We start from the raw sequence: 72089 nt of genomic DNA, 5'->3' as shown, positions 1-72089 counted from the left end.
TGAGGGGCCAAATTATAAGTACCCAAAACTGATTTAATAATCAGCTATTTAAAGAGGTAATGTTACTCAAGAAATAGGGTTATCTCATATATCTTTTTCATCCCTATCAGAAAGTTATACTAAGTGAAAAACTATTTACTTGAAAGATCAAAATCTTCTGGACAATCTCCATCAATGGATTCAGGTCAGCTTCCGCAGATAGTATTGTTCTTGATCTATTCTTGATGTTTTGACATAACAGATCTTGGTTTTAATAAAGTTTTATATTATATATTGTTTTTACAATTTTAACAAGTAGTATCGGAGCCAAGTTATGTTGAGTAATTGAGAATTGATTAAATTCTTTTTTTTTTCTAAAATGATTGATTTATGAAATTTCATGAGTTTAATATTTTGGATATATATATTTATCTTTGAGGTTTATATTAATTTTTTTTCTTAAATATCTTGGATTTATATAAAAAATTTAGGGTTTGGAATATTTGTGTAATATTACTTGATGGAATGACCAAATTCAATTCAAGAATTTAGTTTGAAATTCATACTTCATAGATCAATCCTATGCTTCAAATTTTATTAGCACGATGTACCTGCGTTTCAATCTTTAGCTGCAAATCTTGCGATTCAATTTCTATTTAGTTTAATAATAAATAAATAAATAATACATAAAGGTCAAGTTGGCCATTAATATTGCAGGCGATGATGTTTTCGATTTTTATTTTTATTTTTTAAAATTCTTTATATATTGATTGAATCACTTTTTTTTTTTAATTCAGTCAAATAGGATTGAATTCGATATATATAGTTGAATATATATTGCGACTAAATGTTTCTTATTCATTCACTTACCTTGCAATGGATTCAACAATTTTTTGATGTTTTGGCATATTATTGGATAATTTATTAGATTTAAATTTTAATTGATTTGCATGATTTAGATTTAATAATTTCATGCGAATATTGTTTATTGTTATTTTATGAAATTATTTTTTTTAAAATTGAAAGATAAAATTAAAAGAAATATTTTGAAATAAATAAATTCAGTTTTTGGTTTTGAGTTTTATTTAAGGATGTATAATCTTTTAAATAGATTGGTTGAAATAAAATATCACTAAAGTGGTCTCTTTTGCGTAAATTATTTTATTTAAAATATCAAGATAATTATATGTTTTTATGATTAATGTACTTATTAATTGACCCAAAAGTAAATTAATATTTGGCAGAATTTCAACGACATTTGTGGTGATAAATGTGTGACAATTATATAGTATTTTATGTGAGCAATAAGTAGGGGTGTTCATTCGGTTAACCGACCAGTTAACCGACCCGAAATATTATTAACCGAATTAACCGACCTTTAAAAAATTTTAACCGTTAACCGAACCGAAATTTTTTTAAAAAACATTAACCAAACCAAATTTTTTCGGTTAATTAGGTCGGTTAACCGAATTAACCGAAAATTATATTTTTTTTATTTTTGGTTAAAAATTAACCGAATTACCCGGATTAACCGAATTAACAGAATTAACCGAATTGACCGAATTGACCGAATTGAATCACTACACTACATAATTAAAAATATTACATAAGTCTTTGAATTACTACATAATTAAAAACATTACATAAGTCTTTGAATCACTAAATAATTAAAAACATTACATAAGCCTTGAAATTAACACATAATTAAAATGTAAGTCTTTAATATTGTTGTAAGCCAATTTTAACCTATTTACATCAAAACTCAATTTAACCTTACCTAACCCACCAAAATTAAACCCAAAACCCAAAATCTTAACTACCCAAAGCCCAATTTACATCAAAACCCCAATGGCCCAAACCCTAAGCCCAAATCAAAATAAAAAAACCCTAGCCCACAACCTAAACTTTTCTCAACTAAATCCTAGCCTTTGCCACCACCAACTCCACTAGCCACACTTGCTCCACCACCTACTCCACTAGCCACACTTGCTCCACCACCACTTGTACCTACAAATGAAGACATAAACAATAAAAAATATTTTGTAAATGGCTATATAAGCCTTCTCATATTTTGTATTTAGGGGAGGAAGAAGTTTTGGGGGAGAAAGTTATTGTAAAGGATTTTTGAGAGGTTTTTTTAGAGTAATCAAGGAGAAGAGTTATTGTAAAGGCTAGTTTTTGGAGAGGCTAGTTTTTTTTTTTGGAGATTAATCAAATATCAAAGTAAAAGAGGTTTCTTGGTCTATTCTCGTTTCAAGTTTTTTGTTTGCTTATTGTTTTCCTTTCAGCTTTATTTTGTTTCTTTTATACGAAAGTAAAAATAAAAGGAGGAAGCTTTCCCATTTTTATCGAAAAAGTTTTTTTTGAGGTCCGGCTGCCGTGTACGATGGCACCGACGGTGGCCGGCCTTGTAGCCGAAAATCACCCACTCTCTCCCTCTCTTTTTTTTTGTTATTATTATATTTCTTAATATTATATTATGTATGTATTCTTTTAATATATTAGGTATATTCTAAATTCTATATTACGTATATATACTATACTATTTTATGTATATATCTTTAATACTATATTATTTATATTTTTTTTTCTACATGTTATCTTATGTATATATTTTAATTATATTATGTATGTATTTTTTACACTATATTATGTACATATTTTTTTATATCTATTTTATACATATGTATATATTATATATATCTTAACATTACTAGTTATATTTTCACTATTTTATGTATATACTTCAAACACTATATATAGTATATTTCTAACACTATTACTATTTATAAATATATATATATTTTATGTACATACTCTTAATATCTTTATTATGTATATATTCGTTGTTTTTATTTCACATTGGATACTATTATTACGTTTAATATATCGCATGCATTGTTATTGTTTTAATATTGTTGTCATATTTATTATTTGTTTCAATGTATTTCCAATTCGTTTATTTTTGTCTCCCGCCTATTTTATATCATTCTGTTGTCCATTACTTTAAAAAATTTTATTCATGTTTTTACTAATTTCAATAAATAAGGCAATGTTTCGCATTTTGGAACATCGAAGAATTGTGCCCTAACTTACGAGGTTTCGGTTCTCTTGTTGGTTCTAAATAGCTAAATATCCTTTTGAGTTTTGAAATGCACGGATTTCCAATTTAAATTAAAAGACGACCTTGTGCTCGGGAATTCATGGTATTGTGTCCTAACTTACGGGATGTGATACTCCGATATCTCGAGATAAGAAAATCTTTAAACAAATCGATTTAAGCTAATTCAAAAATTTTAAAATCAATATTAATAGAATCGTATTTCAAGTCCCTTCCCGATTTTTAATTTTCGACATTAAGACACTAACTAATCAATTCGGTACCAATTTTTTGGGCGTGTCGAGGGTGCTAATCCTTCCTCGCACGTAACCGACTCCCGAACTCATTCTCTCAAGTTTCGTAGACCAAAGGCCCTGTTTTAGTAAACTAAAATTGATTTATTAAAACAAAGGTGATCTGATCACACCTGATAAAAGATTGGTGGCGACTCCCGTTTTAATTTTCACTTTCAAACAAAGTCGATCCCCGTTTTCAAAAGAATGGTTTCGACAAATATTTTCCATTTGTATCCATTTCTTCTCTCCAAAAGATCTCCATTTGCATTAAACCTACACACAAAAAAACATGTGCAACAATTTAGCATATAATAAAAATATATGCATTTAAAAAAATCAAATAATATAAACAAACAAATAGATTATAAGTTAACAAGAATAAGATAGTAAGCATACCCTTCAACTCACGAAAGCTCATGAATTTAGCGTAGGCTCTAATGCATTCCAAGAAAAGTCTAAACATTGAATCAAATAAATAAGTAGGAGTGATATGAGTGATATGGTAAAAAAATTGAAACTATTAAAATAAAACAATAAATATACCATTTTCAATCTTGTCAAGCTCTTGGATTTGTTCTTCAATCTCTTTGATGTCTTCTTGTAATGATGATTTTCGAATCCAATCTTGAGTACACACAAGAGCTTGTACAATTTTAGGAGTTAAAGAACTCCTATATTGATCAAGCACACGTCCCCCGGTACTAAATGTAGACTCTGAAGCAACCGTAGAAACCGGTATAGCTAACACATCTCTGGCCATTTTTGAAAGAGTGGGAAATCTAGGGCTATTCACTTTCCACCATAATAAAATATCAAAATCTTCAACAAATTCCTCATTAGCCTCAGCTAGATATTTATCCAACTCAGATGTTTTATCCTCACCACAAATTTCTAACTCACGCTTTTTATACAAACCTTGCATTCGCCTTTTCATTTTTTGTTGTGGTTCGCCGAGAGAAACATGTGTTGGCACACTCGATTGGCTACAAGTACTATGAAGTGAAGGCTTATACTCATCAAACAATTCATACAAAGATTCCTTCAACTTTTGCATCATTTCAGAAGCTTTTTTAGAACTAGACATTTCACTAAGTGCAAATTCAAGATACTTTAGTTTTTGTCTAGGATCTAAAACACAAGCAACAAACATAAGCAAATTTATCTTATCAATATCACCTCAATACTTATCATACTTCTCTTTCATCTTGATGGCCATAACATTGAAATCAACATTACTATTTAACTGAGCATCTCGTAAAAGAATATCAATTTCAGAAAGCTCATCAAAAAAATTATTGGATGTGACATATGAAGTGCCAGATATACGCAAAGTGACTTCATAAAAGTGTTCCAAGAAATCCCTCAAGTCTCTAACATTAGCCCAATCATCCACACTAGGCCAACCCTCTCCTCTTTCAAGTTCAGCCCTAAAGTTTGTATCTTGCTCCTCAAATCTCTCAAAAGCTCTCTCAAAGTTCTGAACAGTGTCTAACATTAAGTAGGTCGAGTTCCACCTAGTACAAACATCAAGACACAACATCTTCTTGCACTCTATCTTTTCCACCACAACACACTCCTTAAACTTTTGTAATCTAGCTGGAGATTGTCTCACATATCTAACAGCCCCCTAACACGTTCAACAGATTTATTCATTTCTTTTAAGCCTTCAACAACAATCAAATTCACAATGTGTGTAATGCATCTCATATGAAGATATTTACCATTTTAAACTAAACCCCCTCGAGGGTTAAATTTCTTTCTCAAATAACCAATAGCAACATCATTTGAACTTGCATTATCAACAGTAATAGTAAACAACTTATCAATCCCCCAATTCAACAAGCATTTCTCAATCACCATCCCAATGGACTCACCCTTATGACTAGAAATTGGACAAAATTTTAGAATCTTTTTATTCAATTTCCAATTATTATCAATAAAGTGAGCAGTGATACACAAATAATTAACTCTTTGCAAAGAAGTCCATGTGTCAGTAGTTAAGCAAACTCTAGAACAAGAACTTTTCAAAAGTTGTTTTATCTTGACCCTTTCATCTAAATACAGTTGATAAACATCCCTAGTCATAGTAGTTTGTGAAGGAATATGAAACCTAAGACATGCCACAAACATAAATTTCTTAAAGCCTTCACTTTCAACAAACTTGAAAGGTAATTCATCAATCACAATCATTTGTGCTAATCCTTTCCTACATGCTTCTTGATCAAATCTCCAAGTTGAAAGATGCCCTTCCCCCCCTTCAACTCCATTTCTAGGTAAAACTAGTTGTCCTTGACTAGTGTCAACAACATTGCTAGGATTTTTCTTACATGCACCAATATGATATTTCAATGACCCTGTACCATTTCTTTTCACATCACAACAAAATTCCTTTTGACAATAATTACATTTAGCCTTACTTGCACCCTCACTATTAATAATCTTAGTGAAGTGAGACCAAACTTCTGACCTTTGAGGAGTGGCTTTTCTTTTCCCAATAGTCACATTTGCTTGGCTTGAAGCTCCAACTCCCGAATTTTCAGAATCTATCGAAGTAGGAGGTGTAACACTACCCTCAATAGATGTTGGTTCAGTGGATATTCTGCAAGAAAAAAAATTATATAATAAATTAAAATATATTAATAACATTAAACATATTTTTATACTGCTTTCTTTTATTATGAAATCAAATCTTTCATTTGACCAAAAGAAAAGTACAAAGATTAACCTAAAGTACTATTACGGTCTTATACTATAAATATTAACTTATTTAATTTTAAGTAAAAAGAACAAAAGTACAAACTCTCTCTTAATTCTTTTACCTTTTATTTTATACATATATATATGTATAACCATTATTTTTTTCTTTTAAATATATAACTTATCAAAAGCTGCTGTTTGTTTTTTATACTAGAAGGTATTTTAATCTTTTTATTTTAATAAAAATCAATAAAAATATGCATATGATGGAACTTGAACTTAAGTAAATTGGATTAATAAACTTTTAAATTTATCATCCAATCAAAACTTAATTTTAATATACTTTATACATTATTATTTTAATATACACAATTCACTATATTCATTAGTTGTATGTCTAATACTATTTATTAAACCCCTAATTGAGTTAGTGTCACCCTTAATCGACTTACAAATTAGTAAGGAAATTATAAAAATATACTTTTGTAATTAAAATAAAAATGTACAAATTAAATATTTTATTTCAGATTTAATAAAAAATAATTTTTAAATATTTAAAAATTTGATTTGATGCAATTATATATGATGCTTACTTTGATTTTTTTAAATTAAAATACTAAATTTGAGAAAATTAAAAACATGAGCCGACTGTGAGTTAATATGTTATGGCCCAACTAGCTTGTTTTTTGTGTAGATATAATTGAGCTATGTCCTTAAAAGTTAAAAGGTGGGGGTTTAATCAAGGAAAATGGGCAAAGCCGCATAGGAGCAAAGGCAGAGGCAAGGCAAGGCATGCTTTTTATGTCTATATCATACTTTTGTTTTCTAGTTACTGTTCCAGTTCTTGTTATGTCTTGCTTTTACATTGTACTTTTATTTTTGTTGGGTGTTTCTTTTACAATTTTAATTGCTCTTTCATGTTTGGTTTCTTCTTTAAAGAAAGGATTTTTGGTGTTCTTTCTCTTGTAGATTTTTTCATGAGAGAAACTTTGAGTTGAAAAATGGGTATTCTGGTTTTGCTTGTATCTGCCTAGTTTTGGGGTTTTCTTTTAATTCACTTCTCTAAGATCTATGACTATAATGGTGGGTATCTCCATTTTTTGTCTTTCACTTTGCCGATTAGCTTTAAATGCAAGTGAAAAATAAAGTTTCTATTTTTATTCTTAATAAAGTTCAAATCTTTTACCAAATGAAGGTTATTTCTAATGTTAAGATCAATTTAATTTGCGGATTGTTGAAGATGATGGCCCTTTTTATTTTTTAGCTCAAATTTATGTTTATGTAACTTGCATTGCATTTTCTTGTAGGACTGTAAATGAATCAATGGGATTATACTGAATAAACTGTATATTGAAACCTGATTTTAAATTTTAAATACATATATGAATTAAATATCATTATAAAAATATCAAATAAGATCATAAAATACCTCAAAAATCAAGAAAACAAAGAGTTTTCTTACCTGCAGGTAACAAAGCTGCTTGCCTGCTTCCGTGCTTCGACGACAACACCAGCGGGGAGCCGTAGCCTCAGCCTCCAACTATGATACTTTTGAAGGTTTTGGGAGATTTTGAAGTTTTGAAGGTTTTGAGAGATTTGAAAATTTCAATTAGGGGTTTGAAACTTGAAAAGTTAGGGTTTTTTTGTTTTTCTGTCGTGTGCGTGTGTGTGTGATTAGTGAGTGAGCAGGGAAGTTTTAGTTTTACCATAGTTTTACTTTTAGATTTTTATTTTTATTTATTAAATTATTTGTATTGGGTTGGATAATTAGGTTGGGTAAATGGGTTTGGTTGGATTGGCCACTTAAGTTTAAATATATTAGATTGGGTTTTATGTTGGATTGGGTTTGGGTTTGGGTTTTATTTATTTTTTTGGTTAAGCGAAAAAATTCGGTTAACCGACATGTTTCGAACCGAATTAACCGTTAACCGAAAATTCAAAAAATTATTAACCGACCCCCGACCGAAAAAATTTGGTTAACCGACCGATTAACCAAATTGGGTCGGTTAACCGAATTTTTTCAGTTTTAACCGAATTGTGCACACCTCTAGCAATAAGTTAGTCCAAAGATTGATTAATTGTTTGACATAATTTATTTTCATTGTTTGATTACTATAACAAAAGTATCGCTTACTATTAATATTATTGTCCAAAGACTTGATATTAATGTTGTGTTTGGTATCTTGAGATGAGATTAGTCATTATTTTGAATGTATTGTTTACTTATGAATATTGATGTGAGCTTGTTTTTACTTATTTTTGTTCTATATTCAGCTAGCTCATCTCCTCCTGCCACAATATCTACTAATATAAATTCTATACCCATACTTAATGGGACTAATTTTAAGGAATGAAAAAGGCACTTATTTATAATGCTTCGTTGTATGGACATAAACCTTACACTAAGGGAAGAACAACCTACGCCTCTCACTGCAAAAAGCACCCTTGATGTTAAGAAGGATTTTGAGAGGTGGGATCGTTCAAATCATATAAGCCCAATAATCATGAAACAAAGTATTCCAGAAGTTTTTAGGGGCACAGAATCTGAAGAGGTTACTTAGGCCAAAAGTTTCCTGGACGAAATTGAGAAACATTTTGCTAAAAATGATAAGGTTGAAACGACAACACTTTTGACTTCTTTTATGTCTATGAAGTATAAAGATCAAGGAACATGAGGGAGTATATTATAGAGATGTTCCATGTTGCTTCAAGACTTAAGGCATTTAAGATCGAACTTTTTGAGGAATTGAGTGTTCTTATGGTTTTGGTATCGCTTCTTGCACAGTTCAATCAATTTAAAATTAGTTATAATTGTCAAAAGGAGAAATTGACTCTAAATAAGCTCATTTCTCATTGTGTACAAGAGGAAGAAATGTTGAAGTGTGATAAGTCTAATAGTGCCTATTTGGTTAATGCCCCTAAAGACAAGGGCAATAAAAGAAAATATCAGAATGAAGCTGCTAAGGGTCCAACTCAAAAGAAACAACAACAAGCTACAAAGAGTTGTTTTTTTTAACAAGTCTGGACATGCGAAGAAAGTATGTGCCAAATATCATGCCCGGCGTGCAAAGAAATGTATAATTCTTAATTTAGTCTATTTTGAGATTAATTTAGCTTCAGCACCTAGAAACACTTGGTGGATAGATTCTGGTGCTACTACTCACATAAGTGTTTTTATATAGGGTTGCCTGAGTTACCAAAAGCCAAGTGATGGTGAATGACACATCTTTGTGGGCGATGGAAAATCGATAGAAGTGGAAGCAATTGGGCATTTTAGATTGTTATTAGGAACTGGTTTTTATTTGGATTTTAAAGATACTTTTATTGTATTGTCGTTTAGATGGAATTTAGTTTTTGTTTCTTCATTCGACAAATTTGGTTATTATAATTCATTCGAAAACAATCAATTTATTTGGTCTTTAAATTCAAATGTTGTTGGAATTGGTTATTTAAATACTTATGACAACCTATATTTGCTAGAAATAGTTGCATCCTATAATGAAACCTCGCATGTAGAATCACATGGTATTAAATGCAAACTAAATAAGGAAGATCCAGTATCATTATGGCATAAGCGCTTAAGTCATATCTCGAAAGGTAGAGTTGAATGCCTTGTGTCTAATGGTATTTTAGAGTCCCTTAACTTCACAGACTTTGATATCTGTGTCGATTGCCTTAAGGGAAAACAAACCAAAACCAAAAGATTGGGTGCCAATAGATTTTCAGACGTCTTAGAATTAATTCATACTGATATTTTTAGGTCATTCCTTATGACATCCTGGAATGGTCGACAATATTTCATAACATTCATAGATGATTACTCACGTTATGGGTACTTGTATCTTATTCATGAGAAATCTCAATCTTTAGATGTGTCCAAAGCTTATAAATTTGAAGTTGAGAATCAATTCAACAAAAGGATTAAGAAAATCAGATCTGATCATAGTGGTGAGTACTACAGTAGATATGATAGCTCAGGTGAACAATGTTTAGGACCATTTGCGAAATTCCTAGAGTAATGCAGTATTGTACCACAATACGTCATGCTAAGATCACCCAGTATTAATAGTGTAGTTTAAATATGAAATAGGAATCTTAAGGATATGGTAAGGAGCATGATTGCTCATTCTACCTCACTTGAGTCCCTCTGGGAAAAGTATTAAAGACAACATCTTACATTCTTTGGACAAGTCAAAAGCCTAGTCTAAAAAACTTTCACATTTGAGGATGTCCAGCTAAAGTAAGACCTTATAGGTCACATGAAAAGAAACTGGACTCTAAAATAGTGAGCAGCTATTTTATTAGTTATTCTAAGGGATCTAGGGGCTTTAAGTTTTATGATCCCACAATTAGGAATATTTTTGAGATGAGAACTGTAACATTTATTGAGGATGTTGAGTTTGGATGGAGAAATAAGGTTAGAGACATCGCTTTTCAAGAGGAATTAGATTTTAACTCGATTCCTACTATCACTTTTGATGATGTTCAGGTTCTTATACCTATCATTGATGAAGAAGTGAATCTAGAACCTCAACAAGACAATGTTGAACAACTCCTTATTCAAGATGAGGTAATTGTTCCAGAAGAACAAACTCAACAACCTTAAAAACAAGTGCCATTAAAGACGTTCACAAGGGAAATAATAAATGGTATTTCAAACGATTATATTGTATTTTTCCAAGAATATAAAGATGATAATGGAATGATGGAAGATGATCCAATTAACTTTCGTTAGGCCATGAAAAGTTTTAATTCTCAAAAATGGATTGATGCCATGAAAGATGAGTATAAGTCTATGCAAGACAATAAAATTTGGGAACTTGTCCCATTACCTGAAGGTGCAAAACCAATTGGTTTTAAATGGATATTTAAAACCAAGAGGGATGCAAATGGTAACGTGGAGAGGTATAAGGCGTGTCTTGTAGCTAAAGGATATACCTAGAAAGAAGGCATTAATTTTATAGAGACTTTCTCTTTAGTTTCATTGAAAGACTCTTTTAGGATAATGATGGCGCTTGTTGCTCATTTTGATCTTGAGTTACATTAGATGGATGTTAAGATTATGTTTCTTAATGACAACATTGAAGAAATAATTCATATGGTGCAACGAGAAAACTTTGAGTCGGAAGACCCAAAGAATATGGTTTGCAAATTGACAAAATCCATCTATGGACTCAAACAATCTTTCTGCCAATGGTACCACAAGTTTCATCAAGTAATTGTTTTATTTGGTGTTGAGATGAATATTGTTGATGTTTGTGTGTATCACAAATTCAGTGGGAGTAAGTACATATTTCTGGTTTTATATGTTGATGACATTTTGCTTGTTGCTAATGATATAAGCTTATTGCACGAAACCAAGAGGTTTTGATATGATCATTTTGAGATGAAAGATCTTAAGGATGCCTATTTTGTTTTAGTAATTCAGATACATCGAGACCGATCTCGAGGTATTCTTGGATTGTTACAAAAGAACTATATCAGTAAAGTACTCAAAAGGTTTAGAGTGCAAAGTTGTAAACCAAGTGACACCCTTGTCGTTAAAGGAGACAAATTTAGTCTTACTCAATTCCCTAAAAATAACCTTGAAATTTAGGAAATGCAAAAGATTCCCTATGCATCAGTTGTTGGGAGTTTAATATATGCTTAAGTATGTACGTGTTCGGATATTGCATACACTGTTGGGATGTTAAGAAGATATTTAAGCAACTTTGGTATGGACCATTGGATATCAGCTAAATGGGTTATAAGTTATCTTCAGATAACAAAAGATTGCATGATCACTTATAAAAGATTAGATCATTTGGAGGTCATAGGGTATTTTGATTATGATTTCACTAGGTGCCAAGATAGTAGAAAATCTACATTAGGCTATATTTATGTAACACCCCTTAACCCCAAGCCGTCACCGGAATAAGGCTACGAGGTATTACCAGACTTATACACTAATATTTAAACAAAACCGAGTCATAAACTTTACATTCCAGATCAATTCTTATCAAATTTCATCTTAAAGTCCTTAATATGGGCCTACGGGGCCCAATATATGTTTTAGAAGGGATTCGGAACTAAACTGGCAACTTTAGAAATTTTTCCTTGAAGATAGGGGCACACGCCCGTGTGACCTGGGACATGCCCGTGTGGCCTGAGACATGGCCGTGGGACTAACCTGTGGCCAATTCTGACTTTTCCACACGGCCTGGGCACACGTCCATGTGACTTGGCCGTGTGAAAACATGATTTTTCACCATTTTTAACCTATTTTCACATACTAAACACACCTAATTCATGCCCAAAACATTTACTTATAAATGTTGATCAAATAACATTCATCAAACCTTTCAAACTTAGAAAATTTTCATTCATTCATTTCATTACCTCTTTAGGATTATGCACCACATTTACATCCAAAATATAAAACATTTACAAGTGACAAACACCAAACCTAGTACATGCCACATTTCTAAAAGATAGATGCATCACCAAAATTGAGCTGAGGTCGGGATTGACTCAGATGCTTGATTGAACTTCAACTTTACCTAACCTGTGCATGGAAAACAACCCTACGCTGAGTATTGGAAATACTCAGTGGTATTATCATAATTCAAATTATAACAGCAATAAAATATCATAACATACATAGATAATTAACAAATCATACATACATAATTAACAAATCATACATACAAATCATACATATAAATTCAAACCAAACTATCATATTTCTATTTTATCATTTTCAATGTTAGATCCAATAAATCATCAATGAGATTTCAATTAACTCGTGAACCTTTGATTCATCTCTCAAGCACATATAATTATTCAATTCACATTTCAAATATGAACACTTCATGAACCTTTGGTTCATGCCCTTTACAAATTTCATCTCATATTCCATCTTACAATATCACTTTCTCATTTTATTCGATAGCTCGATTAATCAAATTCATTTGATTTTATTATTTCACTTATTTTCCCCTATTAACATGACTCAGACTTTGGCGGATACACAGATCCAACCAAATACACCAAAATGGTGACCAACGCCTCATCGGATAGTTCGAAGCAAATAAGTGACGACCAACGTCTCATCGGCTAAGCAGGAACAAAGTGGCGACCAACGCCTCATCGAATCTATCTGAAGCAATAATGACACACCAAGTGTCTCATCGACTCAAAGTCGAAGTATCCCTGAACCTTTTCCAATCCTATGGCATACTAACTATATCCACTAAGCCCGACTAGTTAAAAGGGTATCAGATTACTTCCTCTATTTCAGTCAATTCAAATTCATATGCATACCAACATTACTCAATTCAATCATACAATTCAATTTCACATACATATATTTATTCATCAAATAAATCTAATTCACATTCAACTTAAATATCAATATTTACCTCACATTCAAATTCCATACACATATATTAAAATTAAACATTTAATAAGAAATAACTTGAATTATAATAATACAAACCGATATTTTTCTCGAGCTATTCCTCGATCACTTTTTCTTTTCTCTTCGTATTCGACGTCTCGGTTTCCTTGTTTGCTACAAAAATTAGCATAAGTACAATTAATTAATAACACACATATTTTATATAAAATAATAACTTTTCATGCAACTTTTACCTAAATCCCAAATTTGTCCTAACTATTTTCATCTTCTTCCTTTTTACAATTCATATCATATTCTTATTCAATTTCCATCAAAACTTCAATATAACCATCAAATTTTATCATTTTACCATAATTTCAAACTTCTTTCAATTTAGCCGATAAACTCAAAACTTATAGCCTCGTTTACAATTTATCTTCTAATCAATTCTAATCAACAATTCTATCAATTTGATCCTTAATTTCATCATTTATTCAACATAAACCCTACTCAAAAGTCTATCAACTTTCAATATTTCTACACAAATTCAAGAATACTTTACTCTAGGACTCCAAAAACATCAAAATCACAAAGAAAGGGACTTAATTGACTTACCAAATTAACTTCCAAGCTTTCAAGCCCTAATTTCTCATTTTTCTTTTCTTTTTTCTCTTTCTTTCTTTCTATTTCGTTTGATTCTCTGTAACTATTTCTCTTTTTCTTTTGTTTCTTTATTTTATTTATTCTTTATTTCATTTTATTTACTTAATTAATATTTAATTATAAAATATCTATATAATAACAAATAAAAATAATACATGTGTATTTATACACACATGTACACATGTGTTATTTATCACCATACAATTGTCGCTATCTCAATTAATAGATAATAATAATAATAAAATTATCTTTTACTTAATAAATAAGTAAATATATATATAACATACATTTGTACTAATAATTTAAATACACATGTATTTACTCTCTATCTTACACATGTCACTAATTTAGTTTAATTACTAATTTAGTCCCTTGTCATTTTTTTATTTTAAAATTAATCTTTTACGCTCTATTCTATTTAGTCCTTTTTAATAATTACTTCTAATTAAACTAAATTCACCTAATCAAAATCTAATGAAACCCATAACTAACTTCATAAATATTTTTAATAAATATTTACGGACTCGTTTTCCTAAGACGGATGCCCTAAATTCACTTTTCCGATGCCTGTGAAATATGAGTCGTTACAATTTACCTGTTAACCGGAGGAGCTATATCTTAGAAAAGTGTCAAATAGACACTTGTAGCTTCTTCTACTATGGAAACAGAGTTTGTAGCAAGCTATGAGGCATCAAACCATGGAATATGGTTGCGGGACTTTGCCATTGGGCTGCACATTTTAGAGAATGCAGATTGAGCACTGAAATTATTTTGTGACAATAATTCAATGGTGATATATTCCAACAACAACAGGAATTCATCTAAGCCAAAGCATATTGACATAAAGTTCTAAGTTGTGAAAGAAAGAGTGCAAAATAAACCAATAACTATAGATCATATTGGGACAAACTCCATGATATCATATCTGCTCACAAAAGGTTTATCACCTAAGGTCTTTCATGAGCACACTGCTCATATGTGTGTTGCATTATTTGAGGATTTCATAGTTTAATGGGAGTTTGTATTTTATTTGATTTATGTTTATTTTCAGACATTTATGTATTTGGTTATTTTCTGATTAGAAATGAAGTATTTAGTTTATTCACTTTGTTTTGTTATTTTGATACTGGCCCCACTTAAGTTTAAGGAGGACTAGTTGAAAATAGGCATGTTTTGGTTTACATTGCATGTAATTTCCATGCTACGCATCCATGATTGATTTATGTCATTTGACTATATTTGTATATATGACTATTGATAAGTTTAGTCATGATTGATATGGCAAAAACTGCTTGGATCCTATATGGATATAGTTGATGGACAAGATTGTTATAGAATACCTGTTATATGATAGAAAATTTTGAGCTCATAAGGTTGTACATTTATCAGGAAACATATGTTGCCCAAGTAGGAGATTGTTAGATTAAAATCCTCAATTATGGGTACATATATATAATATATAATGCTATTATAAAGTGTGATACAAAATTAAGTGACCAATTATGTTATAAGTATCATAGGTATTAAAGCATTATGGAAATGATGTATAGATACCATAAGTTGTATTTATAATTTGATGAGGGGTCAAATTATAAATACCCAAAACTAATTTAATAATCAGCCATTTAGAGAGGTAATGATCTCCAAGAAATAGGGTTATCTCATATATCTTTTCCATCCCCATCAGAAAGTTATACTAAGAGAAAACTATTTTTTTGGAAGATCAAAACCAAATATTTTCTTGAAAGATCAAAAACTTCTAGGAATCTCCAACAATAGATTTAGATACGCTTCTGCAAATAGTCTTGTTCTTGATCTATTTTTGATGTTCTGACATGACAAATATTGGTTTTAATAAAGTTTTATATTAGATATTGTTTTTACTATTCTAACAAGACTAACTTCTTAACATCCTTATCTAGTACACATGCAAGGAATCCCAATACCCTAAAATGATTTAGGTTAGGCTTTCTACCATGTCACATTTTGTATGAAGTCTTGGGTGTTGACTTAGTTGACACATTATTCAGAATATAATTTACGATACATATCCTGAAGAGGATGTCGGAAGTTGTGAATGACTTAACATTGAACAAACTATATTTAACAAGGATTTGTTCCTTCTCTTAACCACCCCATCATGTTGTGCAATTCTCAACACAATCAAATGGGATAGAATCTTCTCTTCAATGAGGTATCTTAAGAAGTTATCAAATAAATATTCCCCACCTCAAATAGATTTAAGTGCTTTTATGGATAAACATAATTGTTTCTACACCTTAGTATAGAACTCTTAAAACTTTTCAAATGCTTCACTATTACGATGCATTACGTAAACATATTCATATCTAGAACGATAATCTATGAAAGCTATATAATATTCATAACCTCCTTTTGCACTAATGTTTAGGGGCAAAACTAGAAAAGTTTTCTTAAGGGCGAAATTAAGTTTTATAATTTTATAAGAGTTAAAATGCAATTTCACCATTTTAATAACTTATACCATTATAATTTTTAAAAGATTAAATCAAAATTTTATCATTTTTGAAAGCTAAGGTAGATTTTTACCATGTACCAACTTTAAAACTTTATAAATGTTAAAAGGCTAAAACATAAATTTATCATTTTAATGGGGTTAGGGGTCTTGCTAGTCCCCTACCGCCGCCCATGCTATTATTCATGGAACCACATAACAAATTATAGAAGTGGCTTACCCTTGTACATTTGGCATTAAAAAGTCTCTTAGTCATTTTATGTTTCATTTTCAGAAGTCTAATAAATTTTTTAATTAAATCGTCCAAATTTTAAATGTCATAGTTTTAATTATATAAGTTTAAACTGTTTTTTTTTCATGCTATAAAACTTAGTCATGATTTCAATTTTTTTTTTCGTTTGTTGTTTCTTTTATGTAAATTAGTTAGGGACGACTAAATTTTATGAAAAGTTTCTATTTTTAAGTTTAGGGTTGGACTTGTATATTTTACATGTTTTTAAAACAAAAGAAATTTGAGTCATTTCATTTCTTAACGTAGAGTATTATTTTTCTAATTATCATTATCACATATATCCAATTATTTCTTTAAATAAATAATTATACATATATTAAAATGTCACAATAACAATTAAAGTACAAATATAAATATACGATTGAAGAATTGCTAGTATCAAACTATTACAACATAAATTGTCCGAAAAATGATAAAGTATAATTAAACTAACAGCATGACTGGACTAAAAGTTGGTACATTCCAAACTAAAACCAACAAATAGGACTAAAACTCGCACATGATATCTACATCTAGTGAGACTTCGAGACCTGCACATATAAGTACGAATGGTGAGATTTAAACTTAAGTACTCAAAATCCAAGGTCATTTTATTATAGATAATTTTTAATCATTTATTTGTGTGATTGTTTAGGTGAATAATCATTCTTTTGAATTTTATTTTCAAATGTAAAATTTGTTTTTTTTGGATTAATCTTAGTTTAGGAATATATTTATCAATATGGGCCTGTTTAACTTATTCTAATTACAATAATTATGTTTTTTAAGAGTTAGTGGAATTTATAAAAAATCATTTAATACAATTGACTGATAAAAAAAAAGCCCAATGTTGTGGAATTTGGAGCTAAAATATTAAAATAAGACTGGGTTTAGCCCATTCTTGGGACCGAACCGAACCGAAGATGCTTCCCTGCGCCTTGTAACGCGTAAAAGATGTCGAAAGTTGGAGCACAATCTCATAAACAAAAACCAAAAAACCTCCAAAATTATTTTCAGATTGGAGAGAGAGAGGGCTCAAACCTGCTCTCTCCCTCCTCGGTTTATTCTAAATTCGAAAGCAAAAGAATAAATAAACCCTAAGTTTTTCTTCATTCTTTTTCCATTATATCCCTTTCTTTTTCTTCCATTTCGTTTAAAATTTCTTTTTTTTTATAAAAGGAAACAAATTCTGTGCAGTGTTGACAATCGTATGCCCCTTCCCAACAAAGTTCGATCTTTTGATGCGACGATCGCATGCTCGAAATCGGGTTGAATCCAAATCCAAATCGACTACCAACCCACAAAAGATGGACCCAATTAAGCTCCAAATCCGATCCAATTCCCGATCGACCGCTCTCTTTTCTCGAAACTCTCGTCAAACCAAGTCGATCCCTTCTTTCGTCGCGGTTTCAATCGCCATATCTCTCGCCTTGTTTGCTTTTATTTACATATTCTTTTTCTCCTCCAAAGGTTCCGTCAAGTACGGGATCATAATCGATGGGGGAAGCACGGGGACGAGGATTCACGTGATTAGGTACAGAGTTGACGGAGGGAAAAACCCGGTTTTCGATTTTAAAGAAGGGTTGGATAGCTTGAGGGTTAATCCGGGATTGTCGGCGTACGCTGAGGATCTGGCAGGAGCAGGGTATTCGTTGAAAGAGCTTTTGGAGTTTGCGAGAAGGAAAGTTCCCAAGAAACAGTGGGGAGAGACGGAGATTAGGTTAATGGCAACGGCGGGGATGAGATTGTTGGATGATGAGGTGCAGGAGAGGATTTTGGAGCAGTGCAGGAAGGTGCTTAGGGTGTCTGGTTTCAAGTTCCGCGATGACTGGGCTTCCGTTATTACAGGTAATACAATGTGCATGGTTTTGAGTGAGTTTATCGAGACAATTTGGGTGATAGTGTATGACTTTATGTTGATTCTAAGGTAGGACAATGCTTGTCTGTACTCTGTCTTGGTCCTCTTTGGCTGAAGTCATATATCAGAGGTAGAATCATAAAAATTGGTGAATTTTTATGCTTCTTTATGGCGGCTATGTTTGTATGTTAATTGTTATGTTTTCAGGGCTTAAAGAGAAATCAGCTCTTGTAGTTTCAGTCTTATGTTTGTATTATAGTTTCTGATCCCTGATCGACATTTTGAGACTAAGTTTTGGATTCTATGATTGTCTTAGGCTCTGATGAGGGGGTGTATGCGTGGGTTGTTGCAAACTATGTACTTGGTACTCTTGGAGGTAATCCTCTGCATACAACTGGAATCATTGAACTTGGTGGCGCTTCTGCTCAGGTTCGTTTTTGACCTTTAGTCTACCTTGCTTCTAGATTCCTTAATTTGGAATCTTTTCTTTAGTGTTGGGAATATAGTTAAACCAGAATTTGCAAGTCATCTGAGCCTCCAGTTAGTGACATTTCCTTGAACCTATTTCTTATGTCTACTTTTTATTTCTTTATTTTTTATACATTACAATTTTGATTGAAACGAATGGGTTACACAGGGCTTGAACCCTAATCTTAATGCCAACTTACAACAACCCTTGCCACATTGTTAGTAGAGGAACAAGAAGGCTAAATGAAACCAAAAAAAAAAGAAAAAAATTTAATTAATTGCAAATGCATTTAATGGTATATATGTCCTTTTCTTAAGATCACCATTAAATTGCTGCTAGACTTATATTTCAGGTAACCTTTTTCTCAAATGAGCCTATGCCTTCTGAATTCTCACGCTCCATCAAGTTTGGAAATATCACTTACAGTCTCTATAGCCACAGCTTTCTTCATTTTGGGCAGGTAACCTTAGCATGCATTAGCTTCTTTTATTTATTTATTTATTTGTTTCTTGCTTTTAGGGCTGCTATGCAAGTATCTTCTAAATGTAGGCATCTTATTCATGAAATATGTTTGTATTTTTGTCAATTTTTGGTCTTAGTGAGATGCTTTTATTACTTTTTTTTTTTTTTTACTGAAATAGATGATTACAGATTGACTGTCCTTCTGCTAAGTGTTTTTCTTCATCCCATTAAATAAAGATAATAATTGCAGATCTAACTTCTGATTGATATTGCTATTATTTCAATATGGTTTTGCTTTTGATTTTGCAGTATTTCATTACAGATCATGTCAAGAAATCCAAAATTGATCTTGGAGTTCTCAACCTTTTTTTCTCTCTTTTTTCAGAATGTTGCACATGAATCATTGAGGGCCTTACTTGTTAAAGGAGATTTCAGTCCAGGTATGTTTCAATGCATTTCCTTTCTGCCAAAATTTGCGGGTTCAAAGGTGCTCGAAGAAGTCTGGAAGTTTTTAATTGTGCTTTGAATTCAAAGCAGGAACTTTAGAGTTGTACTTTAATAATCTCTTGAATGTTGCAATGTTAAATCTTGTGGAAGAGACCTAAATTTGACTATGAACACTGTATATTATGGTTTCGAGTATTTAGGCCATGTTGGAATGTTTGATTGTAAAAGTTGTTTTCTGGTCACCATGACTATTCATAATTGAACATAATAATCTTTGGTTATTTCAGAGGATCTTTGCTACTTTTGATAGAAATGTTGTGTAGTTACTAGTTAGTTAAGCTATTATGTATGTATTACTCATTATTTATTCTTACCTTAATGCAGCCGCCGACTCTCTCCATAAGGAAATGTATATAGATCCTTGTATGCCTAAAGGATACTTTCCCGAATCATCAAATCTTTCACTAGGTTCTGTGGCTGAAAAAAGTAAATATATTTCTGAATTTAAAGCTAGGGGTAACTTCTCCGAGTGCAGATCTGCTGCACTAATGCTATTACAAAAAGGAAAAGGTTACAAAACTATCTCAGAACCACCACATTCATTGGGTTACCTTGTGCCACAGGATACTAATCTTTACATATTCTGACATGCAGAGAGATGTTCCTATGATCACTGTTACTTGGGGTCAGTTTTCATGCCCAAGCTTCGAGGGAAATTTTTGGCTACAGAAAATTTCTTCTATACCTCAAAGGTATAGTTATATTCAGTCCTCTTGCAGGCTTATGCTTGCTTGATTCCCTTCCCCTCCAAGAAAAAGGACTTATGTGGATCATTTTAGCACACATCCTAAATCTATGTAATGTACGTTTGGATGTACATGGTTTCTGTACTATTATATGCCTTACATTTCTTTCTTTGTCTCCTGCTGGATCAGTTCTTTAGGTTGCGCCAGAGGGCCTTTCTTTCCGATCTAATTATGGCGGGAAAGCATTTCTGTGAAGAGGATTGGTCAAAATTGAAGAAGAAACACCAATCACTCAATGAGGAAGATCTATTGCGCTATTGTTTTTCTTCAGCATATATCGTGGCCTTGCTTCACGATAGCCTTGAAATTGCTTTGGATGATGAAAGGTATGTTTCCTGCTTTACTAGTTTAGTATCCTTGAAAGAAAACAGACCATGTTAATTCAATGATGTTTAGGGGGCAGTTGGGCAATAGTTTTATTTGGTCACTGAACTGAAATTCAATCTTAAACAGGATCAGCTTTGCCAATCAGGTCAACGATATACCATTAGATTGGGCCTTGGGAGCTTTCATATTGCAAAGCACAACCATCTCAGATGTGCAACAAACTGACTGGATAACTATTATTATGAGCAGTGATTCATCCACACTAATTTCAATCACCGCTATTTCTGCAATATTGATGTTTGCAGCCTGGTCTATATCAAAATGGAGGAAACCCCAATTGAAGACTGTGTATGATCTAGAGAAAGGACGATATATAATCACTCGTATAGGTAGAAGTTGATCTATCATTGTCCAGAGGAGATTTGAGCACGTCATTATGATGTTGCAGCCAAGGAGGAGAGTGCATGTCTCTAGGGTATTTACTTTTTTTAATGCTTCCTTGGTTTCTGCACCCCCTTAAGGGCATCTCATTCATGGCAGTGGGAAATGTAAGATTGTATATCAATGGAGTTCCAACATGGCTTATTGTAACATTTTCTTGGGCGGGGAACTAGGACAAAATGATATTAAATTCCCACTTTGTATGTATGGGGAACGAAAATCCTTAGTTTGTAATCCCCCTTTCCTATGCTCTGGGAATATGTAAGGACTAAGGAGTGTGATGGATGTGTTGCAGGGGGGCGGGCGGGGTGGGGGACTTTCCTTCTATGTTATCCTGATTTACTGAGCGACAAAATACGGCCCTGTGGGAATGTTTAATTATTTTTTATTTTATAATTTATATATTTGAAGGAATTTCTTTTAAGCTGGCTTGTGATTATATCCTGACTTCACATCATAATCATCTTCGAACATGAATATTTTTAAAATAAAAATAATGTACAGAAGATGGAATGGATGCAAAAGTCAAACTAATACAGTTAAACCCGAGACAAAATAATATGAACATAAAATGCCTAAAGGAGTACATCAGAATTTACGTAAAACAAAGAAATAAAATGCATACATGAATGTACCAGATTTAACATAAAAATAATGAAAAGAAACTGATACGTGGGAATCAAATTAAACTGAAAAAGATAGATTTTCCTGGGAGACTAAAACCGCAAATATGATTGGAGCCGTTAGCATGTGTCCCACTCTCCACAATCCTATTACTTTTACTCTTTTTATGTAATAAATGAAATCAGTTTCATTAATTTTAAAATCACACGCATCTCAATTTCTTTGATGCCATTTCAATTATTAAAACCAAAAAAGTAAATTGATTAAATATATTCCAAAACTTTCAAAGGAAAAATGGTCCTACAAAATCTCCTATAATCTCAGAAAATTCAAGTAAAAACGCGTAATTTTCTGTCCTTAGCAAGCACAAGTTGCCCCTTTTTTTTAGCTAAAGTAAATATATTTTTTTTAATATTTGCTTCTATTTTTGTTCCTCTCTTATCATATTCCTTCATTTTTCTTTTCTGTTTTTAATTTTCTCCTTCTCTCATTTGTTCGGAAATCTCCGACCCGCCGCTCTCACTCAGTGCGATCCCGGGTCTCTTTTTTTTTTTAATTATGTTTTTTTTCGATATCGTGTTGATGATTTATTTTTTTGGTTGAATCGTTGAATAAATAGAAAGAAATTGAAGAAAATTTGTTAAATTTGTAGAAATTATGAGTGATCACCTGGTGTTATATGTGGATCGTCTTGTGAGGCCGGTTCCGGCGCGTCCAGTTGAATCGGGGGCTGGTCCCTCGACGGAGGAAAAGGAGAAAGTGAAGGATAAGGAGGTTTTCCAAGGAAGCAATGAGGAGGACCCGCTTATTCAGGTGGCGGAGTGCCGCATCTGTCAGGAGGAAGATTCCATTAAGAATCTCGAGACTCCGTGTGCCTGCAATGGCAGCCTCAAGGTATTTTATTTCTTTACCTTTTTTTGTTGTTAATTTGATAAATTTTTTTTCTATATAGAAATAACCTTATAAGGTTATGCTAATTTTCGCAATTAGCATTGCTTGCTTTGGTAATTTTAATGCGATATGAAATGATTTCTATGATAGCCATTGTTGAATTTTATATGTCCGGGATTGCAGTATGCGCATAGGAAGTGCGTGCAGCATTGGTGCAACGAGAAAGGAGATATAATCTGCGAGATATGTCATCAGGTTTCTACTGCCATTAATCCTTCGAAGTTGTTATTTTTTGTGAGAAATATGGATAGCCTACTGGCAAATTGATGTCCTTTTAAATTGTTACAAGATTTTGAACTAGTATCTAGCGGTTTTACCATTTTAGGCCTTTTGTGAGTGTAAAGAATTGAAAGTTCACGGATTTCGAATCAGTAGTTGCTAATGATTCTTGAAGAGGGTGAATAATTTGCTTTTTTGATGTGCTTGGTTGAGCGAAATAGTGAAAGTATGGAAAGAGAATGAATTTTGGAGATTGTTTTGTAGGAAAGACATTTATTTTCCTCCTAATGTATAAAAACAAATCATTCCAAATTTTAGTTATAATAGGAGAGAAAACGAAAGAGGTGTGTGCGTGTATATGAGATTATGAATCCATTGTTTTAAATATTTTTATCTTTTAACTTTAAAATGGTATAATAATACACTAACATAATTTTTATTTTCTTTATCTTGTTATTCAACTCTACTGAAAAAAAGGAGGGAAAGAAAATTACTTGTTGTTTCCATTTTTCTATCTTTTCTTACCAAGTGTACCGTTGAAGGAACATTTATGTTTTCTTTCACTTCTCTTCCATGGATTGGATTGTTGTTCAAGCCGCTAGCTGAATTATTAGTTCATCTTTAGAGACTATTGATATTTAGTTGTTGTGGCTCCTTGTTGAAATATTCTATCCTATTAATTTGCTGTGCAGTCTTATCAACCTGATTATACTGCTCCACCTCGCCCCCCAACGGACGAAACAGCTATCGATATTGGGTAAGATTGATGTTCTCACATTTGGTGGCTGCTTTTCTTTTTGGTGAAATTGAGTGTATCTATTCAATTTACAAAATATGATGTCTGTTAGAAGCTTTAATCTAAATTTGCTAGATAGCATACTGAATGCTCTGTTTGGAAGATTCCAATGTAATGATTTACATATCTGTTTTATAGTGGAGGCTGGACAATCTCTGGCACCCCTTTGGATTTGCGTGATCCTCGCCTTTTGGCCATTGCAGAGGCAGAACGCCAGTTTTTGGAAACTGGGTATGACGAATATGCTGCATCAAATGCCACTGGAGCTGCATTTTGCCGTTCAGCTGCTGTAATTGTAAGCATTTAGATATGAATCAATCATCTAGACATTAAATTTCATTCACACCATGTTTAGCATGTACTCCTAAACACCTCATTTAATTAGGTTTAACATTTACTCCCTAAAATTGGACCACCGTTGATTCTATTTATAAATGTATATTAGCCATGTACGAAGGAAACATTTGGATAAATTAATTTGGAGAAAAGAGCTTCACTAAGGTGTATGAACTTTTAACCGGAAGATCTTTATGTTCTTAATAGTTTTGCTCTCATTTTTCCCCATTTGGACATGGGGAAAACCTGGTTTTACAGTTTCATGTGAGTTTTTGGTTTTAGCTCCCAATTTCCATCCTCTCATCATGGAAAATTTGAGCCATACCAGTAGTGGTGCTATTCCACTTAGGCCACAATGTCATTGGTCATCTCAGTTGATTTTTAATGTCAGCAACTTTCCTTTTCATCCCTTTTTGGGGAATCAGCTCCCACCTTTGATGTCTAACAGAAAACCACCTAGTAGTTTCTGCCTCGGCCATAAGCACTTGAGTTGAAAATTTCATTTGAATAACTTCCTTTTGGTTCTTTTGTCCTTTTTAATTTTTAAAAAAGTTCATTTCTTACATGACCTATGTAATTAAGAGTTTATTTTTAAGATGATTGGTTTTTCCCCCATTTTTCCAGTTAATGGCACTTCTGCTATTGCGGCACGCAGTGACTGTTCCAGATGCCGATTCAGATGATGATGTCTCTTCTTTCTTCTCTGTAAGTTGCAACTTAAAGTTGCTTTCTCGAATTTAACCTATGCACTCCTCAAGCATTACTGTTACCGTGCCATTGAGCCGTTTGTCTTAAACCGTCATTCCTTGCAGTTTTTCTTGCTTCGAGCTGCTGGGTTTCTCTTGCCATGCTACATCATGGCTTGGGCCATCAGTATATTACAGCAACGAAGGCAAAGACAGGTTATGTTCCTTTTAATCACTATATTCTTTTTCTTCACACCTTGAAACCACACATCATAGACATGGTTTCGTATTTGAGTCGATATTATAACCCGTATCTGTATCAGGAAGCAGCAGCGTTGGCTGCCACCCAAGTTGCTTTTGTACTACAATCTGGGCAAAGTAGGGGTATGCATTTCGCAATAGCATCAGGACCTGCAGTGACACCCCACCCGGAAAATGTTTAAACTTAAGGAGGCATATGAAGTCCTGCACTGACATTACATTACGTTACATTGGTAGTTTACGAGCAAATGAGGACAGTTCCCCCTTTAAATAAACTTGTAAAAGCCTCTCTCATTTTTTTTTTCTGTTATCTCCAAATAGATTGTTGAGAATGATTTGGAGCTTTACTAATTCTGTTTTAATTGTTATGAATTTGGGTTCATATTTCATCGTCTTCTAAAACATTGATGTGTATTCCCGCAGTGCTTCAGCTTGAGCCATCGATGGGCCTTGTGCAGAGGTGACCGAAACCTGTTCGGAGAAATTGAAATCCGATCTGGTTTCATCCGTGGGTGTGGTGATGTGCACAGATGGGTTAACTACACCGAGCATTTTTGGTCTGTGGGTCAAATTTTATGATGATTTTTAAATTTCAAAACGTTTTAATCACGACATTTACTCGGAAAAAAAAATGTCCAATACCAATGAATTCCAGTTCATAAGCGCTCGATCTTATAGCACTTATCAGTGAGGCCCCACTGCTAATACAATTAGATTTCCTCTTCATAGGCTTGGGATTGGTTTAGGATTACGAGCTCCTTTTCTCTTTCAAACTTAGAAGAAAAAGAAAGAATCACTCAATTGGATGACAGCCACAATATAACCTATTAAACATTCTTTTTCCCTTTCTAGATTAGTCTAATTTTAGTATTTTATCTGTTTGAAATTTTCTTACAAGTTCATTGTCTTGATTCTATATAAAATACTTTGTTGTCATTCTTATTATACTACAAATGCCAGTTTAAAAATGACCACATCAAATTACAAATACATATGTATTTATTGCATAAATAATTTGATTATTACAGATTAAAAAAAATAGTGTTAACAGAGTTTAAGAGGGCATTTTTTTTATTCAAGCTTTTCATAATTCATGTAATAAATATGAGTGTTTACATTTTGTTATAATATGTTTTGGATATATTTTATGTCAAACTTGATTAGGTATTTAATGTCTGAATTAATTGCAAAGATGATGGAATAAATAGATTTAAAAATATAATTAGAATGTTTTGAAGTTTAAGATTAATTTAAAATTTATGTCATAATTTAAAGGCTATTGATGAAATTAACCCAAATTCACCATAAAAGAACAAAATTGTATGTTAGAAAATTTGGGACAGTTTATCAAAAGGATTAATTAGAGGAAAGTTGATAAGGAATATTGCAAAGAAAATTCCAATATATCAAAGATAATGCCGTAATCTTATCCTCTGTAATGAAGGGCTTTTCTTCTTATCCTTTGCCTTTTTTTTTCCTTTTAATTTTGAAAATATCTTATCTTATTAGAGTAATATTTGATATGAGCACATAAATGCAATTAGGAGGATGTTGTTGATCCACCCATAACTCCAAAAATAAATAAAAAATAAAGGACATTGTAAACTGTGATGATCAATATAATACAAAAACTGGGAATAGGGCCATGTTTGTGGGGTCCCAATGGCTTAAAAATGTGTGGCAGTGGACCACGGAATCTGGTTCTTTAGGTCAAAGAAAAGAGTAGTAATGATTGATACAACACAAAGGTATTAGTGCAGGGAAATTAAAGGCTGAAAATTAAGGGACAGTTTTCCTAGTCCTACCTCTTGTCCCTAGCATTGAATTTGGGCACATTTGAGTCCTTAAAACCAACCTCATTACCCTCAGCTGCTCACTTGGGATGGACATTTTAACAAATCCTCCATTATTGGGACATTAACCTCTTGTTGGTTGTTCTCATACCTGTTTCAGGGCTGTGACAATCAATTTACAGTTTTTTTCTAATTAATGACAACATGTTTCAATCAAAATCAATCATTATATTTAATATTAATTAACTCAATTCTAATAAATAAATTAAACGAAATAAATCTTAAAAAGAACCTACCCATAATTTATATTAGAAGTAAGACTTAAACTTGATCACTCAATATTTTAAAACCTCAATCTTTGGCAACACACCTTAAATCTCATTTTCCGAAAGAATTTCGAAGTTTCTTTATTCCTAATTATCTAAAGATGCATTATATTGTAGGTCAACTAATTGGTTTAATTTCTTAGCAGGTCCTTGTACTATAGGTTTAACACAGAATCAATCCTTGTGAGCAATTAGCCTCTCCTGTTGGTTGTTCTGATAAACACCAGTTGCTTAGTTGTTGTGTTAAATTAGAGAGAAATGACGTCTACTTCCAAAATTAAATGTACATGATGAATTGATTTACTTTCCAACCCATAATACAAGGACGACCGACCTAAACTACTCACATTTTCAACTCAAATTTAAGCACCCAAAACACGGATGCGCGTGCTGCTTTGATGCATATCACATGATTGTGATTAAGACATTGTTTTTATAGCTTAATTGTAGTGTCTTTGAACATGGATTCATTATTTAGAACTGCCCGTCTTGTCATTTTTCGTGCCTTAAAAGTGATTAAGACTCCTCCTCCTCAAAGCTTAGGGGAAAGCAATTATCTCCATTCCTTTCCAAAAACAGAGATTTAATTTTGATGCCTCTCTCTAATCAATTATACCTTACATTTGTTTCTTGGATTCTAAATTAAAAGCATGATTTGTAAAAAAAAATCAATATTTATTGATTCGAATGGTATAGAGTTTAATGTTTTTAAATAATATTTCGATATTAAATTTTATGAATGAACTTAACTCTGACTTTAAATTTAATCAAAATTAAATGCAAGAAAAAAAAAACTCATGAAAGACAAAATAGCATACCCACCAAACCAAAACATCCCTCTTCTCAATTTATTAGCCTACCGACGTTTTAACTTAATTGTCCAAAGTTATATGATACTCAAGTCTAGGTTCATGAACTCTATTTTAAATGTGTTTAAACTCTATTTTAAATGTGTTTAAACATTTTTTTTCTTCAATAATATTTGTATGTTATGGATTGAAGTGAGTATTATATAAATATTTTTTAAAATTGATTTAATTTTGATTAATATTATTTAATTGGTTATTCATATAAAACTGTATTAATTTATATATTTATAAAATTCTAACCGACTTCATATCATGAGTTAACTAGGAAATAATAAATATCCTTTTTTTATAAATTAGTAAACATTATTATAAGGTTGTTTTTTATCTATTAAGTTTATTTATAATATCTTTTTTTTGGGTGTAAAAAACAAGTTAAACTAAAAAAGAAAACAAAGGTTAAATCAACTCTTTACTTAACAGATGCTTTTAAGTTTTGCTTGGTTTCTTCATTTAAAGGTTTAGACGGATCCCACACATGAGAATTGGTGTACTGTCTTACCTAACAAACAGATATCTTGATGGTCTCTATTAAATTTCATGTCAAACCTTGAAAAACGAATAGGTTTCTATTCTTCCAAACACGCCATGCTACAACCCAGAAAGGGTAGGCCAGGGAATTTTAGCCCATGGCAGCCATTCGTGTTGTTTTAAATTTTCTCAACCCATTCAGTAATATTGCTTGAAAAGAATTGAGATTGCCAGAATAAGGACAAAGTTTAACCAAACTTCTCTAGCCGTTGGGCAGTCTCTAAGTGTGTTAAGATGTCTTCTATTCTATGTTGACAAACCGAGCAGGATATGTTATGGCTGAGCCCTCTTCGTATTCTTTTTAAATTTGCGAGTAGCCATTGTTTGCAAACTAACTATAAGAAGAACCAAATACAGTGAGGACCTTGATATTTCCAAATTTTCTTCCATCTATCATCTCGAGAATTCCATGATTTTTTTGTTAACACTTGGTATGCATTCTTGATTGAGAATTTCCCAGTAGAGGCAGGTATCCATCTGATTTTATCGAGCCCTGCTAAGTGGTGTAGAAAAGGTGTATCGATAATTTTTTGTATTATTTCTTCCATTAGGTTTTCTCTAAATGTTTCCAAGTTCCAGACCCCTTCTTTTGTTGTCATGTCTTTAAGCATGCAACCATTTATTGTTCTATTTGGATTTTGAACATGTTTGAGTAGCGGCCCAACTGTAGGAATCCAGTTGCCTTTCCAACAACAAATTTTCGTTCCAACTCCAACCGATTAGCATAGATTTTCTTTTAATAAAGGCCAAATCTTCTCAATTGCTTTCCATAGTGTAGAACAGCTTCTTTTTCCTATACTCTCTCGAAGAGCTTCTTTCATTCCATACTTTGATCGTAGCACGCGCGTCCATAAGGCATTTTGGTTGGTAAAGAGATTGATTCCTGGTTTTAACAAGAAAGATTTATTTTGGTCTTGTAGACACCTTAGACTAAGTCCACCGCAGGTACGAGGTTGACATATTGTCTCCCAATCAACAAGTGCCAAGTTTTTACCTTCCGTGTTGGATCCCCAAATGAATTGTCTTGCTAAGCATTCAATTTCTTCACACACCCCTTTTGGAATTTTCATGGATTGCATAAAATAATTAGGAATGGTTAATGGGACCGATTGTACAAGGGTAAATCGACCTACCATGGATAACTGCTTTGCATCCCAATTGTATAATTTTGTCCGGACCTTTTCAACCATAAATTACATTGTAGATTTAGAGATTCTTTTGTGGAGCAAAGGGATACCTAAATATTTGCCTAATTCTTGTACTTTCTGGTACCCCAAGATTCTACATATTCTATAACTTAAGTCATCTGCTACGCCTTTTGAAAAAAATATATTAGTTTTCCTTGTATTGACACAATGCCCTGAAAAATTGCAGAACTGTTCAAGGATGTTCTTTAGCAGCATGCCATGCTTGATATCCGCTTTTGAAAAAAATCTCCAAATTATTTGCAAAGAATAAGTGTGACAAGTTTGGTCCAGCTCTGGATAGCTTAATAGAGAGCCAGTCTTTTGAGGCTATGGAAGTTTGAAAGTTATGCACTAACCATTCCATGCATAATACGAATAAATAAAATGATAAAGGGCAACCTTATCTTACTCCTCTTGGAGGTTTGAAATTTTCAGTGGGTACCCCATTCCATAAGACTTGCGTGGTGGCCGTTATAATGGCTGACATAATTACTTTTCGAAGGTAATCTGGTATTCCGGTAGCTTGGAGAGATTTGCCAATAAAGTCCCATCGGACTCTGTTATAAACTTTTTCTAAATCAATTTTGATCGCCATCCATTTCTTTTTTTTCCACGCATCGAGTGAATGACCTCTTGGGTTATGATGGTATTGTCTGAGATGTTTCTTCCGGTGATGAATCCTGCTTGTCCTTGTGAGATAATTTTAGGGAAAATTCTTTTAAATCTATTGGCTATTACTTTTATGACTAATTTGTAAAAGGACATTACAAAGGCTTATTGGTCTAAATTGAGATATTTCTTCGGGCTGAGCAATCTTTGGGATTAGGACGATTAGAGTGTTGTTGAGTTCTTGGTCGATGGGTCGTCCATTGAACACCTCTTTGACTCAATCACATACTGCTCTTCCTATGTTGTCCCATTGGTTTCGAAAGAAAAATGCGTGATAGCCATCGCTTCCAGGTGCTTTTAGATGCGCCATGTCAAAGAGTGCTAATTTGATTTCTTCATTCGTGACCTCTTTATCGAGAAAAACAGAGTCATTATGCTCTAGAGGAGGAACTTGACTTGGAGGAAGCTCTCCCATTCTGCTTGGCATTTTGCCATATAATTTTTGGAAGTAATTAACAGATTCTTTTTGTATGTCTTCTAGGTCATATAGCCAATCTTCGTTTGAGTTGCGGAGTATAGTAATGCGATTAATTTTCCTTTTATGCATTGTTCAGCTATGAAAAAAATTGTATTTCTATCTCCCAATTTGAGCCAATCGCATCTGGATTTTTACTTCCACAGTAATTCTTCATGGCCAAGAACATTCTCCAGTTCCTCTCTAATACTCATTTCTCCCTGGGCTAGAGAGTTCAAATATGATTTTTCAAGTTTCATTTGTACCAAACTTAAAACTTTCATTAGTTTTTGTTTGCGAATCCCAATGTGCCCGTAGACATTTGTGTTCCAATTTTTGAGACCGATAGTGAGCTAATCTAAAGTGCTGTACATGTCTCCCCTATAATGCTAGAAACTCTTAACTATGTTGGGAAAATCTTGGCATTGTGCCCAACCAGCGAGAAACCTAAATGGTCATCCTTTAAGGAGTTTGAATTATGGATTAGTGTTGACAAGCAACGGCCTATGGTCTGACTTGATTCGAGTGAGATGTGTTACTAAACAATGAGGAAAAAATTGGCACCAAGCTGCATTGCCTATTGCTTGATCCAATCTTTCGAACAATCCTCCTCGTTGCCAAGTAAAAGAGGGCCCTCGAAATCCTAGATCCTGTAGATTTTTGGATTTTATGAATTCTCCAAAGTGTGGGCATCTTTTTCTCTATGGTGCTACCACATTTTTTGTCTTTTTTAGAGAGAATAGCTTTAAAATCTCCTATTACCATCTAATGGGTATTATCAGACGGTAGAGTTATTTTTAAAGCTTCCTATAAACTTTTCCTCTTTGTACTGTTGGGACTCCTATAGATGATAGCAATTAGAATGGGTTGCATTAGCCTCCCATTATATGTTTTAATAAGAATAAATTGGGGATGGTTTTGGATTATTTCTAGTTGGATTGTTTCTCTCCAAACGATCCAAATTTCATCGAAAAAACCTTTTGCTTCAACTCGATGAGAATGATGAAAGCCTAATTTGGCGATTATTTCATCCGCCTTGCTACCACTTACTTTAGGTTCTAAAAGACCTATAGTGTCTGGTCTAAATTCGATATTATATTCTCTGAATATGCTAGGAAATTTAATACTCGTGCATCCTTGACAATTCCAAACGAAAAAAGATAAATTGAGTTTAGAATTTATCATAAAATATTAAGAGAATAATACCCGACCTATTGTTGCTATTGTGTGTCGTCCTTGCTTCCTTCACGTCTGATTCCTTCCTCATTTGGTTCGTTGAGTAAATCTTGCTTGACCTGGTCTTGTAGTAATTAAATCATGTTAGTAATTGATTCTGTCAATGGGACTTTAGAAGATATAACTTTGAAGGGGATCCTTTTATCTCGAATAATTCTTTTGAGTTTTTGGCCCTTCGTATTTCCATTCAGTTTTCCTTTAGTAGCCACTGGAGAAGCATTCATTTGTTTTCCCATACTATTTTTTAGTGCCAAGTGCTCTTCCTAGTTTTTTCCTTATGGAACTGAAATCTTTAAACACTATTACTGAATGTTTTGTTAGATCTAGTACACCATTAGAAGGGGAGACTGCGACCTCGAGCAGACTTCCGACGTTGGTGTGGTGATTGGATTATGGCTCAGAAATTGCTTCTGACTGTGTGCCATAATTTTCAGTTGCGATCTGTCTCTCTTGCACCTCGGCCTGTGCTCTGGCCAACGCCACGCCCGTCAACAATTCATCTTCTAGTTGCAATGTCTCTAGGGCAGACGCTATTTGTGTTCTTCCCTAGGTGCCGTCATCTGGTAGGTTAGTTTCTTTTTCTTTACTTGCTTCAGATTCAAGTTGCGTCGGGCTTGGTTGGCCATGGTTTGTTAGGGTAAAACTGGTTTGATTTTCTTTAGGAAGGGCATTGGGTCCTTTTTTCCTAGTTTGTTTCTGTTTACTTAGACTTGTGTGACTTATTATCTCTTTACAAGGTCGTTGTTGGGTTTGGCCTGTGGAGGAGGCTCCCCTTGCTGTAGTTTTTTGATCTAACGCAGACCCCAACTCCTTTTAGGCCAAATTATTTTTTTTATGAGCCTACTCTCTTGTGGACCCATTTTATCATTTAGGGCTTTTAAAGGCTGAAACCTAATGTGTTCTTGTGTCTTCTCTTTGCTGGTGCCATTGGTACCTTTCCTTCTATCGGTCGGTACTGATTCTGTCTTTCAACAAGTATCTATGGGCCGTAAGTGTTAGAGCTAGTCATGGCATTACTTTTCCTTTGTTCAAGCTTAGTCCCTTCAGTTAGTTTTTCCTCTGTGCTGCCTTCGTTTATCACTTGTTGCTCTATCATCAATTTTGGGCAGATATCTTATGTATGTCTGTAGAAGCCACAAGAAAAGCATACCATAGGAAGGTATTCATATTCAATTTTCTACAATACTCCGTTAATTAAAACTTGAGATATAAGGGCTTTTCCAAGATTGACGTAAACCGCTATTCTTGTGAATCTTCCCCGAACTCTATTATCGGTATTAAAGTCCAATTTTGCAACCTTTCCTATCATTCCCCTTATTTCCTAGAATATTTTCCTCTTGTACATATGTCTAGGTAGTCTTAGTAGCCGTATCCAGGCCATGACCATATTTGGGTAAGGTTGCGAAGGGCTAAATTTGATACTCCATCCAGGGCCCCTGATTTAAAACTTTCTCAAAATCTCCAAGGTTCTGGAACTTAGCCAGGTAATAACCATTCTCGATATCCATTAGTCAGAATGGTTGGTTTGGTCACCATAGAGAATGAATCTTGTTCTGCAGAGTGGCGTATCCAATTTTCCTTACACAGAGTTTTATTACCACCGTATGTTCTATGTCTTTTATGAGTAATTGATTAACCCAATCAGAGAAATCAATTGTCGAAATACTGTTTACCGACAATCTCACAATATCTTTATCAAGTAGGTCTAAATCATCGTCCTCATCTTTGGTTGATATTTCTGTTTTATCGTATGCTCTGAGACCTGTTCCAATGAGGCAGTATTTTTAGGATCTGGGTTTATCTGGGGTCAATACAACTTCCATGGGAACACCTTCAACACCATCTTGAGTGTTGTCTTCTCCACCTATTGGTAATCGACTTTTGCTTCAATCACTCTCTGTTTGCTCACGTTCTTCAGACTCCATAGCATGTAGGAAATTGTTCAAATTATTGTTCATTTTGACATATTTATAATATTTATTAAAAACAAATAACTATCTCTCGTATAATAATACTTTTCAAATAAAAATTATCTTTTATCTTTTTTTTATTACGATTCTCAAAAAATTCTAATCTTTCAATTCCTAAATCAAAGGATATTAGGCATTTAAGCCTATTCAAATTCATGACTTTCAAATAATAATGGTGCCAATTAAATTAGTCCTCAACTAACAAAAAACAATCATTTACTATAAAAGTACTTTAAATTAGAATAGTTATTAGAATTAGATCTCTACTTCTTTTATACTTCTTATGCCTATAAATAGAGAATCTGATGAAGCATTGTAATCATTCTTTTTATCAATAAAATACATCATTTATTGCTTTCATATTTTCTTTGTTCTTTATTCTCTCAATCTCTTTTTATTTTATAACACGTTATCAACATGATCTTACTCAAAGTGATAGTTCCTTTTATCGACGATCAAATTTATCCTTCAAGATCTTCAATATCTTTGATGGCAAGATGCAAAGTTTTTACAAGAAGTTTCTTTTATTTAATGTTTCATATCTGATTATTATTTTTCATTTTTCTTTCATTATACGTTATAATTGTTTTGATTAACTTATTTTACTTTTTGTTCTTAAGGATGGTGAATGATTTGATACCGTTATCTATATGAAATCAAGAAATAAGATTCACTCTCAAAGTTTGCTTTTTGATATTTGCTTGGAGATGATCTATTTTTTTGATATATTTTTCTTCATTACAAAGGTTGTTTATAATCACTACTTCTCATCCATGGTAACGCAATCAACTTCTTTTGAAATTTGATTTGATTTCTATTAAAAAGTTCAATTTACATAATTCACTATCCTTATCTCTGTAAATTTATAAAACCCTTTACGCATTTAGCTATTGAGATTTTTATGTGGAGATAAATATTTTTTCATTTTTAATAGAATTGATGGGTTTAATTTTGATTTTGATTAAGATATATTATTATTGCGGAATGTGAGTAAAAATTCTTAATTGTTATGAACTTCGAGATATTCACCTTGTCTGTGATAATTTCATATAATTGTAAAATTTGAGATGAAATTATGTCATAAGAGGTGGAGATTAAAAAATGTTTATGTTTAAACTTTTATAGTTGTAAAGTTATTTTAATTTGACATTATAATATTTTGTATTTTGTTGTGGTATGATATATAAAATATATATTATATAACCACAATGATTTATTAGTGACATGAATTTATTATTTGTTACGTTTAATATATGTTTTATTTATACCTATTCATTTTATTTTTATATGAATAAATAAAATTTTATTTAAAATAAATTAAGCATTCGTTAAGGTTATACAATAAAATGATTATATGCTCCTGAAGAGCTAATATTGCATCAAACTGTAAAAAGCTCTTTAAGAGCTTATATTTTAGCTCATTGTGATGCAAAATTTTATAAAATATAATATTATTTTTCTGATCAAGAAGATATGTGCTTAATAAAACCTTCATGTGTTTTACATTAAAACCATATATATAAATAACATGAGATACTCATGTATTTGTATTATATATATTCCCCGAAGGAATACATTACACTACATGATTGAAATATCTTATGTGCTCTTACAGTCGCAATATGGTGAAAATGACTTTAACAGTATTTTCGAGCGATCTCATACCTTCTAGTGGCTAAGCGAAATAATAAGTCACTAATGAAAAACTATGAAATTCTTCCCACTAGTTTTGTTTCATTCCCTGAAGTGAATGTAGTAGTACATAACAATTATGAAATATGAAAATATAGAGATCATGATTGTTGTTGTAATTGAGAATGTGACTGGAGATTAATCATGACAATATGAATAGATATATTTTGATTTGAAATCCACGCATGTTTTGCGATGGTGATTATGAAATAAAGAATCAATGGAGACATTTAGAAGTCTATCCTACTAGATTTATTACATTCCCTGAAGTGAATGCAAACATAAAGAAAATAAAAGATATAATCATGGAACACTAAAAGTGGGGACATAGTAATAAATAAGAGAACAATGAGAGTTCTCAAGATAACTCTTCAAACGGTAAAGATAACTTATGTTATCAACGTAATATGAAAGATTATTAGCCACATATGTGGCATATGCCCAAATATTTTATTTCTGTTAATATTCTTTGAGGAAGGATATGAGAATATAGTAGTAAATTCTATCATTATAGATAGAAAATATTTATATCATTTGGTACTAAAACAAACAAATATTATTCTAATATTTGATAGTACAAAATTAGTCGAAAGCTCTAGAAGAGCTAATATATTAATATCTTATGATAGTTAATCCATTAGTTTTAAAAGATATTTATAATGGACCTTATATTGAGATTGTGAATGAGGAAAATATTATATTTCATATGAATCACTATTGCTATAAATATCTATTTTGAAATGATGAAAAATAGAGGATTAGGTTATTAATTTATATTTATTTTATAATCTTTGTAATCTTCTTTTGTCATCATCCCTATTAAGGGGTTGGAAGCAAAATATTTGATTGCGAAAGATGTATTTATGAGCAATAACATATGATAATTCTATCTAAAGCATGTTATGGTTGGATGCACCTGAAGTTGCAAATTTTTTTTAAATATTTGAAGATTTTGACATATTTCCTAAAGCGGATATTGCTTATAATTGTTTCAAAATTATATTTATTTTGTTGACTTAGTGACATTATAATATTCACATTGATTTAGACATTTCCAGTAGTGAATTTCACAATAGCATTTATATGTGGATACAAAGTAAAATGAATAATAGTAAAATTATTAATTTGTTACAATTTAGTACAACTGAAACACATGTTAAAGTAAACCAGAAGTTTACTAATACAAATGCATTTATTACTCGGAGTGACCAGTTAGACCATCCTGGATCATATATGATGCAAAAATTAATTAAGAATTCATATGGACATTCATTAAAGAACCAGAAGATTCTTTAATTTAAAAGAATTCTCATATGTTGCTTGTTCTCAATGAAAATTGATTATTAGAAATTCACTAGCTAAAGTTGAGATTTAATGTCTTGCATTTATAAAACGAATATGGGCTCATTCATCCACCATGTGGATGGTTTTCATATTATATGATTTTGGTAGATGCATCTACAAAATAATCACATACGTGTTATCAATTTGCAACCTGTCGTTTGCAAGATTGCTTATTTAAATAATTAATTTCAGATCATGTAATTAAAACAATTCATCTTGCTAATACTGATGAGTTTATAGCTCAATCTTTTATTGATTGAGTTTGAAAAACTTTTTTAAAAGTTTGCGCATAATGGTTTAGAGAAATTATTGATTAAACACCTCTGATTAATGTTTAAACCATTACTTATGATAACTAAACTTTCTATTTCAACATGAAACTATGTTAGTTTACGTGTTGTAAGTATCGAACCAATAAGTTATAAATACTCCTCATTACAATTAGTTTTTGATCAAGAGTTAAATATTTCTCATCTTTGAATTTTTGTATGTGCGTATATGTTCTAATTGCTCTGCCACAACGCACAAAGATGAGTGAATCCTCAAAGAAAGTTGAGAATATATGTTAATTACAAGGTTTTTTTTTAATATTATTAGATGTTTTGAATGTATTCAAGATTCAATTATGACATGATTTGTTATTACAATTTTAATTCGATAGTTTTTCCGACATTAGTGGGAGAGAAATAACAACTTGTAATGAGTTAAAGGGAGAGTAATTCGAACCAAAAGTTCAATAAGGATAACTCATTACAAGTTAAATGCTAGATGTATTTACAAACATAATAAGAATAACCAAGTGTTATATACCATCTAATATTTTAATTTGAATCAAAGTCCTTGTAGGACAGTCAGTTAGAATAAATAATAGATTCATCGGTTCCAAAGATGAAAATTCTTCTACATGGTCATATAGTGGAGGCGGGTGCTCTAGAAAAAACCCAAGACATAACTAATAAGTAAAATTTCAAAAGAGATTCAGGTATCTGAAACTGAATTTTAAAATAATGAAAATAAGAGATCTCGATAAGTTATGTCAATTCAAGAAAATGTGGAACCGAATAATAAAAGTGATTGAAAATGATTTTGCATGCAATATTGTTATTAAAATAATGAAATAAAAGGAGGATCTTGAATAAATCTATTGAGAAATATAGATATAGAATAAATTGATCAAAGTAGAAAGACGCAACTCAAGTACAATGAAATTCGTGGAGTTTTTAGACCAGTAGTCTAAATATCTAAAGGTATAAAGCCAGTGAGGGTGCAATTAAAGTATTTTTGCAAAAGCGGAATAAAAATATAAAGTTTTTCGCTAAGTCCTGCCATTGATTATGAAAAGATATAATATTCTTTTGTGGTGGATGCAATAACATTTAGATATATTATTAAATTGACAATTCATAAAAGTTTTAACTTGCGTCTAATGGTTATTGTTACAACATTTTATGAATCACTATATAGTGAAGTTTATATTAAAATCCTTGAAGGATTTAGGAGAAGCATATTGAAATTCTCGAGAAATTGTTCATTTATACGAATTAAAATAATTTGAACATGAGGTAAATTTAACTTAGTGAATAGTAGTTGAAAGATGATTATAAAATTATCCAAAATACCTATTTGTGCTTTTATAAAAGAATCATGATTAAAGTTTATTATGATTATTGTCGAATCTCCTGAAGAGATTAAAATATATTTCCCAAAATTTCTCTCACACATGACTTTTAAAAGAGGGAAAGGATTGTATGAAACAGTGACGCCACGTCATCTGTATCCCTTTCCAATAGTTTTATGCCAAATCATTACTTTTATCTTGAATTTCAGGATTTTATCCTGAAAAAAATCAAATTCAAATTAAAATACTGAAATTCAGGATAAAATCCTAAAATTCAGGATAAGAATACTGATGTGGCATAAAACTATTAGAAAGGGATACAGATGACGTGGCGTCACTGTTTCATACAATTCTTTCTCTTTAAAAGAATGGTAATATAAATGCGTAGTAGATATATTCAAATAGTTGAAAAACTAGTATTCAAGATTGAATACGTAGAATATGAGATATGAGAAAATATGTGATGCTTTCATGAGGGGGAGTAAATACGTGTTGCACACTTTTTCCCTTAATCGAGGTTTTATCCCATTGGGTTTTCTTGGTAAAGTTTTTAATGAGGCAGTATATTATGCAATATCAGGGGTGAGCAAAATCCGATTCGATTCAAAAAACTTGATAAAATTTTTAAATTTTGAATTAAATAGTTGGAGTTATTTGAGTTAATCAAGTTATTTGGATCAACTCGAATAAAAAATTAAGTTTTTCGATTTAACTCGAATATGAATTACACAATTTGAGCTATCCGAAATTCTAAATAAAAAAGGAAAAACTACGCCGTTTTGATAAATGTTTACCTTTTCTAACTTTAAAAGTCAAAACCATTAAGTTAAAAGGCAAAACTACGTTGTTTTGATAAATGTTTACTCATTAAGTTAAAAGGTAAAACCATTATATTGTTTATGTAGTTAAATAATTTTATACTTTGTTTACTAGTTAAATTAAAGGTTCATGTAAACACAACATTGAGTATAAATAATAGGATTCGTTAACTTGACTCGACTCGACTCGAATTTTTTTGACTCGATTCGATCCGATTCAAAAAAATTCAAATTAAGTTCGGTTGCTAAAATATGATTCGTCAACTTGACTAACTCGAAATTTTTTGACTCGATTCAACTCAACTCAATCGAATACTCACCCCTAATGCGTATTATAGATTGTATACTATTTTTCCTTTATTAGGTTTTTATTCCACAGGATTTTTCCTAATAATATTTTAATGAGGCACATTATGTACCAATGGACATTCAAGGGGGAGTGTTATGAATATTATTAAATGGATGTCCATCATGATCAATATAAGGTTTTAATGTACTTTAAATTCTAATAGTTATTAGAATTAGATCTCTTCTTCTTTTATACTTCTTTTGCCTATAAATAAAGGCACTGATGAAGCATTGTAATCATCCCTTTTTATCAATAAAGTACATCCTCTATTGCTTTCATATTTTCTTTGTTCTTTATTTTCTCCATCTCTCTTTATTCTATAACACATATTTTTTATGTAAGATTTTTATTACCCACATAGTGAGTGAGATATAATGTTTAATTGAAAGAGTAAGTAAAAACTAAAAAAAAGAAAAAGAAAAAGAAAAAGAAAGATTAAACCACATTTTAGGGTTGAACTTGACAAATATTCTCACATTAGGGTTTGATTTTTTTTTCAAGTTAGGTTCTAAACTTGACAAATATTTTCACATTGGTACATGATTTTTTTTTATTCAAGGTAGTCATTGAAAACCCTAAAGTTCAAGCCTCAATGTAAAAACAATTACCAAGTTCAAAGCTTAACTTGGTTAAAAAAATTCAAGCCCCAATATAAGAAAAGTTGTCAAGTTTAAGTCCTAATGTGGGTACAATTGTCAAGTTTAAAGCTTAACTTGTAAAAAATAATTCAGACCATAAGGTGAGAAAAATTGTATCCTAAATAATGATTTAACAAAAAAAAAAAGCTTAAAAATTCTACATAGTTGCTTTTATTCAAGGTGGAGCTAGGAGAATGTAAGGATATTGAACCCTAAAATAATAAAATTTTAATTTAATATTTTTATAATTTATAAAATTTAAAATTAAATTAAACAATAAATTTAAGAATAATTAGTTGGCCACTATACAAACAAAATGAGAAATTAGGCGGTTGTAAGTGTTGATTGGCTCCCATTTTCATTTTGTTGGAAAAATGTAATTTTTTTTGAAACTTTGAGGCATATTCTCGATTATTAAAGGTGGAGAGTTGAATTATAAAATTATGATTTTATATTTTACCCATGAGACCTTTATAATGGTATATAATATACTCAAAATAGTTAAGTGATGAATGAGAAATTGATGCTCAAACTAAGCTATTTGTGAATATTTGTTGATGAAAAGAAAAGCTTAGATCCCACATTGGTTAAATATCAAGTGTGAAATATGTATATATATATAAGAACACATATTAAAGATTATTGAATGACTAAACTTGAAATTTTGCCTCGCGCGCAGGGGGTTGAGGCACACCCGCAGGACATGGGTGACGCAAAATGTTCGGATTGATTGGGGCTCAAGAAGGGCCTATGGATATTTATTTTCTCAGTAAATATTACACATAATCTGTTTTAAAAGAACATATATTTTGATTTCATTTGATTTTATTCAAATTGATTTAAAGGCTCCTTTAATACAGATTTATATTTTTATTCATGGAAATTTTAAAAAATTCCTCCATATTGAATGCCTATAAAAGTGCAAAGAATTCTTTAGAATTTTTAATACACTCACAACAAATATATTTGGCTCTTGAAAATTTCTTCTATTTTCTCTCTCCATATTTTTATACGTTTCCGTGATAGAGGAATGAAATGGTTTGTTTGTTGATCACTGCGGAGGTGTTGCTGCTTCGATCATCTTGTTGTTGTATCCTGGGAGACAGTCGGCCTACATTTCTCCAAGTATCATAGGAGCAGTTGAATCTGTATTAAAGAAATTATATTAACAGGCCTCAACATCTAGTAAAACTTGATTCTCTTATTCGATTTCTAATTTTTATAATCTTATTTATTTAATTGATTTTTCATATCTTATTTATTGAGAACTTGTATTCAATATAATTGTTTATATTTATATTTATTCCCTGTCCAACATATTTTCCATCTATTTGTGTGAAAATGTATAAAAAGATAGGTAAACAATCAAATCTAATTAACAGTGAAAATGGATTTCATGATTACAATTTACAAATGGGAGAAACAGGATTCGCACCTTCATCTAATTTTGTTATTTTAACTGCACTATATCAACTATATTTCATAAAGTTTAAATTGGTTTAATTATCAAATGAAAATAAATTATTTAATTTCTAAACTTTACTTTTGAAAAGTTTATTTAATTGAATAATATTTTTAAATTGCAAATCCTAAAACCGACAACTTCTCATTTTCCATAAAATATGAATTTTTCAGCTAAAATTCATAATTAAACTAATGTCTGTTTGATTAAAATTTAAGGAAAAAAAAAGTAATTTTCATGTGAGGGCAAATTACCAATAAAAGCCCCTTTTTTTTAAATTTGCCGAAATAGGCCAGGTCAGAAATTATTTACCGGAATAGGCCAGTTTTTACAAAACGCGTTCACGTCAGCGCGTTGTCAGGGGAAAAAGTAGGAAAACGCTTCCTCAAGGAAGCGCTTTGCCTACGTGGACAGAAAACGCTTCCTTGAGGGCGCGCTTTCTGTCCACGTAGGCAAAGCGCTTCCTTGAGGAAGCGTTTTCTCGTTGTTTGAACAATAGCAACGGCTACTTTTTTGACCTTTGGTAACCCCCCAACTGTCCAAAAAAAAACTATAAAACCCCCTCACCCTTTTTCTTTTTTTTCACACTTAAATCCTTTCAATCTTCAATCTTTTAATATTCTCTCAAATTTCTCTTAAATTCCTCTCAAAACTCTCGTTAATTTTTTAAAAAAAGCTCTAATTTTATTTTTTCTAAATTTATTTTTTAAAATAAAAAAATTGATCGTGTTAGCAATGGCCGGAGAATTAATTCGCTTCGATAATAAACACATATCCGTCGAACAAATGCAAATGGTAAGTGTTAAATTTAATATTTAAATATTATTTAAGATTTTTGTCATTTATGCAAATTTAAATAATTTTTATTTTATTATTTCTTATAAAAGTCTGCAGATCGGATATTGCAATGTTATATCCGTAACATGACTGGTCCTCCATCACCGTTGATAGAGGATTACCTACGGGAAGCAGGTTTTTGGCATGTGGCAATGATAGGGCGGGGGTGCAAGTTGGACTCGAAACTTATTAGTGCATTGATAGAAAGGTGAGACCCAAGACGCACACATTTCATCTTCCATGTGGAGAGTGCACTATCACTTTGGAAGACATGTATTTGCAATTAGGATTATCGGTGGACGGGGACGCAGTCACTGGGTCAGTTCATTCTGCTGATTGGGGAGCGGTATGCTACGAGCTTTTAAGTGCTATTCCGGATAATATTAACGGAGGTCAGATCGAGATGGGCTGGTTACGAGACACATTTCCGAAGCTGGATGATGATTCTACCGAACTAGAAAAAATTCGATATGCTCGAGCATACATTCTTCAAATAATTGGAGGTTATCTGATGCCGGACTTGTCACGAAACCTTGTACATCTGAGATGGCTGCTGAAACTCGTTGATTTTAGAGCAGCTGGTGAATTTAGTTGGGGGTCTGCCGTGTTGGAAACACTGTACCGGGAGATGTGCCGGGCTACGCGACCGAATAAAGCGAAAATCAGAGGTTGCCTATCACTACTGCAATCATGGGCACGGTTTCGCTTTCCATTTTTACGTCCTCGAGTGGACCACCCATATACAGTCCCACTCATAACGAGGTAAATTTTATATTAGATTTTACAATTATTACGTAGATTTAAAATATAATCGTATGCTAAAAATTTATTTAATTAGGTGGAACCATTCGGCAAGTTATGCTCGATTACCTACCTGTCTTGAAGATATACGGCTTCTATTAGAGCAACGGTCGGAAGCACAAGTAAGTATTAAAAATATATATATACATATACAATAAAATAGTGGATTCGTATTTAGTATTTAGTATTTTTTTATTTAACTAATATTTTCATCATTTTTATATAGTTTCAATGGACACCATACGAAGATCTCGCAATTCGGGCAGTAATTCTGGATGAATACTTGCAAAATCCGAACACTTGGCACGTGAAGGTCCCATTGGCCAACTTTGCTATTGGGGAGATGCACCAATCAGACAGAGTATTACGAAAATTTAGATTCCGAAAACCGATTCCTGTGGCACCTGAGATGTTGGATGATCATCACAAAATTGACTTACGACAATTGCATACGGATTGGCCGAGATTCTGGTCACACTATATCCAAATGTGGAAAGATCGGTATGATTATATACCTACTCGGGAACCGATCATTGTTCCAGAGTTGGCGTGCGTGCCGGAATACATGCCATGGTTTAGGATCCATGGCAAGCCATATTTACTGTCAGAAGAGGAGAGGCAGCGGCAATTGCGTGTCCAAAGAGAACGACGTGGCCCTTTAAATCCTAGAAGAAGGGATGACGACGCAGGCCCATCAACAGCGCCCACACAATCACCCGGCCCAGCAACAGGACCTACACAGTCACCGGGCCCAACAGTTCAACCGTCGACACCCACAGCACAGCCTCTTCAGATGATGCTAGGTACGTATCCTAGCCCTTATATGTTTCCTTTTTCTAGTCCTATGGTAGGTTGGAATGCATGGCCCGGTTCATCTCCATTTTCGATTACTCTGAGTGGACCGCTGATCTATAGGCAGCCGTCGCACGAGGGATCGCAGGAGGGGCCGTCAGGGAGCTCTTCTTTTTACCAATCCCCATCACCTTATGGGTTTCAAACATCTCCGCCATTAATGATGCAAACACCTCCACAGTCACTATTCTATCAAGGCGGGTCATCCTCCCAACACCCATAACCAGAATCCTCGCCGGAGCAAGTACAACCCCCGCCAGAAGCTGGACAAAGGAGGAATCCAACGCGTAACTGTCGACGACCTCCATGTGGCACTGAATCTGACCAGAACGGACATTGATTTTTATTTTAATGTATTTGTACAAACATTTTGAATCTTTTTATATTATTTCATGTAATTAGATAAAAGGTTGTTTTAAATAAAGTAATTGTAATTTACTTTTATATTTTTAATAAAATGGAAATTATTTTAAATAAGGCAACATTTTGAATATTTTTATATTATTTCATGTAATTAGATAAAAGGTTGTTTTAAATAAAGTAATTGTAATTTACTTTTATATTTTTAATAAAATGGAAATTATTTTAAATAAGGCAACATTTTGAATATTTTTATATTATTTCATGTAATTAGATAAAAAGGTTGTTTTAAATAAAGTAATTGTAATTTACTTTTATATTTTTAATAAAATGGAAATTATTTTAAATAAGGCAACATTTTGAATATTTTTATATTATTTCATGTGATAATATAAAATGTTGTTTTAAATAAAGTAATTATAATTTATTTTTATATTTTTAATAAAATGAAAATTATTTTAAATAAAGCAATATTTTGAATATTTTTATATTATTTCATGTAATAAAATATAAATAATACAACATATTGACAATTACAACAACTATCAACTATTGCGATTTGGACATGATCTACTTGTATGGCCTGGGTTCCTACACCATCCACACATTGTTTCTCGGATATCCATATTGTTGCGTATTCTAGTCGAGCAAGATCGACCCTTTGGTTTACGCCACAACTCTCTATCCGGTAACAGCTTAAACGGAGCAAGCGATACAGAGGGCCACTTACGCTCATCTGGGACTGGTGGGAATATGTGTCTCCACACTTTGTACATGTATTCCAATTTGTACACGTCGTCGACATAGCTCATGGGATCCAGACGAAGATTTTGACAAGCTGCAATTACATGAGCGCATGGATAACGAAGTGCGTCAAACCTCCCACAATCACAAGTCCTATTTCTTAAGTGTACATGATATTGCCCGCCAGTAATACCTTGGTGCGGTTTGTCAAACTCTGTCACACGAAACCATAAGTTTTCTCGATCGTGACACACTGTGTGCATAGTGTTCGCTCGTGCTTTCGCCTTGTTAATTTCTTGCAATACCTTTGCACACCATACATGGCCTCCCTGCATTTGGCCTGCATAACTCGCTGCTCGTTTCGGAAATAGTACCGCTAAATGAAAATATGTCTCCTGCACAACTGATGTTATCGGTAAATGACGTGTTCCTTTCAGAACATAATTTATACATTCGGCCAGGTTTGAGGTCATGTGACTATATCGTAAGCTGCCGTCGTATGCTTGTGTCCACTGTTCGAAAGGTATATTGCATAGGTAGTCATGGCCCTCTTCGTTAACTGAATGGAAAACTGTCAACATCTCATGAAAACGGTTCTTACTTATTTCATACCCTGCCAATATAAGTTGATAACGAAAATTACATATCACTTTTCCATTTAAAAGAAATTCAATATTCCAAACTAAATTATATTAATAGAGATAAAGTTAAATACCCATGTTGGCCACTTGCCGTCATTCACCTTTAGATGGATATTGCCTGTAGTAGTTGGAAGCAATGTGCCTTAGGCAATATTGATGGTGTGTGCGATGCCATAGGCTTCCCTGTCGCTCAATTACAGCTAGTATCCTGGTGCCTCGATCCGATATAACGCATATATCAGGTTGGAGGCAAACATGCATCCTTAACCTAGAAAGAAAGAAATCCCAGTCATCAGCTGACTCCCCCGGTGTTATTGCAAACGCAATTGGAAGGATTCTTCCACTACCATCCTGTGCGACTGCTAGCAATAGTCGATGGGTATATCTACCGTACATAAAGGTACCATCAATTTGTACCAATGGCTTACAATATGCAAATGCGTCTCGGCATTATTTGTACCAATGGCTTACAATATGCAAATGCGTCTCGGCATTGCTTAAAGCTCCAGAAGAGACGCTTAAATACTTGGCATCCACGGAGCAATCGGTCGTTATAGTATGCAGGTTCTGTTTGAAGGTCTGTTATACAACCTGGGACGTATCTCTCTAGCACTTGACACCACTGCCATATTTTATCATATGAAGCGTCCCACCCACTATGCATCTTCTCCAAAGCTTTCTGCTTAGCTATCCAAGCCTTGCGGTAAGAGGGCGTGTACCCCATTTGGTTACGAATATTGGCAATTAAGACTGGCACTGAAGTCCTAGGATCTGCCTTCACCGTGGGTAGTATTAAGCTAGCTAACATAGCTAAATCCATCTTGGGATGATCGTGTGAAATACCTATCAACGAAGTACGTTAAATAATGTAACATTACATAATAACAGTATTATTCAAAAACCTTAAATACTGTACCTGCAGCACATGTATGTGGACCTTTATACTTTTTTTATCTCCCACAACCCTGTCTTTTTCCTCAACGAGGTGTAGATTTTCCATGAACAACTTCCATCTTGCACCGCACACTTCGCCTCAAACTTATCGGATTTAGATTTAACCACGTGGTAGTTAACACCGTTATTGATGCTATGTTGTTTCAATGCACCAAGAAAACTATCCTTATTGGAAAACTCCTTACCAACTTCAAATTCACTCGAATCCAATAACGAACTTGTATGATCACGCGTTCTGTGTGGTAAATCTGAAACTCCAATGCATCATCTGCAAATAGATCAACATTATGCATGTAGGCTGGAGGCGAGTATGCCCTGAATCGTGGATCTTGTTCTTCATCTGAACCCCCTTCAACATCTTCAGGTTTAGTTGGAATAGGCTCTGGTTCAGAAAATAATCCAACTTTTGTACCATTGCGGCTGGGCTCTCGAGGTGGATCCACATCGGAATCATCATCTAACCCACCATCATCTGCGACGTATGAGGTCCCCTCACCGATGGACGTCATGGGGAGTACATCATCCCTTCTTCTGGGCGTTTCATAACGTCCCCAGTTGGATGTAGATTGCCAAGCACTATAAGTTGATGTCGTTCCCCAGTACGTATTTCCAGCATCAAACATCGACCCACCTAGGTGCATGTCCCATCCACTAACAGAGTGTCGTGCAGGGGTTGTGTATTCCATACCGCTATAAAAAACCGGCGGTTCCGTGTTATGTAACCCACTAACGGAGTGTCGTGCAGGGGTCGTGTATTCCTCTCGAACAACAGCTGCAAATGTATCATTTGGTGATGCAAATTATACATATAACTCAATATATGGTGCTCCACTAGCAAGATGAGTCTGCACCATTGCCTCCAAGCTACGAGCACCTTTGATGTCGAACGAGTCATATGTTATTAGATCAATAGAAGCACAAAATCGATACCTAATAGACAACACTTTCATTGGCGTCGTTCCGAATATTTTACGCCTAATCCTTTTACGAAGTTCTGTCAAATCTATGTTCTAGTTAAAAACCAGTCGTATTGTGTTTTCCGAAAAAAAACAACACCGTTCTCGGTGTAACGAACCTCACCATCATAGTAAATAACAGCACTAATGCGTTCACTCATCTTTAATTTTTATCATTCTTAGCCTCTCTAATTTTTTTTTTGCTGTAAGTTATGCAACCTGAGAACAAAATTTGGCTCATTTATAGCCCAAGTTATTTTAGAAACCACTGTAGCAAAAGAGCGTCCACGTGGGAGCTTCTTTTAGTATTTTTGCTGAAAATGCATCCTGCTTGAAGCGTTTTTGACACTATTTATGCAGACATGTCTTCTCAAAATTATTTTTTCAGAGACCACTGTAGCAAAAGAGCATCCACGTAGGAGCTTCTTCCAGTAATTTTGCTGAAAATGCATCCTGCTTGAAGCGTTTTTACCACTATTTACGCAAACACGTCTTCTCAAAATTATTTTTCAGAGACTACTGTAGCAAAAGAGCGTTCACGTAGAAGCTTTTTTAGATTAACAAATAATTTAATTAAGTTACCCTAAACCCCAAATCTTAATTTATTTGGATTTTTTCTTAAATACCCTAAAACCCTAAACCCTAAAATCCTAATCTAATTTTTTTTAAAAAATTTATAATTAATTTACTCAGGTAACCCTAAACCCTAATTTATTTGATTTTTCCTTAAAAACCATAAACACTAAACCATAATCTAATTTTTTAAAATTAGTAATTAATTTAATTAACAAACACTAAACCCTAATTTATTTAATTTTTTTCCTTAAAACCCTAAAATTTAAAAATCTAAAATTCCCAAAAACCCTAACCCTAATTGCAAAAAACCCTAATAAAAACACGGGGAAAACGATTCCTCAAGGAAGCGCTTTGCCTACGTCGACAGAAAGCGCGCCCTCAAGGAAGCATTTTCTGTCCACGTAAGCAAAGTGCTTCCTTGAGAAAGTGTTTTCCTGCTTTTTCCCCTGACAACGCGCTGACGTGGACGTGTTTTGTAAAAACTGGCCTATTCCAATAAATAATTTCTGACCTGGCCTATTTTGATAAATTTAAAAAAAAGAACTTTTTTTTGGTAATTTGCCCTTCATGTGAAGTAAAGAAAAGCATTCAATAATTTGAATTTCCATAAGAAGCAGCAGCAGCAGCAACAGCTATAATTGAGAAAAGCTGAAAAGCATGACACGATGCATGCATGTTAAGTTAATGACTAATTTGTCACTAAAAACACAAAACCAAAAGAGAGTTTATTGGAAAAGAAAATATAAATGTTTTAATAACAAAACATGGGTTGTCTTGCTTTTTGCGTTTTCAAACAACACGTGGAAGAAGATTAGATTACGGTTTATGTCCACTACCCTAGAATAAATATTAAATTTATATCAATTCTGATAAACAACATGATAAAAACAAAAAATCATAGGCATAATGAAAACTTTATATAAATAAAAATTATTAATATATGCTTAAAAAATACAATTTTACAAATATGTAAATTACTAAATTTAAGTATCGATGAGATGCCAAATAAAATATTGAGGTTTTTGAGATTTTAATCGCTCAATTCTTTGTTTTTAAATTTATTCAGGTTTAAATTCCAAAATATTTTAATTATTTATATGTTGTGTTTTGTAATGTATACTAACTTAAGCAAGGTAATCAAATACATAATATTAATTATAAAATATATAAATATGAAAAAAATACTTCCAAAAATTTTGAATAAATTTGAGCCAAAACGGATTTTCACAAAAAAAGGTAAAAAAGTTTTGGAGTAAACCACCGCAGCCTAGTAGTAGCAAAGGCGGATTCCTTATACCTTATTTGTTGGAAAATAGTAATGCACTGTGTTATGTATCTTGTTCATAAAACTGGCTGATTTAAGTTACTGAAATATTAAGTTAACTGCGAAGTTGGTGGGGGTCAATTTTATCATGCTGCTTTGGGTGTTTAAGTTGGTACATTAACAATTATTAACTGCAGGGTCAATGCATTGTCCTTTTTGCAACTGTTCATCATGTTCATCTCCTCACGTACGCATGTTGGTTTCGGTACCAGCAACCATTGAATTGCATTTGCTGCACAGCACTGCACTGCCCCAAAGCATCAGTACAATATATATATTCTTACCCCCCACATACACGGTTTCTCCGATCTTAAATAATCAAAGCTCATTAGGCCGACTGAGAAAGAATTTAAGTTTTTTTATTAAAAAATACAGAAAGTTTACACTACTATAAATAACCAAAAATATATGTCTTGATAAAGAGAGAGAGAGAGAGATTTTCACACTGTTTTAGTTTCGGCTGAGAGAGTTGTTGTGACCATTCATCATCAACACCATCATCCATCATAATTAGTTCACAGTCACACCTCTCTTCACCACTTAAACCATCCCTTTTTTCACCACTTTCGGACCAAACAAAGCCAAATTCTCTAAGCTTGGCAAAAAAACCCTAACCCCACTAAAAGGTCCCCCCCCCCCTTTTCATTTTTTTTTGTGAAAATGGAGGTAGCCAACACTAAAACCACCCCATACCCACAATCTGAGTCTTCATCAGAGACACACAACCCCAACGAGGCCACGACCAAGTCTTTAACCCTCCTCAAGAGCTGCACAATCCACCATCATATGGTGGTTTCTTACAAAGAGTGCCTCAAAAACCATGCTGCCAGCTTGGGTGGACATGCCTTGGATGGTTGTGGTGAGTTCATGCCTAGCCCTACTTCTACCCCGACTGACCCTGTCTCTCTCAAATGTGCTGCCTGTGGTTGCCACCGTAACTTCCACCGTCGTGACCCTTATGATGCTCCTCCTGCTTTCATCCACCGCCTGCCACCCCCACCTACTCATCATAGCTCTAGTCCAAGCCCAACCCACACCCCTGGTCTAAGCCCTAGCCCTAGCCCTAGCCCTAGCCCTAGCCCAACCCATACCCCGCCTTCACCTGTCCCATACTCTTACTACTCTTCTGCACCCCACATGCTGCTTGCCTTGAGCACTGGCTACTCAGGGCCATTGGATGAGTATCACCACCATCCCAGAGTTGGAGTGATAGAGAAAAACAACAACAACCCAAGTGGGAGAAAGAGGTCAAGGACAAAGTTCAGCAAGGAACAGAAACAAAAGATGCATGATTTTGCTGAGAGGGTTGGTTGGAGGATGCCAAAGGGTGAAGAAAAGCTAGTCAAAGAGTTTTGCGATGAAGTTGGGGTCGATAGAGGGGTCCTCAAGGTCTGGATGCACAATAACAAGAACACTTTTGGCAAGAAATTAGAGGTACTAGCTGTTGGTAATCTCAACCTTGATAGCAACAACAACAACAGTGAAGACAATCCAAATGGCAATGCTACAATCAGCTTTGATTCCAATAGTGACACCCCACAACAATGAGTAACTGTATCCCACCTTCATCTTCCTACTAACAATGCCTCATCTTCTGCATCTTGCTTTAGCAAAAATATACTGAAATTTTTTTATACAAATATCAACTTGCTGCTGTTCTTTTTGGTTTAATTTTTGTTGATAGCCTTAGATTTATCATGTTTTTATTGCTGATTATGTGATCTAATTAGTAGTGTTGGGAACGCATGGAAGGTGAAACAAGATATGAGTTGTGAGGATAACAATTAAAAGGGAATGTTATTTTTGTCCATTGTTACTAATTGATGTTTAGACATGTTGTAGGATAATTCTGTCTTCTTAATTCGTCCAAAAGCTGCTGGTTTTGTTCAAATTTCGGGTATTAGGTGATGGTCCTATGCAAATAGTATTATTGTCTTTTACTAATTTATGGAAAAAAATGAGTGATTTTGCAGCAAAATCTTGTATCACTCAAATATAAAAAAAGGCCCTGTATCTGCTTTTGAGTTTGGTACACCTTGAAATGAATTAAACCCCAAATCCTTTTCATTCCATTTTGTTGATTACCAAAAATGTATAATAGGGATTAGATGAAACAGAGTCTACCACAATAGCCTTTAATTTCAATTATTAATTACACCTTTCAACATTTCTATTTTTGTATATTATCTTCTTATCTAATCTTTTAAGCCAAGCAGCCTTTGTTGCTTTGATTAGTTTAGTTAAAAGATAATTTTAAAATATTACTTTGTTTACTTTCTAACTTTGAGTGCCTAATGATGATTTCAAAGTTGGTATTAATTTTTTTATTCATCCACCCTCTGCCCATTAATTTATTGATATTATAAAGTTCAATTTTTTGTTTGTGGTCTAAATAAAATTATTATAAAGGATTTAATCAAAATATTTTTTTAATTTTTTTATTTATAAATTCATTTAAAAGCAAAAAAAAAAAGCCCCTTAAATTGAATGGTATAATTTTTTAAAAATAATTAAAAGAAAATTTTGTATTTGCTCAAAGAGGCAAGTGATGTGAATTTAGGCCCAAATCTAGAGAACTGTTTTGGGCTCCCAACTTATCTTATCCTTAGAATTTCCTCTCTTCCTCCTCCTCCTCCTCCTCCTTCTATTAGTCTAATAAATAGAAAGATGAACACGCAAAAACTATTAAAACTGTTTCGGTCAACATCAAAATAATTAATTTTGTTTAGCTTAAGTTACATTTTAATCATTTATATTTAATGTGTTATATTTTAGTTACTTACATTATTATTTTGTTATGAAATGATCACTTTGTTGTTAAGATCTGTTATCTCTCAAACGGTAGTATGATGTGACAGTTAAAATAAATTTTAAGTGTCAATGTGGATATCCAATTGGAATGAGAAATTTTAATTTTTTTTTGTAAAACTAGAATACAAAATTTTGCCTAAAACTCATTTTTTTCTAGTTTAAAAAGAAGCAACAAATTTTTTTTTATTTACCACAAGAGCAAAACAACAGAGAAGAAGAAATGGAGACATCAACATCTATATTACTTGCTATTGTGGTTGCCCACAATAAACAAATAAACAAAGATGAAGCATGTATTTTCTGTCTGTCACATATACAGAAAAACATGAAAAGATGGACCACCATTTTACAAAAAAAAAAATTCATAATATTTAAACTCAAAACTGAGGTAAAGAATAAAAAGAACTCATTACTTATTGTAATCCATGTCTGGCCCTTCTATTGAATCAACTATTTTTTCTTCCATTTTGAAAAAAAAATTCAACCGATCGATGGAGCATTTAATTTGATTTCTAAATAAAGCTGATTATGAAAATGGATGTTTTTTACTGTTAAAATGGAAAAAAAATAAAAGAAAAAGGAGACTAAGGGTTCTGTTTTTTTTTTCGAGTTCAAGGATTAATCTTATGCATTGGTTTTGATTATTTTGAGAAATCAAATCAAATTTTTCCTTTAATTAATTTAGAAAATTCAATTAATTAAATTTAATTAATTAAAAATCAATTAATTTACTTGGCAGAGAGAAATTATTTTATCAACCCTTCCACCACATCATCCATGGTTCCTTCTAAATTATTTAATGACATTTCAACAAATTTTCTATGTCATTGATACATAATTTGATATTTTTTTTACTTAAAATCCCGAACTTGAAATTGAACTCCAAACCCTGAACTTAAGGTTCAAGGTTCTAGTTCAGAGTTTGGGTTTATGGATCAAGGTTCAAGTTTAAGGTTTGGAGTTTGTGTTTAGGGTTTAGAGTTTGAAATTCGGAAGTCATAGATCTTAATGGCAGAATGGCAATTTCGTAGCAAAACGATAATATAAATGACTAAAATGTAATTTGAAGTAAACAATAGTGACTATTTTGTTAATTGACTAAAAATATTTTTATAACAATAAATCTCATCTTAGTTTTAAAATAACATCGATTAATACTTAGAATTTTAGAGTTTGAAACTCAATCCATTTTCTCTTATGTAAAAAAGATTATCATATACACAATTGAGGGCAGAGATGTTGTTGATCTCCCCCTCTCTCTCTCTCTCTCTTTTTTATATTTAAAGTAGTCATTTTCATTTTAAATTTATAATTTGGTCTTTTATTTTGAAACCTTTCTCTTTTAAATAGTTTTTTACTTAAAAAGTAATTGGCCCCAAATATTTACAATTTGATCCTTCTTCAATTTAGCCTCAACATAAAAATTTTAAGTGTAAACATCTCATAATTTTTATTAATTTTGGTATTAAGTAAATTAATTTCTTTAAAAATAAATATTTTAATCATTTTTAATTTCAAAAATGAGAAAATAATTCGTAAAATTCATTTAAGCGACAATAAAATAAAGAAACACGCTTATGAGGTTATTATTGGAAGTTGTGGTAAAATATTTCACACATGTAAAAAATTATATTGAAAAGGATGGGTTTGAAGTTTGAAAATGATAGAGCAAAAGTCAAACTTGTATTTTAAAGGAATTTATTTATTATATTCAAAGGAATAACTAGAGGTGAGAAGCAATGAGAGTTATTGAAAATTAAGTCATCCATTAAGTTTTGTTCTTTGCCATTTTAATTTTTAGTTAAATAGTCTTTTATTTTTAAATCATGAAATATTAAACTTATGATGGTAATGATATGGTATCCCAAAATTTTAAATACTTCATAAAAAATTCAAGTTCTCCAACTTAATTTTTTTAATAATTAAATAATTTTTTAAATAATTTTAATTTTTAAAATAATTGTTATATATTTTTTAAAATTTTAAATTTAAATAAAATAATTAATTACTGATGTGACATTCACATGACAATCTATGTGTATGCTATGTTAGCAATATTTACAAATGTTAACTTTTCCGTTAATTTTAGGATGATTTGACAAACAGCGTAAGTTTAATAACTAAAAAAGGACGAAGAATTAAATGAAGGGTTGAAATGAATTTTTTTATAAAATTGGAGAGACAAATAAGTCATTATGTTAAATTTTAAAAATAATTATTTAAGTTAGTAATAAAATACACTGAAGTGTCGAAGTGACAAAAGAAATAATCGTTATAGTTTTAATTATGTGGTCAACTTTTCCATCCAAAGAAAAATAATTTGACTAAAATATGAAAGTTAAAATGAAAACTCTACTTTTAGTGTGGTTTAAACGTTATAGTTTAATTTGTCCATTATGATTGATGCAAACTCTACTTTTAGTGTGGTTTAAATGAAATTTTATTTTTAATTTAATTTTAAATATTTAAAGGAATAAATATATTAATTTATTTTTATATTAGATATATATAATTATTTATATTATAATGTGGAAATTTAAAATAATATTATATCGATAATTTTGTATAATATTGTACATTAAATTAAACATATAGATTTGAGATTTATCCTTATCATTTATGCTCAAATATATTTATATTTGTAAATAGTTAAATCAAGCTCGTCTTAAACCTGACTATATATATATATATTAAATAGCATTCATTTTTTTATAATATTATAATTTTTTTCTTTCATTACAATTTTAAATATAGATAACTTAATTTGTTTTTAATATGTACATTATAATAATATAAATTTAATTTTTATGTGATATAAATTATATAATGTATATAAAAATAAAATAATATATTAGAAATCTAAAAATGAGTTGGACTGACTATTAAAATTTTTTTATTTATGTGAAAAAAAAGAAGCTTTATTGTTTGATTAAAATCAATCACATATCATACACGTGCGAAAAATAGAGGCTAGAGATTGAAATAGATATGCTGTGGCCCAGGCAACTATTGGGCTTGTTAGTGTTGTCCAACTCAAGATATTTGTTAAGGTTAATTTCATACTTTTATTTCATTTATTTTTAAAAATATGTATTTTCAGTTTTTGGTAGTCTGATGTGCGCGTGTTTTTTTTAAGCATATGCATGTTGCTATTCTTTTCCAGTTAGATAAATAATTTTTTTTATCTGACTGGACACAAATGTGAAGAGGCATGTCTAATGCTATTTTTCATGCCTTGAAATATATAGGATCAGATGAAATGATTAAATAAGAAATAGGTTTCAGATCTAATAGTTAAGTGCTAGTTTCCTTCCTTAGAGATGTAGGTTCAAATTTCCTTCTCTCATTTTTTTCCTTTTATTTTTAACAATTAAGGATATAAGCCATACTTAAAACATATACAGTTAGGAATAAAGATTAAATAAGAAATGGGCTTAGGCACAATGGTTAGGAGTTAGTACCTTATTCTCGGAGATAAAAAAATTTATTTTTTGGGCATAATTATTAAATTGTATATTTTTATGATAGTAAAAATGCAATTTTACATTTTTAATAGTTTACATCTTTATAATACTTAAAGGATTCAATCAAATTTTTATTATTTTTTAGGGGCCAAAGTACAATTTTATTATTACTAATTTAAATTTTGATAAATTATAAAAGACCTAAATAGAAATTTTTCCATCTTAGGGGGGCCAAGACCCTTACTAGTCCCCTTAACTCTACCATTGCCTGATAGGCTTTAGGTTTGAATCCCTCATTCTCCATTTTTTTTCCAAATTCGACAATAAGGGGAAATTGTTGTGCCGCCCCCTAGGTATAAAATCAATTTCCTTCCCTAATTAGATAATTATTTTGCCTTTTCAATTCTTAATAAAATTTTGCCTTCCTCTCTCTATTTCTTCTCCCTTTTTCTTTTCATTTCCTTTTCTTCACACCATATTTTCATCTTAATTGTTGATTGATTATTTTGTTTTCCCGAATCAAATCATCCATGCTCAATTGTTTTCTTATCGGTTTTGTAATTATCATCAATAACATCTCTATCTTTGCCAAGGAACGGTAAGTACACATTGTTTCCAACGATTAGATCCTGTATTTTCGTAATATTAATATCAAACGCTAATCTTTCGTTTGATTAATCAATCTTTTGCAGTTCTTGCCAAATCTTTTGACTATCTTGTTGAAATCTTGAAACCAACCATTAATTCATATGTAAATGTCGTTTGAAGGACCATATTTAGGTGAACTAGACCAAAATCGAGCGTAAGAAATGCTAATCGGACCCGCAGTGAAAGGTGTGTGTTCTTTACCAAGTAAATCGGGCCAAACTATGTGTAAGTTTAAGGCCACACAAGCATGTAGACCACATAGCCACCACACAGTCATGTGCTATTGTTACATTAGGGTACTTCATTTTATACACGACCAAGAACCTTCTACACGGTCGTGCCTCTCTTGTAGGGTTACTTTAACATATTTCCACACGGTCACAGTTTGTTACACGACCTGACCACACGGAGGTGTAACCCTTCCACATGGCCTCAAGAGTGTTACATGGCCTGGCCACATGGCTGTGTGACCCGTGTTTTACAGTTTTGCTCAGAATTTTGTGAATTGTGCAGATTAGTCCCTAAATTATTTTTAAATTTTTACTTCACTCAATTAAGCCCCTGATAAGATGTATATTTTGGAATCTATGATTTTATTGACAGAATTATTACTATTATATGCATTATATGTGAATGATACGTGCCCACTATTTATGTATTATTGATAAACTATTACTGATTGTTTCTGCCACTGTATTATTGAATGCATGTTCAGCATGCCTACTATTATTGTTGAACCGAATACATGTTAAACATGTCTACTATTTCTATACTATTCTGTTACAAGCATGACATATTGCATTGCATGTGGTGGGACGATTTGAACGGAGGAAGTGTTGACAGTTTAATAATCTGCAAACACCGGTGGTTCATCCACAGCTTACTAACAGCTTATCTGCAAACTTTTTATCTGAAAATACTAGTGGTTTATCCATAATTTTTACTAGCAATTTATATGAAAATTACTAGTAGTTTATCTGTTGGAAAATCAGGTTTGTAAAATGCAACAGAAAATATATTTAAGGAAAAATCAGAGTTTTAAAAAAATTTTCAAAATAAGAACTTGGTTGTGATATCTAAAGTAATAAATACTTAATCAAAATTATACCTTTTCGATTTGTCTAGGATGAACACTTCAATTGAGTAGTCTTCTCTGCTATCCTCAAGCTCATGTTTGCCGAGTATAGGCTCGCTTTGAATAAAAAACTTCCACAAAATTACCAATAAGACAATTTTGTAATTTCTCTAAACTTTAGGGTCAAGTTGTAAATAAGAAAAATATATTTATAAATTTTCTGAAATAATTTCATCAAAGATTTTTCTCTTTACAACTTTCTCTTAAATTCAAGTGTGTTAAAAATAATGATTCATGACTCTTTTTATATAGGGAGAGTTTAGAGGGTTTAACTATGATTAAACTTAATCATTCTAACATTAAATTAGTAGAATATTTATCTATTAAATTAAATTAAATTAAATATTAAATCTATTCAAATAATATTATTTTTGGAATAGTTAATTTGAAATCAAATTATCCGGTAGAGCCCTAGTAGTAGTGTGATTCTTCCACTGCTCAACCACCGAAGAACCATTGATGCCGACCATCCGTCAGCCAGCGAAATACAACCGTCGCAATCACCGGCATCATCGTTTTTGATGATGCCATCGCAGGTGCGACACCCTCACAACATCCCAAGCCAATTTGGCTGTTACTGGTTTGGTCTAAGCTAGTGATGGTTCGACTGGTCCGGTCCAGTCATCGATTGGATCGTCGGTCCAGTTTCACATACCGGGCCCAGTTTGACCAGTTTCAGGTCTTGACCTCGATTTTTGGTTCTCGGGCTCAATTTTCGATCTCAGGTCCAATTTTCAATATCAATTACCCATTGGGTCCATTGTCTAACTTGAAAATTAATTTTAAAAAATATTAATAAATTTGATTGATTTAATTTTACTTGATCAAAATTAATTTTCCCAAAAATCACATAAATTTTCTAAATTAAATTTTCAAGAAAATTTTTTAATCAAATTCTCTAGTTAAACAATTCTCACGACCACCTAATTTAATTTCGCATCGAATAAATCGACTCAATTAAATTATTCCCAAAGTCCTAGAATTTTCTTTTGATTTAAATGTAGTCCGACTGAGCTTTTGTTGAGCTAGCGGAAGGACTAATTGGACATATACAATTAGGCTGAAGTAATTGCAATTACGTCCAGAAGCATCGTTCCTGTAATTCACAATTTACTCAACCATGGAGTCACTCTACAAGACGTACCGTGATTGAAATATCCTTATTGCATACTCTTACGAAAGCAATTCATCCAACTGGTTTGTCCAATGACCTCGTCATGTGTATGTTACCCTCATATGATATCCTTGATTCCTTTAAGTTAAATCCGTTCACTTAATAGAATCTTATTTTATCTTATTGTCACAATTGTGTCTTTTTAATGATTAATATGATCACTATTAAAAAATGACTGTGCTAAATTGATCGTTCAAGAAAAAGCAACCGATGACCACATTCCATATTTATCAATCCATACAATGACAATGAGAGGATACTGTTAACTCTTTAATCGAGCTATGAGTTCCATGTTTTCTAGTAAAGCCATGCCATACATAAGTCATGTATCTAACATACCATCTATGGGCTCGATTAATCTTTAAAGCATAAGCTTCCACTTACATCAAAGCACATGAGTTGCATACGCATGGTTAGTGACTAACTTAGGATTTAGGTAAATCACACCATGAACGTCACAAGTGAATTAATTCATCTTGGGTCCAGTCCAATGTATCATTCTTCCAATGAGTACATCTATGCCTCTACCTATGGATTCAATTGCTTCGATAGCCAAGACTAGTCATTTCCCCAATTGGAATTGTAGACGACATAATAATCCTTCTAAATATTTGAATCAAATGCTCATTTTGATTTTTTTATCGAATTACAGACTCGTTTAGATTATCTACTGAAGTAAGTTGTACTTCTCGTAATGTAAATATTATTATAGGGCCACTTATCATCAGTTTGAACTTAGACAATCAATGAGCTGATATTTGCTTATCACAATTTCGCTATGCATGCAAAATATAAAAGACAGAAATACAAAAAACATAATAGTGAAATATGAAATTAACTTTATTTTTTTATTCATAGTTCAAATACATAGAAAACAGTTACATGTTTACTACAACATGAGCACATTTCCTAACAATCTCCCATTTGCCCTAGTGAAGTAAATATGTCATGTTTTGTATTCCCATATCCTTGACATGTTTGTTAAAACTTTTAGTCACAAAAGTCTTAGTAAACAAACCCACAAGGTTATCTTCAGAAGCTACTTTCACCACATCTACTATTTCTTTGACTAAATAGATATCTGGACATGTGTAAAGCATAGCATACATAAGGCATTCAACTGGCAAAGCATATGGAACCTTACTCATATGCTCTCTTTCTTTCGCTGTCTTAGGATAGTCATCCAAATAAAGTTGAAATCTAAATGTAGTCGACTGAGCATCTGGCTTTGCATCAGTCATTGCAAACCATTCCAATACCTTATTGATGTAAGAAGCTTGTGATAGAGCTATCGTTTTATTTTTTCAATTCCTAAGGATTCGAATTCCATGAATATAACTAGCTTTATCTAAGTCCTTCATGCTAAACTGTTGAGCTAACCATAATTTAACCAATGACAATTTTTCTACATCATTTTCCATAAGCAGAATATCATCGACATACAGAACGAGGAAGACCACCTTTTTGTCATTAATACGCTTATAAACACAAAGTTTCTTGCTTTGGGATGAGCTTCAAGTGGGCATGGTTTGTCAATGATGAATTTGTGTTTCTTACAGTCGAAAACTATCAGCAAGTTCCGGTTCCATTCTTAAAAGTTATCCCTATTCAACTTATTCTCAGTAAGAATGGTACTGAAAAATAATAAATATTTACTAATTAGTGTCTTTTTATTAAGTAAATATTTTTATTTCAACAACATATCAATAATGTAGTATGATGCAAGCGTCTTGTATTAAAACCTTGAAAAACATTTTTCAATTGCTATGATCATTCTCACTGTAATACCCCGAAAATTTTTATAATAAGATATTATTCTTGATATAGTAAAATAAGGAAATAAAGTGACAAAAAAGGAAATTTTGAGTTATGTTAACATTGGGGAGTATATTATGATATATTAATTCAAGAAAGGACTAAATCGTAAAAGTGAGAAAAAAATTTATTGCATAAAAGTAAATACTCAAAATTTGAGGGGTTAAAGTATAAATAAGAAAAAATTGAAGGACTAATAGTGTAAATATTTTAAGGGTGGAATGATCTAGAAACTAAGGAAAATGGATGAATTAGGACCAAATTGAATAGGTGAAGAATTATGAGGGACTAAATTGTAATTTTACCCAATTTAAATGATGGCTCAAGGATGGAATTTTAAAAGATCATAAAGGGCAAATGGTCAATTAGAAGGAGAGAGAAATCTAGAAGGTAATGATGATGTTGAAGATATTTTAGATTAATTAAATATTAAATATTAGTTTATTAATATTTTAATTTGATTTTTAAATGATATTTTATTATTATTTTATTTAGTATATATAAGGAAAGAAAGATGAAGAACCATAATCTTTTTCCCATGCACCCAATGAAACTTTCTTTTCTTTACAATTTGGTCCTTTCAACAAAAATTCACCATTTTCACTTAGAAATCAAAAGAATTTCCATAGTCATCAAGAGAGAAAGATGACAAGGAGACTATGGGAAGCTAGAATATCAAGTTGGATTCAAGAAATAAAAACTGGATAAGAGAGAAAATCAAGTTAGAGATTGAAATCAATAGAACAAGCTAAGAATATCAAGATTTCAATATATTTTTAAGTGTAATATTATTGAAAAAGCATGGAAATGATGTGAATGTAGAGTTTTCTTATATAAAGTTTTATGTTCTTGATATGTTAGTGAAGGAAAATAAGAGAAAGTGATGGAAAATATTGTAGAGAAAGGAAATAAGGGTGTTATAAACTTGGTAATCAACATTTTGTACAAAAACAGTTTTGGACAGCAGTAGTGGTCTAACTTTGAAAAATCACCAAAAATTTTGGAAATCGAATTAGAGGCTGAATAAAATATGAAATTAAATTTTATTGAGTCTAGTTTTTCATAGAAGAAACATTGTAAGCAATAGAATCGTAAATAGTGAGATATAATAAATTTAGTGAGACAAGGTCAGAATGATTTCAGGTTCCCCTGTTCTGACTTTGGAAAAATCATTAAAAATTGTATAAAAATAATTAGGGGCTTAAATTTATATTTTTAAATCTATTTTCAAGAGAAACAAATGAGAATATCATCCAAATCCTGTACTAAGAGATAATTAATTTTTAGTAAAGAAAGGTTGAAGCTGTCAAATAGCAGAACGTGGATAAATTTGAAGATTTTACTGTACTTATTGGCTAAATTATAAATTCTAGAATTTTTATGGTAGAAATATATTTGAGCCTAGTTTCTAAAACAACAAGCGGATCTTGATTTAGAATTCTGTAGCTTAAGATATAAATAATTTAGTGACAATGACTCAAGTGGACAGCTTGATATGAGTATATAAGCATATAGTGGAATTATGTACATATCAAGGATGTGGAATGGAGAGGAGGAGGAGAATATATGTGAATATTCAGCTAACATGGTTTTACATTAAAAATGACTAATTTTCATGTTATAGGATCAGGGATTAAATTGAATAAAAGTAAAACTTTAAGGGCAATTTTATAAAAATGTCAAAAATGACCAAATTGCATGAAATGAATTGTTTTATTATTTAAATTAATAAATTGAATGAAATTATCAATTTAGATAAATATCGGGTGGAAAATAGAGAAAAATAAAAAAAATTTAAAATGACCCTGAATTTTGGAATTTTTGCAATTTTAAAATGACTGATATAATGTATTATTTCATATGTTTGTTATTGAATTATGAATATTTTTAAATTATGGAAATCGGATCAAAAGTTCAAATTGAGCAGAACGCTGAATTGAGTATGACCAATCAGTGATTAGTGATGAATTGACGGATAAGACCATGGTTGGGCCATGGCAATATATGTGTAAGACCATAGCTAGGCTATGGCATACCTGATGATAAGACCATATCTGGGATATGACACCACGAGTGTAAGACCATGGTTGGGCCATGGCAACACACGTGTAAGACATTAGTTGGAATATGGCATCATACCAAAAATGAGTAACACCATAGCTGAAAGACGCTATGGCATCACGACTCAGACGAGTAAGACCATAGCTGAAAGACGCTATGGCATCGCGATTCAAATGTGTAAGACCATAGTTGAAAGATACTATGGCAAAATGATGAGAAATGAATAAGACCATGGTTGAAAGATACCATGGCAACATGACAGGAAATGAATAAGACCATGGTTGAAAGATACCATGGCAACATGACAAGAAATGAATAAGATTATGGTTGAAAGATACCATGGCAATATGATAGAAAATGAGTAAGACCATAGTTGAAAGACACTATGACATCATGTCGAAGATAAATAAGACCGTGGATGGGAGACGCTATGATATCTGTTGAACAATTGATATTCAGGTAATATGTATCAGATGATGAATGGTTATATGAATTGGTTCTACAAAATGGTTGTGTGAAATGTTTACAAGAATTGGTCATATGGAAATATATGTACAAAATAGTAGCATGAAATAATTATGAAAATAGATAAACGAAATAAGTATAGGTACATAGAATATAATTTATGTTAAGTTTGATATGAACTATTACCGGAATAAATATACATAAAATATATGGAAATGATGGTACATGAAATACTGATATAATGAAATGAATGATATATACTTATGAAGAAACAGTAAGTATTTAATTGAAATTTTTGTTAAATGATATGTAAATCCTAGTAATGCCTGAAACCCTGTTCCGGTGATGGATACGAGTTAGAGGTGTTACACTCGCACCCATCAATCATGTTGCCTTGGGGTCCTATGATTAACTAGCAAGAACATGGATTACATTTAATCAGTTCGTGAATCTTAATTCTTAAGATTCCACACGAACCAACTATCATTTAATGTTTGGTCATCATCTCTAGCTTAAATATCGTTTCTTTGGAAACTATTTAATAAGAGACGATCTTAAGTGTGTAAATATTGACTTAACACTCATCATGAACATGTTTTCATTTGTGAGTCATCTTGGGACAATCTCACTAAGAGTCATGCATGACTAGTTGTCCTTAAAAGGAAATCTCATCCAGTGAACCCATATGATAAAGTTTACTTTAAGGTATGGCCAAAGTAGGAACCGACTTGAAACTTTATCATGATATCACTTAGGGACCATCAATGGAGGTCGTAGGTCTTGTTCAAGGACCTTCTTCCACTCTATATTTAAAAAACATGCAATGTTTTTATCCCAAATTTCAAGAATAATCATACAATAGTCTTAGTGACATTTTTACCTAATTTATATGACATGCTTCCAATATATGCATGACATGCTATGACAATTTTATAATATTCGCATTCAGTCATTCACAATAATCAATCAATCATAAAAACAAACAATATTAATTCTCCACTGTTTTTCTTTTAAGGGAAAAATTGAAGAAGTGAATGTGAACCGTGCATTAGATAGGGTTTCAGGAAAAGAAGGTAAGTCAAATTTGACCACTTAAAAACTAAGCCTTTCCTTGCCAGAGTCAATCCTAGATATGCTTTTTTTTCACTACCACACTTTTCATAGTAATCAAATAACCTAAAGAAGTGAATGAAATAATACGACACATGTATTTTTCTCATTACCACACTTATTATTTTTTAATTGATCAACTTTGGATTATCTCATACATACATATATATCAAAATTATAATATAAATATTATAAAAAATTATAAAGGAGATGAGTAATTAAAATAAAATTGCCAGCCAAGATTTTAATGGTTCTATTTCTATAAAATAAATGAAAAACTGTAACACCCCTTAACCCTTTTCCGTCACTGGAACAAGATTACGGAGTATTACCAGTCATTACAGTTCAAATACCTCTAAAACATATTAAAATAGATAACCTAAGTGCCTAATCAATGATTTCTCACAATTATCATACTTATATTGCTAAAACAATCTAACAAATCATTATTCAAACCATTTCCAAATTTATATCAATTTCTCCCAAAGTTTACCTATTTCATACTCATAAATAGTTTAACTTAAACATGCCATTTACATTCACTACTCAATATGACATACATATGACTTCCTAAGTACATGCCATTACCCAAAAGAAAAGTACATCACCACTTTGAGTTCGGATCGGCTTTGGATGCTGATTTGACGATCTAACTTTACCTAGCCTGCGTACGGAAACAAACCATACGCTGAGTATAAGCTCAGTGGTATTTCTATAATCCGAATATTTTGAAAAAAACATAAACAATCAAACATATTTAATTCTTCAAAGACATTAAAAATCAATAAATCTATTCACACACTTAACATTCATTTATCATCAATAGCTATTTCAAATAGCTTTTCTACACTTTGATTCACAAAACTTCTCACAATATCAATACCCATTTCATGAACCCATAGTTCACACATTTCATTTGCATATCCCAATTCAATATCTCATTTCAATCCATATCAAAATCATTCATTATCATTCATATCATATCAACTTACTATCCCAGATAGCTTTCACTGTATAAATACGATTCATGTGTCTCAGTCCACATTTCACTTCGTCATTCAGTATCAATCATATCACTGTTATATTCAATAACCCCTATTAACAAGACTCGAACTCTGACGGATACACGGATCTAACCAAACACATCAATATGGTACCTAGTGCCTCATCGGATAGTTCGAAGCAATAAGTTGACACCCAGTGTCTCATCGGCCATGCCGAAGTAAGTTGGTACTCAATACCTCATCGAATCTATCCAAAGTAATATAATGACACTCAGTGTCTTATCGACTCGAAGTCGAAGTAACCCTGAACACTTCTAATCCTATGGCATGCCAACTATATCCGACTTAGACCAAAACAGTTAATAGGGTATTCAATTCACTTTCGATTTTTCCAATCAATACACATTTTAATTAATCACATAAATTCATAATTCAATACAATTCAGTTCACTTTTCAATAACAAATATTCAAATATCACAAATCTCATATTTAAAATTTTCAAACAATATATATTTCAATTCAAATAATCAAATATACTTATAATTCAATTCAATTCAAATAATCAATATATATTCAATATATATATACCAATTCAATCAATATAAATTTAATAAATTCATCACATACTATATCAATCCATTTCAATTGAAAAACACAATAATTCTCACCTTAACACTTACCATATACATTAAATAAAAATATAACAATTAATAACTAGTTTCGGAATATAGAAATACAAACCGTATTTTCTGAGCTAACCCTCGTTGACTTTCTCTTTCCCTTTCTTAGCCGACGTCTCTTGCTTAACGTTAGCTAGGAATTAAAACAATTAAAAATTATCAATACAACACAATTCACATCAATTATTTCAATTTTTTTCAACTTTTGAATAAATTCTAATTTAATCCCTAAATAAAACTAATTTAATTTTCTTTACAATTTATTCTCTATTTTTCATTCAACTATCAGTTAAAACCAATTTCAACTCTCTAATTTCACCATAAATCTCTAATTTCAAATTTCTTTCAATTTAGTCCCTACTACATAAAACTTATGATTTGATTTACAATTCAATTCTTATCTCAATTCTAACTTAAAATTCTATCAATTCTAACCCAAATACTTCAATTAATTCAACATAAACAACATCTAAAAATTAACTAACTTTCAAAATTTCCACATAAATCAAATAGTATTTTGTTCTAGAATTCCAAAAACATCAAAATTACAAGAAAAGGGATTAAATTGACTTACCACTTAAACTTGGAAACTTTAAAACTATAATTTCCCTTTTTCTTTTCTTTCTTTCTTTTTCTTCTTTCTTTCTCGTGTTTTCGTTTTTGCTATTCTGTTTCTTTTGTTTCTCTTTATGTTTTATTTGTATTACTTACTTTACTTTATTTTATGTTTATAATATCATAATATAATATAATATAATATAATATAATAACATAATATCTTTTACTTAAATAATAAGTAAATAATTAATTAATATATAAATTTTATTTTGACACTTTTTTTTATCTATACAATTCACTTGTCATAATTTGATTTATTTATTTTATTTACTTTATTTAATTGATATAATATAATAATATAATATTTACTTAAATTATAAGTAAATATATAATAATTACTAATATATGTATATTATTTATACACATGAAAATTATTTTTATCACACACATATCAATTTATGGTTTAATTACTTATTTAGTCCCTTAAAATTTCTCTATTCTATAATTCAACTTTTACCCTATATTCAATCTAGTCATTATACCTAATTACTTCTAATTTAAACAAATTCACCTATTCAAAACCTAATTAACCATACAACTAACTTCGTAAATATTTTAATAAATATTTACGAATCTGTTTTTCGAAAATAGTGACCCAAAAATGCACTTTTGATACCCTTAAATTTCGGGTCGTTACAAAAATAAAAAATACACATTTTTTCACCACAAGGCATTCCTTGGGTCTTCAACTGTCATCGCTCCATCTTCTCCTCGTCATGCACTCATTTTGAAAAAAAATACATTTAAGTCCTATATCCATTTTCGGCTCACAAGAATTTTATGAATTAAAAAAAAAAGTCCTATGTGGAAATGATAATCCACGATCTATTTCTTAAGAACCACAACCTTGGTAAAAATAAAAATTATATGAAAAATATATAATATAACATTCATTTCCATATATAACTTAAAACTTGCATAAGATCTAAAGAATATCATTTTCTATGTAATCAAATCATTTAAAAAGAAGAGAAATCTATTTTAAGTATCTGCTTATATTCATAGATAGAGCACAACCTATCTCTGATACTAATTATTAAAAAATTGGGTTTGAAAAATGCAACGAAAAATAAATTTGAGGAAAAAATCAGAGTTTAATTTTTTTTTCAAAACAAAGAACTTGATTGTGATATCTGAAGTAAAACTTAATCAAAATTATACCTTTTCGATTCGTCTAGGATAAACGCTTCAATCGAGTAGTCATCTTCGGTATCCTCAAGCTTACATCTATCGAGTGTGGGCTCATCTCGAATTAGAATTTTTTTCACAAAATTACTAGTAAGGCAATTTTGTAATTTCTCTAAACTTTAGGGCCAAGTTATAAATAAGAAAAATATATCTAGAAATTTTTTAAAATAATTTCTTCAGATAATTTTTCTCTACAATTTTCTTTTGAATTCAAGTGTGTGAAAAAAATGACTTATGACTCTTTTTATATAGGGAAAGTTTAGAGAGTTCAATTATGATTAAACTTAATCACTTTAATATTAAATTTAATCTAATATTTATCTTGATAAATATCATATTGATTTAATAGTAAATTTATTCAAATAATATTATTTTTGGAATAGTTAATTTGAAATCAAATCATCTGGTAGAGCCCTAGTAGGAGTGTGATTCTTCCACTACTCAATCGCCAAAGAACCACTATTGCCGCCCATCCGCCGGCTAACTGAAAGCCACCATCGCAATCGTCGACATCTTCGTGTCTGGTGGTGCCATCGTAGGTGCGACACCCTCACAAGATCCCGAGCCGGTTTGGCTGTTACTGGTTCGGTCTAACCATTGGTTGGACCGTTAGTTCGACCATTGCTTTGATCGTCGGTCTGATTTGACCTGTTTCGGGTCTTGGCTTTGATTTTTTGTTCTCGGGCTTAATTTCTTACGTCTAATTTTCAAGTTCAATTATGCATTGAGCCAATTATCTTACTTTAAAATTAATTTTTAAAAATATTAATAAATTTGATTAATTTAATTTTACTTGATCAAAATTAATTTTCTCAAAAATCACTTAGATTTTCCAAATTAATTTTTCAAGAAAATTTTTTAATCAAATTCTCTAGTTGAACAATTCTCACGACTACATAATTTAATTCTATATTGAATAAATCGACCCAATTAAATTATTTCCAAAGTTTTAGAATCTTCTTTTGATTCAAATGTAGTCTGATTGAGCTTTTGTTGAGCTAGCGAATAGATTAATTGGATATGTACAATTAGGCTGAAGTAATTGTAATTATATCTATAAGTACTGTTCTGACAATTTATAATTTAGCTAACTATAGAGTCACTCCACAAGAAGTACCGTGATTGAAAAATCCTTATTGTATACTCTTTACGAAAGCAATTCATCCAACTGCTTTGTCCAATGACCTCGTCATGTGTGTTACCCTCATATGATATCCTTGATTCTTTTGAGTTAAATTCGTTCACTCGATAGAATCCTATTTTATCTTATTGTCACCATTGTGTTTTCTTAATGATTTATATGATCACTATCAATAAATGGTTGTGATAAATTGCTTGTTCAAGAACGAACAACCCATGGCTACAGTCCATATTTATCTATCCACACAATGACAATGAGATAATACCGTTAACTCTTTAATCGAGCTATGAATTCCATTGTTTCTAGTAAAACCATGCCATACATAAGTCTTGTACCCAACATACCGACTATGGGCTCGATCATCTTTAAAGTTTAAGCCTCCACTTATACCTAAGCATATGAGTTACATACACATGGTCAGTGACTAACTCAGGATTTAGGTAAATCACTCCATGAACATTACAAGTGAATTAATTTAAAAAAGGATTTAGAATTAATTCATCTTGGGTCTAGTTCAATGTATCATTCTTCCAGTGAGTACATCTATGCATCTATCCGTGAAGTCAACTGCTTCGATAGCGAAGACTAGTCATCTCCCCATTTGGAATTGTAGACGACATAATAATCCTTCTAAGTATTTGAATCAGATGCTCACTTTGATTCTTTTATCGGATTACGGACTCGTTTAGATTATCTAATGAAGTAAGTTGTCTTTCTTGCAATGTATACGTTCTTACAATTCCACTTATCATCAATTTGAACTTAGACAATCAATGAGCTGATATTTGCTTGTCACAATTTCGCTATGTATGCAAAACTTGAAAAACAGAAACACAAAAAACATAATAATGAAATGTGAAATTAATTTTATTTATTTATTCATCATTCAAATACATAGAAAACAATTACATGTTTACTACAATATGGACACATTTCCCAACATTATCCACAACGCGGTGTGTAGAGATGAATGAGTTCTAGGGAACTCTTACTATAGTGTGTAGCGGAGTTGGGTAGGATCTTTTCTAATAAACTAAAATTGCAGCGCCATTCATAAGCATTTACATGAAAAACTGTCAATTCTGAGATATTATATTTGAAAAATCGATATTTTTATTTGCTATTCGATTGTGATTATTCTGTGAATTGTTATTTAGTATGTTTCATCTACTATGCGCACTAATTTTCTTGTGATTGAACTCATATTGAGCTTCTTAAGCTCACCCTTCCATTATTTCCATCTTTACATATAACCCACTAGGTTAGGACGTGGACTTGACATCTAGAAGGTCTTGGCTCGGATTTACATTAATATAAAAAAAAATTAGAATTTAGAATTTCTATTTTTTTTGGAACTATACTGCTCTGTTTTATTTTTAAACTGTGGCATGGAACTTAAGTTTAGGGTTTATCTAATATGCATGATATTTAATTTGAATTTAGAATATTAAAACATGAATTTTGAATTAATTATGCATAAAATTCTGATTTTACTTAATTAAAACTATGTTGAATGTCATTTTTCAGCTACATTATTATGCAGATGAGATCTAAAAAACATATAAACTGAAAATCACTTTTTGCAAAAAAAAAATTATTAAAATCAACTGATTTTTTAAAGATATTATACCTTTTGAAAACACACTAAGTTTTTATACTAAAGTAAGCAAATGTTAAAAAAGTCCATATTATAACCTCCGATAGTTTTAATGGGCCAATGTAATCTTCTGAATTTGAGCTTAATGACTAGGCTGGGTTGGGGAGGTTATACTATTTCTTTATTTTGAAGGATAATTATATGATATATTGGTGATTGAAAATTTTTAATTTGAAAATAGGTTGAGAATTTTGTTATATATTTTATTTATTCTTTTAAAAAAATTTAGATAAAATTTAGGGATATATGATAACAATTTTAACCTCGTTTGTTGACATAAAAATTTTCATCGTCAATGTATGAAATAATTATTCCATTTTTAATGTATTAGTATCTTTTTAACTCAACAAGCACAAGTTCAAATTTTATCATATATCTCATTTCTTTTTTATATTTTGGGTTAAATATAAAATTGGTATCCAAACTTATCAATTTCTCCCAGATTGATACTTTTTTTCTGTCCTAGATTAGTACTCGAACTTTTTTTCTGTCCACTATATTGGCATCTGAGACTAACGACGTTAATTTGTTGATGTGAAAGTACTGGCCAATCACGTG

At 31.7% G+C, this 72089-nt stretch overlaps 3 protein-coding genes across 8 annotated transcripts; all 3 read left to right on the top strand.

Annotated features, from left to right (window-relative positions):
• The first annotated feature begins 17781 nt into the window (after positions 1–17781).
• LOC107902190 (probable apyrase 6) lies at positions 17782–22112 on the top strand. The gene is made up of 8 exons (XM_016828415.2): positions 17782–18726; positions 19053–19165; positions 19558–19665; positions 20053–20107; positions 20499–20684; positions 20769–20866; positions 21050–21246; positions 21374–22112. The coding sequence occupies exons 1-8, from the start codon at positions 18120–18122 to the stop codon at positions 21645–21647; spliced, it is 1638 nt and encodes a 545-aa protein (XP_016683904.1). The 5' UTR covers positions 17782–18119; the 3' UTR covers positions 21648–22112.
• Positions 22113–22494: 382 nt separating this feature from the next.
• Positions 22495–26506, top strand: LOC107902201 (uncharacterized). 6 transcript variants are annotated; one of them, XM_041085170.1, is made up of 9 exons: positions 22495–22705; positions 22965–23206; positions 23387–23458; positions 24175–24239; positions 24417–24573; positions 25239–25319; positions 25427–25516; positions 25624–25839; positions 25985–26506. In XM_041085170.1, the coding sequence occupies exons 2-8, from the start codon at positions 22970–22972 to the stop codon at positions 25741–25743; spliced, it is 822 nt and encodes a 273-aa protein (XP_040941104.1). In that variant the 5' UTR covers positions 22495–22705; positions 22965–22969; the 3' UTR covers positions 25744–25839; positions 25985–26506. The 6 variants fall into 6 exon arrangements, with proteins under 6 accessions (XP_040941104.1, XP_040941108.1, XP_040941105.1 ...); XM_041085174.1 differs by having other exon boundaries at positions 22512–22655; positions 25631–25839; XM_041085171.1 differs by having other exon boundaries at positions 22533–22655.
• Positions 26507–50869: 24363 nt separating this feature from the next.
• On the top strand, positions 50870–52230 carry LOC107902183 (zinc-finger homeodomain protein 11). Its single transcript, XM_016828407.2, has one exon. The coding sequence runs from the start codon at positions 51220–51222 to the stop codon at positions 52105–52107; it is 888 nt and encodes a 295-aa protein (XP_016683896.2). The 5' UTR covers positions 50870–51219; the 3' UTR covers positions 52108–52230.
• The last annotated feature ends 19859 nt before the right edge of the window (positions 52231–72089 follow it).

The sequence above is a fragment of the Gossypium hirsutum genome, chromosome A13 (assembly GCF_007990345.1).
Source record: "Gossypium hirsutum isolate 1008001.06 chromosome A13, Gossypium_hirsutum_v2.1, whole genome shotgun sequence".
Classification (NCBI taxonomy): domain Eukaryota; kingdom Viridiplantae; phylum Streptophyta; class Magnoliopsida; order Malvales; family Malvaceae; genus Gossypium; species Gossypium hirsutum.
Note: the sequence above shows the minus strand (reverse complement) of the source record. Positions and strands in the feature narration are given on the sequence as shown.

What these genes read in the sequence shown, in the direction of transcription:
- LOC107902201 (XM_041085170.1), top strand. Translation starts at nt 22,970, where the DNA reads ATGAGTGATCACCTGGTGTTATATGTGGATCGTCTTGTGAGGCCGGTT. An exon ending in TCTGCGAGATATGTCATCAG is followed by an intron (nt 23,459 to 24,174) that starts GTTTCTACTGCC and finishes TTTGCTGTGCAG; the next exon opens with TCTTATCAACCTGATTATAC. An exon ending in AGCAACGAAGGCAAAGACAG is followed by an intron (nt 25,517 to 25,623) that starts GTTATGTTCCTT and finishes TATCTGTATCAG; the next exon opens with GAAGCAGCAGCGTTGGCTGC.
- LOC107902190 (XM_016828415.2), top strand. Translation starts at nt 18,120, where the DNA reads ATGCGACGATCGCATGCTCGAAATCGGGTTGAATCCAAATCCAAATCG. An exon ending in CTGGGCTTCCGTTATTACAG is followed by an intron (nt 18,727 to 19,052) that starts GTAATACAATGT and finishes TGATTGTCTTAG; the next exon opens with GCTCTGATGAGGGGGTGTAT. An exon ending in TAAAGGAGATTTCAGTCCAG is followed by an intron (nt 20,108 to 20,498) that starts GTATGTTTCAAT and finishes ACCTTAATGCAG; the next exon opens with CCGCCGACTCTCTCCATAAG.
- LOC107902183 (XM_016828407.2), top strand. Translation starts at nt 51,220, where the DNA reads ATGGAGGTAGCCAACACTAAAACCACCCCATACCCACAATCTGAGTCT.